General features: G+C 37.7%; 1 protein-coding gene across 1 annotated transcript; it reads right to left on the reverse strand.

Annotated features, from left to right (window-relative positions):
- Positions 1-593: 593 nt before the first annotated feature.
- LOC134536298 (protein obstructor-E-like) lies at positions 594-37,759 on the reverse strand. The gene is made up of 4 exons (XM_063376052.1): positions 37,618-37,759; positions 8,767-8,994; positions 7,771-7,959; positions 594-4,754 (listed from the first exon to the last, which is right to left on the reverse strand). The coding sequence occupies exons 1-4, from the start codon at positions 37,658-37,660 to the stop codon at positions 4,447-4,449; spliced, it is 768 nt and encodes a 255-aa protein (XP_063232122.1). The 5' UTR covers positions 37,661-37,759; the 3' UTR covers positions 594-4,446.
- Between the last annotated feature and the right edge of the window lie 34,330 nt (positions 37,760-72,089).

Genomic DNA, 72,089 nt, shown 5'->3' on the forward strand with positions numbered 1-72,089 from the left:
AGTGTTAACTGTAAGCCTTAGTGATTTGTTTATTTAACCTATTGCAGTTCTTATGTAGGTAGGTATGAAGTATAGTGATGTTGCAAATTATTCGTATATATAACGTATATTGTCTATATAGGTAAACTGTAATAGGTAAACTCGACCTATTATGATCACTGCACAAAACATTAAACTTTAAATTTCTCGTATAATTAAATACATAACAAATAATGTTATAAAAATAAAATTAATAAAACATTAATCTTTCGTATATCGGAAATGGATCTAACGATTTGGATGAAAATGTATTTCTGGTTAATGTTTTCCTTTCATGTTTGTCTAAATAGGTGTCTTCCTTTAAAATCCACGATTTTACACAAAAAATAAGACGCCAAGTGGAACTCCGTCGTCCAGGTACAGAGATAAACTCGGCATACAATATGTAGTACACCATTTTTAAAATGTTTGTTCAAAAACACTTAAATTTAATGAATGTTGAAAATTAAAAACAGTAATTGACACTAATAATAAATTAATAAATTTAAGTTCGATTTTTTTCATTCACTGATATTATAACTGCAGGTAACACACCAAAAACCAAAATAAAATCACAGACTTTTAAAAATGATTTTATTGATAATAAAATATCATACAAACAATTTACAAATATGTTTCTCTGTAAAACGCTATGGAATTTTTTTCTCGAAGTCTCAGTCTCGAACTAAATACAATTAATATAGTCTAGAACAAGGTAACAATGTAACACAAATATAGCTACAAACTATTACTAAAGTCACTTATTACCAGTAAAATGTAAAATTAAATAACTGACCGTAGTATTCACTTCCTCAGAATTCTTTGAAATTTTTGATAGTCAGTTCCTGACTCAAACTCTCTCACCAACCTTAATCTTGTGCTTATTTTAGTGCGGCAAGAACACTATATCATGTAGTTAATGGACTTTTAATGATAATTACCTACATCGCTAAGCATTTGAAACCATGCTCCAGCAAACATATGATTATTGTGAAAAGCTTTAGAGTTTTTCCGGAGTCAGACAAAATACTATAGCGCAATTTTCTGGCGGTATTAATGGCAAATTAAGCCAAAAATATTGGCAGTGATAATGTATGGTGTAATAATTCTAGACTTATCTTGTTTTTCCTGTAAGACTAACTCTTGCTGACCAAAACCATTTTACAAAGTGTGGGTCTACTCAAAAGCCCTTGAAGCACTGAAAATTATATATATATATTTTAATTTAGTATACTAAAGAGTTCATTTTAGTAATAATTCCATTTCATTTTCCTGTATTAAGAATAACATTTACACTTCATAAAAACCACAAGTCTCATACAATCAGTTGAAGAATCTTTCATTATATTCGTAACATTTACAAATACCCCCTAAAAACCATTTTTTGTAAACTTTTCCGAGTTTTAGATTTCTGTGTATTCGATACAAGCAAACTTACCAAGACCTTATTTGAGTAATATACCTTATCAAGCGTTCTTGTTGTAAAAAAAAAAATTAAGGTCCCAGATAAAACTTATATTTATAATATTCTATGGAGTTTCGAAAAAGAACCATTTTGTGAATTAATACTTATATTTCTTTAGACTTAACAAAGCAGCATTCCAGCAAGTGGCAGGCTACTCATTGTTCAACGATGGATAAGTGGGCATAGAACGAGGGTGATTGTTCTATCTAGTTTCTGAGCCGGGCTACACAAGGACATTGATGGCTAGTAGTACGAGCATGACGATTCTGGATGATGGGCTCAGCTCCTCGAGGTCAGCAGAGGGCGAGGAGTACGAGCATGACGGTTCTGGATGATGGGCTCAGCTCCTAGAGGTCAGCAGAGGGGCGAGGAGTACGAGCATGACGGTTCTGGATGATGGACTCAGCTCCTAGAGGTCAGCAGAGGGGCGAGGAGTACGAGCATGACGGTTCTGGATGATGGGCTCAGCTCCTCGAGGTCAGCAGAGGGGCGAGGAGTACGAGCATGACGGTTCTGGATGATGGGCTCAGCTCCTCGAGGTCAGCAGAGGGCGAGGAGTACGAGCATGACGGTTCTGGATGATGGGCTCAGCTCCTCGAGGTCAGCAGAGGGGCGAGGAGTACGAGCATGACGGTTCTGGATGATGGGCTCAGCTTCTAGAGGTCAGCAGAGGGCGAGGAGTACGAGCATGACGGTTCTGGATGATGGGCTCAGCTCCTCGAGGTCAGCAGAGGGGCGAGGAGTACGAGCATGACGGTTCTGGATGATGGGCTCAGCTCCTCGAGGTCAGCAGAGGGGCGAGGAGTACGAGCATGACGGTTCTGGATGATGGGCTCAGCTCCTAGAGGTCAGCAGAGGGCGAGGAGTACGAGCATAACGGTTCTGGATGATGGGCTCAGCTCCTCGAGGTCAGCAGAGGGCGAGGAGTACGAGCATGACGGTTCTGGATGATGGGCTCAGCTCCTCGAGGTCAGCAGAGGGGCGAGGAGTACGAGCATGACGGTTCTGGATGATGGGCTCAGCTCCTCGAGGTCAGCAGAGGGCGAGGAGTACGAGCATGACGGTTCTGGATGATGGGCTCAGCTCCTAGAGGTCAGCAGAGGGGCGAGGAGTACGAGCATGACGGTTCTGGATGATGGGCTCAGCTCCTCGAGGTCAGCAGAGGGCGAGGAGTACGAGCATGACGGTTCTGGATGATGGGCTCAGCTCCTCGAGGTCAGCAGAGGGCGAGGAGTACGAGCATGACGGTTCTGGATGATGGGCTCAGCTCCTCGAGGTCAGCAGAGGGGCGAGGAGTACGAGCATGACGGTTCTGGATGATGGGCTCAGCTCCTCGAGGTCAGCAGAGGGCGAGGAGTACGAGCATGACGGTTCTGGATGATGGGCTCAGCTCCTCGAGGTCAGCAGAGGGGCGAGGAGTACGAGCATGACGGTTCTGGATGATGGGCTCAGCTCCTCGAGGTCAGCAGAGGGCGAGGAGTACGAGCATGACGGTTCTGGATGATGGGCTCAGCTCCTCGAGGTCAGCAGAGGGGCGAGGAGTACGAGCATGACGGTTCTGGATGATGGGCTCAGCTCCTCGAGGTCAGCAGAGGGGCGAGGAGTACGAGCATGACGGTTCTGGATGATGGGCTCAGCTCCTCGAGGTCAGCAGAGGGGCGAGGAGTACGAGCATGACGGTTCTGGATGATGGGCTCAGCTCCTCGAGGTCAGCAGAGGGTCGAGGAGTACGAGCATGACGGTTCTGGATGATGGGCTCAGCTCCTCGACGTCAGCAGAGGGCGAAGAGTACGAGCATGACGGTTCTGGATGATGGGCTCAGCTCCTCGAGGTCAGCAGAGGGCGAGGAGTACGAGCATGACGGTTCTGGATGATGGGCTCAGCTCCTCGACGTCAGCAGAGGGCGAAGAGTACGAGCATGACGGTTCTGGATGATGGGCTCAGCTCCTCGAGGTCAGCAGAGGGCGAGGAGTACGAGCATGACGGTTCTGGATGATGGGCTCAGCTCCTCGAGGTCAGCAGAGGGGCGAGGAGTACGAGCATGACGGTTCTGGATGATGGGCTCAGCTCCTCGAGGTCAGCAGAGGGGCGAGGAGTACGAGCATGACGGTTCTGGATGATGGGCTCAGCTCCTCGAGGTCAGCAGAGGGGCGAGGAGTACGAGCATGACGGTTCTGGATGATGGGCTCAGCTCCTCGAGGTCAGCAGAGGGGCGAGGAGTACGAGCATGACGGTTCTGGATGATGGGCTCAGCTCCTCGAGGTCAGCAGAGGGGCGAGGAGTACGAGCATGACGGTTCTGGATGATGGGCTCAGCTCCTCGAGGTCAGCAGAGGGGCGAGGAGTACGAGCATGACGGTTCTGGATGATGGGCTCAGCTCCTCGAGGTCAGCAGAGGGCGAGGAGTACGAGCATGACGGTTCTGGATGATGGGCTCAGCTCCTCGAGGTCAGCAGAGGGGCGAGGAGTACGAGCATGATGGTTCTGGATGATGGGCTCAGCTCCTAGAGGTCAGCAGAGGGGCGAGGAGTACGAGCATGACGGTTCTGGATGATGGGCTCAGCTCCTAGAGGTCAGCAGAGGGGCGAGGAGTACGAGCATGACGGTTCTGGATGATGGGCTCAGCTCCTAGAGGTCAGCAGAGGGGCGAGGAGTACGAGCATGACGGTTCTGGATGATGGGCTCAGCTCCTCGAGGTCAGCAGAGGGCGAGGAGTACGAGCATGACGGTTCTGGATGATGGGCTCAGCTCCTCGACGTCAGCAGAGGGCGAAGAGTACGAGCATGACGGTTCTGGATGATGGGCTCAGCTCCTAGAGGTCAGCAGAGGGGCGAGGAGTACGAGAATGACGGTTCTGGATGATGGGCTCATCTCCTCAAGGTCAGCAGAGGGCGAGGAGTATGAGCATGACGGTTCTGGATGATGGGCTCAGCTCCTCAAGGTCAGCAGAGGGCGAGGAGTACACTAGTTCCTGGGTCGGTTCCTCAAGGGCAGCGGCACGGCGCCGGGCGGCAGGTTGGGCGGCTCCTCGCCGCCACGGGGTCGAGGGAAGTTCTGCTCCCCGTCGCCCTGCAGCTCGTCGAGCGGCGGCGGCGTCGTGGTGGGCACGTCGCAGTCCTCTGTGGGCGGCACCACGCAGCGCAGCGATCTGCGGTCGAACACCAGCTGCGCCGGGCAGCGCTGCAGGCGCGGGTAGCCGCCCTGGCACTGCCAGTAGCGGTTGCACGACTTCCCCAGGGGCACGTTCCCGTTCGCCTCGTCGTTGCAGAGAGCTGCGGGCACGACCGCCAGTCACGAACAACTCGACAACATTCTCCCGAGTGGTTTCAGAACCGTCACTCACCACATAACCCCTCCTATTCATCCAATTTAAACACATCTCAAATCCACTTACCATCCTTTTATATACATCACAATCAAAACATAACTGATCATTCCATGAATAGGGGCAGTAGGTGGATCTCCGGCCTGGAACTCTCCACGGGCCCATGGCTCCATGCCCAGTTCTGACTTGCGGATCACAAGGTCAGCAAGGGTTACAATGACAGTGTAGTTGCAACTTACCCATTATTTATTAAGCAACAAAGGGTAAGATAAACAACTCAACATGAACCGATGTGATGGACTCACCTGGAACAAACATGCACTGCATAAACCGACTTAACAGAATGCATATTCCATTCAATCGTGGTGGTTTATCTGGTGGAAAAATATTAAGCCCCTGTGGGAAATTTTCAAGACAAATATATTTTTTTTCGGGAGAAAGAATAAATATGTTATCAAATTGGCGATTATTCCTAGAAATAGGAAAATTTCGGGCCATTTTGGGGAATTTTTATCTTTTTTTTTTGAGAAAAAAAGGGAAATTATGAATTTAAAAAGCACAGCAATCCAAATTGGTGTCTGGGTTGATATACAATGCTTCATGCCTCTTCTGAAACCTGTGCTTGCGCTCTAGATTTACGACTTCTCTCATTCTGATATAACATACCATGAAAATGACACATAGAATTAGTAACTACATTAACACATGAAATGCATGGGTCTATTTTGTGGAAAATTATGCATACACGCCACAATCGTTCACCTCACCAGCAGACCTTTAGTGTCAAGATGGTTCTTCCCCAGTCCTCGTTTAGTACGAGGAACTTGCTATTGCTAAACTGATCCCACTTAATTATTTTCTGCAAATAATTGTGAAAAAATTTTTTCACCATATTACTAACCCCTGTTACAGTAAAATTTCAAAAATTGCAAGATGGGGTGAACCCGGTGGTGAAAAAAAATGTAGGAATAGTGGTTTTAAAAGAAAAATTCACCTTATTGTTATACTTGGAGTGTATTTGTCTATGTTTGAAAAATTACTTTCTTTTATATTTATAATTTTCTTAGATATTTATTGTTTACTGGACCAATGACAGTTTACGGGGTGTTCAACAGAACATTTGTGATTCGCCCGACAGTAATAATGCTAAGGAAAACATGTTTCCGCTTAAGTATTCGGAGAAACATCTTTGTATGTACCTAAGGCTTTCGCGTAATACAATTGTCTCCACCTATATGCATCTGTGTCTTTAATAATGAACATGAAAGTAGATAGTTCGATAAATCAACTGTAAAATGTCTGAATAAGGAACCAAAATCATCCACTGAAAATTACACCAGACACAGCAATGACCACCACATTTCTTTCTCTGTGATTAAAATAACCCATGTCTGAGAACTCTTGGTGCGAGGCGAGTTTTTTCATTCCAAGACACTGTTTCAACAATTGGTTATAATTTAAATTAAACATTGCATGGTTTACACAAAGTTATCTTATTGGAAAAAGAATTGGTACTATAGAAACAATTACCTATGAATATTATGTGTTGAAACATGTTTAAATGTACGAAAATGGAAATGAACAAAAATTCATAAGCAATTAAAACTTTTACACTTATATGTATAAAGAATTATCCACATGTTTATCTTACTACTTTAACTAGGATGCTACCAAGATACCCCGAGTACAACGTACATGTGTCTTAAAAGATAAGAAACAAGTATTGAATATATCAATTTGTTGTTTTCTTTAAATAAAATATTACATCCTTTAACTCAAAAAAAAAGATTTATTTGAGATTTTTGATGAGACTTTTATTTAAATTTTTTTTAATAATTCCAAAAAAATTTTTTTTACGGGTTTTGGTTATTTTAACTCTCACTCTATGTATATATCTGAGGATTGCATTTACAAAAAAAAAGTATGGGTATATGGTGAATATCGTGTAAGCACTCTCAAATTATACCGGTCTGAAAATTATAGCTAATGATCTACGCATCGTTCTGCTAACATTGTTCTGCCAACAGCGTTCGTAACGTGGTGGACAGTGTTCATGCTCTGCTAGTGACAGTTGGGAAATAGCTACCACTATTACTCAGCAGAGTCTCGCTAATCTGGACCCTACTCTCACCCAAACATACTGTTGATACGGAAAGGATTAAGATAGAATTAATTTTTTCTCACAAATATGTTTTTGTTTTGTTAATCTTACATCTTAGGTCTACGTACACAGCAGTACAAAAACAAAAACAAAAAAGAATGAAAAAAGTAGAACATACATAACATGCGTTTTAAGGGGGTGCCTCCCATTTCAGGTCCAGATTTTATATTTACAGTAATTACAGATAAACTTGTAGACTTTTCCAATTGTTTAACTTTTACGAAATTAAAAATATATACAGCGCGTACTTTTTGCATAATTAGCTACCAAAGTTACATTTTTAACGTTTTTGGGTTGTACAAATAAGGAGAATTTAGTTTATTGAAAAAAATAAAACTTCTTAGGTTTAACCGAAATGCCACTGGCTATTTAAAGAAATGGTTTGATTTTTCTTTCTGAAATTATTTATTAATTTTACCTGGCATTTCAAAATTCTCAAATTTTTTACAATTTTGACAGCAAAGAAACACGGAATGAGTTTTTTTTTGATAGAAATGCAAACCATACCATGAAGTAGCCAGTGTCATTTCAGTTAAACCTAAAAAGTTTCAGTTCTGCAATTAATTAAATTCTCCTTATTTGTACAACCCAAAAAAAGTTAAAAAATGTAAATTTGGCAGCTAATTATGCAAAACGTTTGCGCTGTATACGTTTTTCATTTCGTGAAAGTTAAACAATAAAGTCTAAAAGTTGATCAGTGATTAATATGAATTTATAATCATGACCTGAAATGAGAGGCACGCCCTTAAGGCAAAAACTGTTTAATCCGGACTCTGCTTGCTCCAGGGACAGTTACACTCACGGTGCTTCTGGCAGCCCTCGACGTTCTGCGGCCAGTCGCACGAGTGCGTGACCTCGTTGTAGAGCAGGCCGCCGATGCACAGCTGCTCCGTGGCAGTGCCGTTCCAGCAGGTCCAGTAGCGCGTGCACGACGTCTCGTGGCCGAAGATGCCGTACAGCCAGCCGCAGTGCTCCGTCGAGATCGGCCCGTCTGCGCAGGCGCAGGACAGTACAGCTCACAACATGTCAGCACTGGCCGGCACAAGTTAGCACAGTCCAGCACATGTCAGCACAGTTCATAAACGTTCGGCACAGATCAGTGGAAGTCGGCACAGGTCAGCGTAGGTCGGCACATGGTCAGCATTGCTTAACAAAGGTTAGCACGGGTTAGCACAGATAAAGGTTCACTCTGAGTTTAAAATGGTTGAAAATTATTCCAAGTCAGACGAATCTCAATGCCAATCCGTCTAAGAACTGCACCCACTGAGAGAAAGGTTTGTTATCCTCAATAAAATATTTGTTTGTATATATTTTGTTGATTCAAAAAAAATTTGTATTAGGAAAGCTTTAGTTCACCTAACAACATCATTTTGTCAATTCAAATGTATGTTTGGTTAGATGTTACAAATCAATTTTTTTTGCTAACCAAATTTGGCTAGGCCAACAAACTACTTTTTCACATGCAGCAAGTAAATATTTATTTTGCTATACATAAACAAATATTTATTTATTCTCTCTGTGTTCTGAAATACCCACAAACTGCTTAATTTGACTGTCTTCAAAATGTTGTAAATTGGCTTTACTGACAAATTTTTTTGGGGACTACAGATCGTTATTTAAATTTCCATTTCGTTAACACGCATGCATCTCTGGACAGTCGGGAGTTCCTTTGGTAGCCTATTATTATTTTTTTTTTAATCGTTCAAAAAGAATGTTTAAAAGCTTGTGATGTTTTGCCGAGCCTCCTCAGACAATCTGAAGAAGCGTGGTTGTTCGAAGAGAGCGTGATTGCACTCACTGGCCAGCTGCTTGCCCTCGCAGTAGTTGGCGCGCCAGGGGTAGTCGCAGCCCTCCGTGACGCCGCGGTTCTTGCCGGCGAACACCAGCCCGTTGGGGCAGTCGTACAGCTCCGGCTGGCCGCCCACGCACTCCCACAGGCGGTCGCAGTGGGTGGCGTCGGCCACCACGCGGCTCTTGGTCTTGCAGGGGTCCTCCTGCTGGAAGCCGCTGCTCTTCTGGCCGCTCGCTGCGCACACGGAACAACCACCCCCGCGTCACTCGCACTCCACAGCCCGTGTCACCTCGTGACGTGAACCAGCGAACCTTTGCGGTGGGTATCGTACCTACAGTTTTTGCAGCAGTGGCATCTAAAAAAAAAATAGCGTGAAAGCAGTGGCGTAGCCAGGATTTGTGTATGAGGGGTGTTAAGAAGCATGCGCTCCCTCCCCCCCCCCTTCTTAATGAAGCGGGGTTGGTCCGGGGGTCTTCTCCCCCGGGAAAATTTGGATTTTAAGGTGTAAAATAGTGCTATTTTTAGCAGTTTTCGGTATGTACTTAAATTTAAATATTGTAATGGTAAATTTTTTTATTAATTTTAACATGAAATTTGTTTGAGTGATTAATAAGAAATTAATTAAATATTTGGTGCTAAGGCAGGGGGGGGGGGTTGAACCCCGAACCCCCCCTCCCCAGCTACGCCCCTGCTAGAAAGTAGTGCAGCAAATTGTCACGAGCTTCGCCAGTGTCAATCGGCCAGAGTTTTACTAAACTGTCCTATTACGATATTTCGGTGTGAAATATTAGCTCTCTCGGTGTATGGCATTTGATGGGAGTAATTTTATATTCAGTGAGTGGAACGGAAGTCGCGTGGATTGGAAATGTGTTACCACGGTGCTGCACTCTTGTGGCGAATGGCGTGAACCAGTGTTTTTACATGCATCGTATATGCTTTGTTTGGGTATTGGTCAGCCATGCCAGTGATTTAAGCCATAAATAACTCCCCAGTCATAAATATGGATTAACACTATGTTATTTTGGGCCCAGGTAAAACCTGCATGCACATATCAGATGAAGGATAGCCTGGATGAAAAGTTGAACGAGGCATGGAAGAGTATACCATGCGGGAACTGGTCACTTCGACGCTAGGTCCACTTTCGTTCTTTATTTTGCGTCCAGCTAATTAAATGTACCTTATATTTAGTAAGATTTTACATCAAGATGTATAAATTAAATGTTTAGAAAAAAATATTTTTGAATCCGTACGAAAGATTTATCCAACGTTTCAGTCTTGTACTTGGTACCTGTGTAATGCCAGCAAGTAGTCCACCCACTGTGAGCGTGGTGTGTTCAGACAGCATAAAACAAAGTTTTCTATCTGCTTCGTAAAATAGACAACTCACTAGGGAATTAATATTCTTTTAGGCCTAGTGTTATTATAATACTTATAGTCTTTCACAGACACCTTTAAAAATAAGAGCTTCCACCAATGATTTCAAAGACGAATAATTCTCCATTTGTTACAATAAAAAACTAACATTTTATTTCGTCTAAGTAAGCCTTTTGGACTTAAAAAATAAATGTATTTGCAACTGGTAGTGCATTAATACCAGAATGAGTATCTAGAAAGGTGTTTGCTTAAATGTTCAATGAATAATCATCGTGCATTGGTTCTACAAAAAGTGATACAAAAATACACTCATGTTTAATGGTGATGAAATTTTTTTAGCCGATGTACAAAACCATTCAGGTGTTATTAAGATAAACTTCACAGCAAGAATTTGCCTTGTTGTATTTAATTTTGACAGCCCGTTATATATGATTTTTTTAGTTCTTTTGAAAAAAAAAAAAACAACATAACATTAGGTGATAATCAAATGACCCAGTTTCTACTAATAAAATTACGTTTGGATATTTTTGTTTTTTAATGCGAACAGTTAAATGTTACAAAAATTCTTTTTTTTAATAGTGTAATTTCTGAGTTTTACATAATTTACTTGGTGCGCTAGCTTAAAGATAAAATTATACATTCGATTAATGTATGGTCATAGATTATTGCTGAAAACTAAATTTAATTTGTGTTTCAATAATATGAACACACGTAACAGTTACTAATCGGCCTCATTTACTAAATATTTTATATTTGCCATAATATAACTTTACTTGCCTGTGTGCCAGCAAATTATTTAATTTTATTCTGATTTTTTATTGTTTACAATCAAATCATTTATTTGATAAATTAATTATTAATATATATTTAAAAAATATTTTTTTATTTATGAACAGCGCAGTTGCGTTTCTATTTTCTTTTATCTAACAGTGTTCAGTAGAATAAATTTTCTACTATGTATATTTGCAATATTGTGGAGTTATGTAAAAAGTTGGATAAGGTGGCAACAAATACATATTTGGCCGTCAACATAAGATGAAGCAGTACTTAAAAAAACTGTTAATGTTAAAAACAAAGTACAGTCAGCACTTTCAGACTTCTTCCCGATACAGAAATCGTTTTCCATCTCGGTGCATGTGCCAATTCCCAGATTAGAAAGGAAAGGGACTCACATCTCCCTCTTCCCCCCATAAACCCACGATTTATCGGTACAATACAAGGTGAAGTACAAAATGGCAATGGTTTTAGCTGCTGTACAAGGAACCGCTCTGCCTTAGATGTTCCGCATCTTTGTGCTCAAGGAGAACAACCTATCGAGCTACAAGTGCTCCGTGCAATCTTGGACGAAGTGCGGAGTTTATGGGAGCGTCGATAACGGTTCATCCGACTTGGGGATGTCGGGGGGGGGGGGGTAAGAACGACCTCATAACTGCGTCCTTCAGATGTCCCTCCATGCACTCACGATGGGGAAGGAGGGAGGGAGGGAGGGAGGGAGACCTTGGACCTCATGGTTCACCTTCGCCGGGTTTTACATTTGCAAAACAACCCGGAGAACGTCTTTCGCGACCCCGTTGGCACGCACTCCGAACCGCGCAGCCCTGGGATCCAAGGACGAAGTCCCTGTCCGGCTTCGCCCGTCGAAGAAGCGGTCACGAATTTCTGGCGGGGGACCTTGACACGCCGACCGCCTAGTCCGAGAGATGGACTCCTGAGGCCGGATCATTCGATAATTCACTGAGTTCCAACCTTTCACTGCTAATTACGGCCCATTCGAAATTCAAGGGTTGCATCATCTGCACTGAAAAAAATAAAACCGTTTTGTAATCGCCACAAACATTTTTTTGCCAACCAGGGTATCGTTAACAAAATATCGCAGGCTTTCACGGCCATTTTCTGGAGTTTCTTGGCTTCTGGGTAACTGCTTCCTGATAATGACTGTAACTTTGACCGAAACGTCGGTGATTTCTTCGCCTTCGACGTGGCTACAACCCAGAAGCCAAGCAACTACAGGATGTTGTTTCACACGGGTACAATGGTTGTTATCAACAATTCAGATGTATTAAATAAGCTTTTGCAATCACAAGTTCTTAGGAACAGGCATTTCACATTTATTTTCAAAAGTTGTCACTTGTGTGTGACAATTGTAGCTGTACACTTGTATCAACAAGATTTCACAATATTTCGTAATTTATTTAATGAGCCTATAATAATAATGTTTTAGTTGAAGCATAATTAGTTTAGGATTCTACTTAAATGTTGTATTTTTATTTCAACATTTTAAAGGAATAACTATACCAAAACATTTTTCTAGGATGAATAATATTAAACTAGTAAATGCAACCCACTTAAATATGTATGCTAAGTTGAGAATTAGTAGTAAAAAACAATTGAAAGCTCCATGTTTATAAGCTTAAATGTTCACTGACCGAAGTTTTGTGGTAGCTTACAGGTATATCACTTTTCCGCTTTAAAAAATATCATTATAAGTTTACAAGAATGCTTTTGTGAAATACTTGCAACGGGACAAAATTCAAAACCTTTACTATTTTAATTATTAGTTACAAACTTGTGCATTTGAAAATGTGCTTCTGGCCCCCACTAAATATGTTATGGTGACAAGAGAAAAAAAAATGTAATATTCGCTCAGTGATCCAGTGGCAAAATTATTTTGCTATCACTAATAAATGTTTTTGTTAACGCTTAAAATTTCTCCCTGTCCCCTCAAAATATTGGGTGAGGGTCTTTATTAACAATATTTGCTGAACAGAAATACCGTATGATTGAATAATATTTCAACAACTTTATGAAGTTCGGAATACATGATACTTTATTATTTTTAATTTTTTATGTGTTTATATTGTTTTGTATAGTTTATTTATATCTAATTATCATTATATTTACCTAATAGTATTGTGGAGATACGTTGGTATCATCAATTCTTTGTTGGTTTAATTCGAGGTGTTTATTAAGTTACGTTGTTACCACTTACCATCTATAATTCTGAGGCCACAATAATTTGTTATAATCATATTCATAATAGGATATAAAAAATTCCGATATATCTATTTGTGGTTGGTAGAGAATAATAATTCTTTCATTAATACAGTGTCTGAATTCAGGCCATAAATAGTAATTTTATATATGAGTGAAAATGAACAAAAGTTTTTCAAGAGCAATAAACTTAAAAACAATCAAAGAAAGTCTACTTGTTTTTGAAGTTTACCAAAATATTTCCATAATCTTCGGATAGTGAAAAATAACATTTTAGTTATGTTTCAATCCATGACTGATCCGGCAAGCATTGGCAGATTCTCAGTACTACTCTGGAGATAAATCAAAGTTAGTTACCCAATTTTCTTTGGATTTTTTTGTAAGTATTCTTAGTTGAATAAAGATGTTCCCTGGTTATCGTTTATTGCACCAGAGTATAATTGTTCTCTTGTGAGCTATGTGGTTAGCGAGCCGTGTCTCCATTCAATAGGCGTTTATTTGTTCCTTCACCAACGTGACAAACCAAAACCTGTTGTATGCTTAACTACTAGAGGGCTATGTGTGTGTGTTTTTTTGTGACACCGGGTGAAACCCTCAATTTTTTATGTTTTATTTTACCTCCGGTTACTACCGCTGATGGGCATGTGATGGTAATCTATGAGACTAGTGTGCTTGAATGTGTGTACAGTAATATATTAGTATGTGCATAAATATAGTGCGAGTAAAACATCCTGAGAGCTGTCGTGGTGGAGTGGAGGAGCGTGTGAAGTAAGAGGGACAAAAGAGGAATTAGGGAAAGGGAATATGTACCAGTGGGGCGCGGCAACGAAAGTTCGGGTACCATACCTGTTCAAAATTATGTTAATAACGAAGTGCTTAACGAGCGATAGAGCCAAGCGTTAAGCGTGGAAAAAGCAACAATGATGTTTTTAGAACAGTTGATACGTAACCGGGCCGTCCCGAGTCGACACTGTTTGGTTCCGTAAGACACCGCCTACTATCCGGCTCTGCCGGTCCTTTTCAAGCAACGAGTTTCCATTGAATTATGAAGTCCAGCTCATAAGACGTTTGGCCTGCACTCTATATTTTATAGGCTAAATTGATAAACAGAAAAATTAATTTCTGTACTTTTACAAAAGATTCCTCTTGAAACCATTTGCGAAGAAATAGTTTGTAATACCACAAGAAACATATTGTAACTTTAAAGAACACATGGCTATGGTTATTTTTGTACATATTAAATACGTTTTTCGGGGTAATACTGACATTTTATTAAAAAAAATTTGCGTATATATAAGTTTTAATTGATATTTCATACAATCACAATTTTTTTAGACCGTGGAAAAGATAATCGATTTTTCCATAATTATATCTTAGTTCATTTTATTATGCTTATTAATTTGCGCAGTTAATACTGGAGAGCTACTCAGTGAACGGTTTACAAATAATTTCAAATATTTGGAGGTACTGGGACAATACAAAGCATAAATGCCTGGGTATAAATCCGAACCTAGTATTAGTGCGAACACTATTTTGCAGTGATACAGCTGTTTTCATATCAATGCATAAATATCTGTAATTTTACATTAATATTTATTTATTTTCCATTTTCCAAAAAAAATATAGCGTACTGTTTGTTGTACCTGTTGTGAAACATACAGTGGTTCATGTAAAACATTTGAATTATATCTGGAATTCATCCTACGTGTCTGTTGAGAATATTATGAAACTAATTCAAGTAATGAACTTAATCAAATTTATTGGTTCCTTATTGTGTGTATCGGAATTGAAATGCTAAATTTGTAATTTTAATTTACTTTGCAATAATTATCATCTGAGATTTTGGTGACACTTTAATCAAACAAATTCTTTATATTTATCTTAAAATTTAAGTTTTACCAATGCAGAAACATTATCATTTATACTATATTATGTTAGATTGTACCTTAAAATAAATTGGACAGTGTGAATACGTTCCTGTCACATCCCGGAAGCACAGATCAGTTTAAAATAAAACTGGTTTTCGAGACAGCCTGACTAGATCTCTCTCGCCCTAACTGTCATTACGCAACTAAAATTAACGTTAAATGCGTTCGCCATTAAGAAAATAGTCGAATACCCAAAATCCCAGGAGATAAACGGACAAGTATGTTAAATTCCTAGAACTTTTTATGTTCACATTACGTCCAGATGCTTTGCTAAGGTGACCGCGAGTCGGTAAAAGTGAATGTAAATGGTTGGTGAGCTGCCTTTAATCAACGCATGAGAGAAAACATCTAAAAACACTTTCACATATGAGTGCACATGTAGACCTGTTTCATTTAGAATGTGGGACAAAACTAATGACAACTACGTTCACATCGAAGAGAGAGTAAACGAAAGTCTTCCAAATACTTTGTTCGACCTTTTAGATTCGCAAGCTAACTTTCTGTGATGTAAACTGACTTTCACAAGTCTTTAAAAAATTAATATTTTTTTTAGGTATTATAACGAAAAGTCTTTAAACATTTTCATTACTAAACTAAGACTAACGAAATAAAAAGCTTTAAGTATTTTACAAGTGTTCCAACTTATTAAGCTCAATACAAAATGAATCCAGAAGAAAGGCGTAATATATCATGCGAAGCTTTCAAAAGTGTCAACTCAATGGTGTAAGTTCTCTTGTTAGTATAACTTTTGATTAATAAACCACATTCCTACTTAAAACTAAATCATTTCTGCAAGAAATTAGGCAACAAATGAAATTTCTGACCATGGTTTGGTTGATTTGTTTTATTTTTAAAAGGTAAACTCAGAACAAAAAATTATTCGAATATTCTTGATAATTCGTGATCCATATGTTTATTCCAAATTATAAATTAATTTTATTTGTTTAAGCAGAAGCTGACCTTCAATGTGAAATCATACACGCCTCTGATTTAACCTTACAAAGCATGCAGCAGTAATGAAGTGTGTTCACTCCGGAAATAGTTTCACACTTTTAATGAATAAACGTGAACACTACGGAGGGCCATAGCTTGGTTAAATTTGGATGTAAAATGCAACGGTAGAGTATCACGCTTCGCAAATATGCAAGGAATTTCTCTGGTGACGGCACATTCGATACCAAAAACGGGTTTTAATCAATTTCTGCGAAAACGCGGTGCTCATAAAATGAGTATTTGAACCACGCCCTTAGATCATTGAACATTAGCTGACACTACCTCCCAGGACATAGTTATTATGTGATTGTGTTGCGATCAACTACTCAATAAATAATTTAGCTTAGACCTTTAAAAGTTCAAAGCTACCCTCAAAAGTGTTAAATAACCATTTAGTTGGTGTACTACATCGTGAAAAATGTAGATAATATTTATAAATGTATAAAACATATTCTGAAATTTGCGTGGATACAAAATCCAACCATCACCATTACCACATTCACAATATCCTCAAGGTTGGAGGAGGTGCAGCGATAAGTCACTATTATCACATTATGGGCGACCCGTTCTCGAAAACAGTTCCAGCTATATTGACTTCACTGTTGTGCTGTGGTCAATTTCCAATTCTTTCTTCAAACAAAACTGTGAATCGTGACTTTGTATGTTACAGTATCCGACGAATTTGTTGTTAGAATGTAAATCACGACTAATGGGTATTAGTTCAAAAAATTGTATTTCCCCTTCCAAAGATAAGTTTTTAATATATAGTAGTAATGAAATTAACGATGAAGCAACCATTATACACACTGGATTCACATTACAATTCTGAACAATATTGTAATGTCAAGGTTTCGAGTGCATTTTGTTCTACGTTTCTTGCCTACCTCATTATTATTATTAAATGTGTAAGCAGATATTCCACATCGGACAAAACAAACAGAAGCCCCGGCGTGATATGCAATCAGGGTTCACGGTGATGTAGCGGGTTGCAGCTTTGGCAGGCGACCGGGCCGCGTGGCAGGAAGCAGCCGCGCCAGGGGCCACGAGGTCGCGCCGCGCCGGTTACGCTTACACGCCTGTCGGGGAGTTGCGCAACCGGCGGGTCACGGGAGTTCCGCGGGTGGACTAATCGCAGGGGAAGAGAAAGAGACGGAGAGAGTGAATACCCACGCGGCCAGCTTCAGGGCCGTTTAACGGCTAAGATTGCGAAACTGATCCCGGCTGAGACTGCTCTCGGAGGCGATCTCGACACTCGGGAACAATCACCGGGCATAATCCCCATCCGAGGCTGCGTGGATCGCAACTCTGATTGTTTGCCGTGTAACATCATAGCTCTCGACATACGGCATCTGTGGGAGTAATGTCGTGAATGGAACGGAAATGTGTAACCAAGGTGCTTTCATTTGTGGCGGGTGGCGCTTACCAGAGTTCACAAAGCCAAAGGTAAACTTTATAGTATTAACTGTTTAGTGAATTTGAACAAAATGGGCAGTGTTTTAATAAAAATTATTTGTCTAAATTCAGATCTAAACCCGAAGTTTAGTATTTTTTTCAAGCCTTTTTCGCTTTTATTGGAGCCATTTAGTTATATGGTTTAACATTTCGCTCTGCAAATCAAATGTTTCTTTAGTCGACTTAGCTGCTCCGGCAAACCAGTTCTGGCGGTGGGTGCGGAAACTCCGTGTGATTCGCGTCCAGAAATGTAGTTGAAAACACAATTTTTTCATATTTATCACACTCGGCATTGTTTTTAAGATTTCTATGTTAAATTTTGTGTCCAAGTTTCGTATTTTAAGTGTATTAGTAACATGAAATTTGTTCTTTGCCGAGGTGAGATGTTGCAAATATCTGGTAAATACTGAAAGTCTCACTGACATTATTTTTTATTCAAGTCTTTGGTCCCCGGAACGGTACGATGCGAATCTGCATGTTCTACTATTCTATGCTATTACTTTGATCTCAACGTGACTAACACATGTTACATATTTAATAAACGTACTTCAAATATTTTGACATTTGTCTACCTGCACAGTGTTCACCATGTACAAGTTTGTGTATAATGAGCCTATTTACTCTTTTCAATTAGCATTGCTTCCCATTTCTGTCCTCTCCTACATTTACCTTAACATATTTGTTCGCTATCATAATAAGATCCCCTAGAAGATACGGTATTTATTTTTAGCGCCTCAATTATTTTCCTTTATTGGAGAATTGGTGGGAATATTAAACTATATGTTTTCCTTGGTCTATGTATCAATGTCGTGTGCAAAGAGGCAAAATTCCACATTTGGTGTAAGAGTAAGAACACGATACTGTGGGAAACAGGAAGTAAAGCTGAACCAGGAGTTTCTAGAAGCGTCGAAAAATTGAACTGCGTTTATTTCCTGTCGAGCATTCCGTGTGATCCCCCTGCCCACTTGTACAGGAAGCGGCGGGGCCGGCGGCTCGGCAGTCACAGGACCCGGAAGCCGCAGGAACCCGGCAGCGGTGTCCCGGCCGGCCACATCATTCCTAGCCCTGCTCACTGAGCAACTAAGTGAGATCTCACACCATTGTTTTATGAGATTCTAAAGTTTTTTTAAATTTCGCTGTTTCGGTCCATTTAGTGCGAAAACCTTATTTCCCCGATCAAAGATAAAATTGTGTGTCAGAAGTTATACTTTTTTATATCAGACACTAAAGAATTTTAAAATTTATTTTTTCAAAAACCATCAGAATTTGCCTACGTTACTTTTGTGACAGAAATAAAAATGTAGTGCATATATATATATATATATTTATTTATTTATGAAGGGTTAAGTATAATATGATGGTTGAATGCATTCCTGTAAAATAACAAAACGAACTTACTGAGCCATATATTAAAAATTATAAAATCTACTGACTTCAAAATTAACAAGTAATGATATATTTTTCTCTACTTAAATTGTTTAAAATGCAATAATAGTTGTATAAAAAAGCAATGGCATATTTTTTTTTTCATTGACAGGATTTGAATCTGGCCATAAATTTTAAACTCGTACATTTAACCACTTTGAAAAATAAGAAGAGTGGTGCACAGTTACCGGTAGGCTACACCCCTAATATTTTATTTTTTATGCAACCCAAGTTATTGTGTAATTGAAGTCGTTGTAGTTGTTTGTTTAAGGGTAAGTGCCAAGGAAACGACAGACCAGCACAAATTACATCCACGTCTTACCCGGGACTCGAACCCAGAACCTCCGCACGGAAAATCGGCGCGTTTCCAGCTGCGCTACGGAAGCCAGTACCACTGAAGTAAACAGACACGATCGTAGCCGACACAAATATTTATTTGGCACGTCCATAAGCTGAATACGTGTCCTTATTTTCACGTTTGTGTGTGTATGCGATTTGCTGCCCAGATGACTTCGGCTCGTGGGAATAGTAGAAACGCACATACGCTTAAAGATTTCATCTTTGGTGTGCGCGCACTTCTTTGCAGTTCCATTCCTTACTAAAAATATCTTGCCCTCGACGAGTCTAAAGAAGCATAGCTTCATAAATAAAGGAAATCATTTTTAGAGACTTTTATTGATGAATAATACTTAACCACTAGTCTTTCTTTTTTTTTTAGAAACGTTAAAAGAAATTCAATATTAGGGGGGTAGCCTACCAGTAACTGTGCACCACTCTTCTTATTTTTCAAAGTGGTTAAATGTGCGAGTTTTAAATTTATGGCCAGATTCAAATCCTGTCAATGAAAGAAATAAGCCATTGCTTTTTTATACAAATATTATTGCATTATAAACAATTTAAGTAGAGAAAAATATCTCATTACTTGTGGACTGTTCCGGCGCCAGACCCTGGGTCGGTGACTCCGGTCCCGACGGGGTAGAGAGAGACGACAGGCGTGCTTCTAGCGGCGCATGCAAGCTGCATTCACAATGGAGCGAGAGGGCGCGGCCCGCGGACGCAACCGGCCATTATCCTCCTGCGAGTCGAGGCGGCCACATTCCTGGCGGAGCTTGGGGCGCGGCGGCCCTTCCACCCCCCTCCCCCCCCTCACCCCACGGCTACCTTCCGGCGCGACAGACGCACGCTGTCGGCTGGTTTCGGCTTCAGTCGGCTTCGTCCGTTCTTTAGTCGTGCAGTGTAAAATAGCAACGTAGAAAGTCCAAAATATTGATTTAAATTAATGATGGATTATTGCTTTCCGTTCCTGAGAGTATTTGTAATGAAAACCAGGGTACAACAGCGATGATGTACATTCAAGATACTATGGTTAATCAGTTCTTCCTATTAAACGAATTATTCAGTACATGCAAAGTAGTTTAATATAATAGAGTCAAGAAGAGAATATCAAATATTTTAACTTAAGCAGCCAAAATTGTTTACCTGAATAAGTTCTTTGGGCTGTCATTATTAAAAAAAAAAAAAAAAATTCTGATCGCACATGCGACTGCGATAAGGTATACCAGCGCCAGCTGTTTCTCTCTTGCAATTGGCGGTCGTCTGCAAAGAGATGCAACTGCCTCATTTGAATGGACCACTTAGGAAGCGTTTGTTTCCACGCTGAACTACTGTGTGATTGGAGTGCTGACAGAAACTCAAACCAGCAACGAAGCACAGGCGATGCTACAGGGTTTTAACTCTCAGATAGTCTCGAAAATCTTTGGCGAAAAAAAAATACACGCCCCCAGTCATAGCTGTATGTTATAAAACTTTATCATTGTCAGTGGTTCGTGGTTGGCTGGGTTTTGTATTTCAGGAACCAATCACAGCCACCCGGCGCGGGAGCCAACGCTCCAGATTGGCTCGGCAGACGGCTGCCAAATCCATTAGAACACTTGCTATCTCAGGCATACCTCATGAGCGATCAGATTATTTCGCAAAAAAAAAAAAAAAAAATACATGTCGCTATTATAGACTTCAAGCCGACGACCCTGAGCCATTTACTTTTGAGTGAGCTTATCGAGACCTGAGAGGGATAGCCCCCAGAGAAAAGGACGTCCGGAGACTCCACCCTGGAAAATTTGAATAAACACTTTGAAACAACATTTTTTAAATCAACCTGGTACTAAAATTTCGATTATGGTTTTGGTAATTTGTCTTAAGAAATTTAAATTTCCTGATAAATTATTCTCAGGTTAGATTTTAAAAATGCTACGGATCAACATCTGTTTAAAACACGTCATTATATGAGCCATTTATTTTTTGAAAAATATTTATGTATTACGCAATCATGAAAACCCAAAAATCAATTGACCAGCACATTAAATTGGTCTAGCCCTGTGGGCAGAATTGCAGCATCTCTCCCTTACTTGAAGGTTTGGTGGAGAGGCATGGGGCACAGAGTTGCCAGCCATACTACACACAAGAATTATTTGTGTACACTCACTTGTACATTCGGGTACTTCCGAGCACAAGAAGTTCTCAGTTCAGATGTTATTCAGATACATACACAAAACCAAAATTTAAAAACAAAATATTGCTGTCTTCTTTAATACAAATATAATATTCTCTTATCTGTCAAATCTCATAATATCGTGAGAACACAAAATTTGATAGTTTAAATGCATGTTGTCTCTACTGCTAAAACCCGTGCGCAGGATTTTAAAAAGCGTCGATTGGACGCTAAAGGAGTGGGGGTGTTTAGTGTAAACGTTCAATTCTACTATTCCAGTCATATGTGAGAAACAGTATTTTCAGGTTAAAGTTTGTTTTTTAAAATGGTTGTAAATATTGCCTGTAATATAAATATATTGACGTAAATTTGTGTTTTGCTTTAATAATGTAGCCGAAGATGTTTTTAGTGAGAGATATCCCTGGACCTGTTGTCGCCGACCTACTTTTTTCTCTTGATACTAGCTGCAACTTGATCCTGTGGTTCTCCAGAGATCCTTAGGAATAAAGCAGAGCCGAGACTGTTTTCAAAAAGGCAGATATGTTTAATGTCAGTAAGTTAGGTCAGGGCAACGAATGTTTTTCTACCATAACTGGTTTTCCATTCCTAGTTTTTGAGGGTTTTTGTTTTCCTAAATTCGGGTATATTTGCGTACCCGAGAGCATATTCTCGGGTACCGGGTACGGACATACGTGTACCTGAATTCGGGTACGTCTGGCAACACTGACGAGGCGTGTATTTGCCGTCCCACGTGATAAGACGGGAAAGAGGGGGGGGTGGGACAAGTCATAGATCGCAGGACCGCCGCCGCCAGGAGGTCGTGGGAGACCATCCAGGTCCCCGGCTCTCACGGCCATCGGCCATCGACACTCCCACTCCCCGCGCAGCGAGCAAACAACTGCCCGGTCGCAGTTCTCTTGTGCTTCCGAGCAATAGCTTAGGATTTGGGGGGAAGAAACCTTAACCTAGTAGCGACACTCGATGGTGCTTCTTAGAGGTGTAAAAGTAACGAAAAAAAGCGTACCCGTATGTATTCGTTACTATAACGTTACGTTACTCGTTACTTCTGTTACCTTATAACATGCTATGTTATGTTAGAGCAACGAATCGAGTCGTATTGTGTACGCGTACAGTATGACGTCGCGGCGTCGCAACATTCGTAATTTGTAGAAAATGCATTACATACCAAACTGCGTAAGGTGCATTTTTTTCACTTTTCCGTATTTTTAACCATACTTTTCTTTAAGTCATACTAAATATAATTTGATTTAATAGGTAAAGCACCTTTAATAAACAGTAAAAAAACTTGAACGACGAATTTCCATATTATACTTTACTTAATAAACAAACAACTTTCTTTGTAACTTACGTATTTCAATTCACCGAATCAGCGCGCGCAAGCGTAAAACATACGATCAGCAAACGTTTCAATAAACGCATACGAAAAATGCGAGTAACGAAATGCATTCGTGCGTAAAGTTTCGTTACTCGGTACCAGATGGCGCACCCGTTACTCAGTAACGAATGCATAAGGTTTGCTACAGCTCTGGTGCTTCTAGAGCTGTGTCGCCTCTACGTGCAAGGCTATGAAACTGGCGCGCAGTCTTCTCGTCGTGCACAGGCCAACTATTATGTATGAGCGGTTATCATAACATTATACGGCGGAGAAGTGTCGACGAAGGTGTGATGCATATAAAGGCAGTGTTATAATGTACAGCTAAGTATAGTGGCGTGTACTTTTTCGCGAAAAAATTTCGAGACTAGCTGAGAGTTAAAACATTTTGGCATCGATTGTGTGTTACGTGACTGGTTGGCTGGTTTCTTTCAGGCGTGTGTCTACTGTCAAAACTACAATCACCAGAGCGAAAGAAAATGCGTCCTTAAAGCCTGCCCCACACGACACCCATTTCCTTAGCAGTTTTCATGTAATTTTTATGCTAGCGCGCCTGCTCCCGTGTGGGTAACATTTCAGCACCCTTCCAAGGGGTCTGGCTCTGGGTATAAAAGTTTTCATAACAGAAGTCTTAGCCAAAACCGTAATAGAACGTGTTCTATTTTTCTGCTATACCCACGAGCTGGAGCCGTCAAGATGGCGGACCCACGTGTTGCAATATAACCCCGTATATAGTCTGTATTGTCAACATTAAGGGACGTAACAAATGTAATGGTATGCCAAATGAAACTTTATAATAGTAAAACTACTATGGAATATATTTGTTAAGCTGAAATTGCCACAGAAAGAAGTAATCGGAAATTTTAAAATAGGTACATCAAGAAAATACGTTGCACTTTATAATACCCATTATCTCCTATTAAATTCGGAGATGTTGCGGTAGCGTAGTGGCAAAGGGCACGATGGCAGCGGTAGAAGAGTGGTTTTGAATGTGGTTCGAATCCTCATCAGTTCAATTTTTTTTTTTAGTTTTTTTTTAAATAACAGATTTTTAAATTGTACATACTGTGCTTTCTGCAAATATAAATTATTAGAATTAATTTATGATATAATATTATTAACTACATTTAGGTGTCTCAGTCCATTGATTTTATTCATAGTAGCTACTACGTACCTAGATTTATTTTTACTTTTAAAAAAGTAAAGTAAAATCACACGTTCACAAATAATTTAAACCCAAAAGTTAATTTTATAATTAAAACGCCAACGTTTATTAAGAAACGAGTGTCCATAAATTAATAATGAATAAACTGATACTTCATAGCGACACACCTGTGAGGGTAAACAAAACATGCAAAATGTTTTTCTTCACCTAAGATTTAAATTTATTACGCGGTATGTGCGTGTTTATTTGTCTCACTGGGTTACAAAAAATATTAGTTACAATTCCTCTAATTATGTAGTTAAATATATAAGTAATCAATAAATCTTATATATAACATATATGAATCGGTAGCATTTTTTTACTATTACAATGAAATTAGCTTGATTAACTGTATAATTAAATTAATATTAGAATTTAAACCGTACATAAACTACATTTAGTAAACCCAATGTCCCATGTATCATTTAAATTTATATATTTTTAGATTTTGAAATTAACCTACAACTTAAAAATATATTTGTAATTCCAAAATTGCTCTTAATTTGTTTTTAAATACTAAACCAATTTTGTTATTTATTTGCAAATGAAAAATATAAGATAAAATATCAAATAATATTTCCGCAAGTTACATAATTTTTAACACAAACAGGTGTAACTTTCACTTTTTTTTCAGTATTTTGATAAGTTGACTACGACAGGTTTATCCTCCCCTGATATGTTTGCTTTGGTCGGCCACTGCGTTGGCTGGTTTTCTGTTAGCATTCTAGGTATCGTGTGTATGGAGTTAAGAAATCTTTCTGCGGTTCTGCTATACAAATTTTTATGAAAATTTTTATACCCATGGGTATAACAGAAGTTATAGCAGAAAATGGGCATCGTGTGGGGTGGGCTTAATGGCCCGTTTAAATAGCGCAGTTGCTTTTCTTTTTTGCAAAAGGTCGCCAAAAACCAGAGAGAAACATCTGGTGTGGACATATCTTATTGCAGTCAAATGGGCGTTTAGAATTTTTTATTTGTAAAAGAAATTGCAGTGATTTGTGTGCCGACAGTAGACATGTACCTTAGAGAAACTCTAAATATCACGAAACACAAACCTTCAGGCGGTTTCGAAATCTTTTCGTGAAAAAATGATTTCATGATTACGTTTAACAGTATGTATCTAATTGTTGGACTAAAAATAATCTAAAGTTTCTCGGGGATACTTTTAGATTTGAAAAATGGCTTACGTGGTATGAAGTTAAAGAGTTGCCATTGACAGTCCCACAGAAGCACATTATCAACGAAAAAACTGCACGCCAGTTCTGTGCCTGGCGCGTAGAAGCGAAGAGGTGTGTGATGCGCAAGCCAATGTCGCCCTTAACAACTCCTCGATTTTTTCATGAGGTCTGCAACTGTTCAATATATCCGCCTCTCCCCAATCCCCTTCGAGACTTACTTACATATAACTTGCACCGCGCTGATATCAGAAAACATACCGTTTGAAATTGCAGGACCCGTGGAATAAGTAAGACAAGGAGGGAAAATTAGTTAGTGTTAGGTGTCTATCAATGTTCTTTAAATAAACGTGAGAAATTTTTTCCAGTGAACACCCGTTATTACTTCTGCATGCCTTGGAAGTTGAGATAAGTCATGTACTGTTACAGCTTGAAGGTAATTATTACTTCAGAAGAAACTTATGGATCACGAACTTTCAGGGACAGCTTTTAATTTCTTTGTGGTCTTAACCTTCCAAGAAAGAAAAAAAACTACCGATTTCAATTTTTTTAAAAGTATTGTATTTCTACGCAATGAATTGTGTTAGGCAGACAGGTTGCTGTCTCATGGTGAAAACGAGCAAACAACATAATTTATGACATGGAGCTTCAAAGCATACAGTTTTTCTTGTTTATATAGGCTATGTAACAATATTATTAAACATGTTTGCACAACATCGCTTTTAATAAATGATATTTTACCTGGAAGTAAACTACGTAAATGTTAGTTATTTTCTTTTTTTTATTTTAAATAGGTTTTCAAGTCATTAGGTTTACATAAATGTTCTTCTTTCTCAAACAGTCGTAATATTATCTCTCCTTGCTTGAAAATAAGTTTATTCAAATGAGAATACTACTGACAGAGCTGATATTTATAAATAAATTTAAAAACATTATGCAAGAAAATTATTAAAGGGAAAAATGAAAAGAAAAATCAGTCGAATAAAAATGTAAAAAAATCAAGTAATAATTATAAGAACTGCAATATTAAAAGAAAATGAAAACATTACTTCACAAAGATAAAGGCCAACGTGAGAACAAGCATGTTTTTTATTAATTGGACAAAGCTAAACTGGGAACCAATAAAAATATGGAGTAATAAAGAGTTCAAAAACAAACCAGAACATAAAACACAATATCTACCTTAAGTATTAATGAGCACTTTCTTAGAAGCTAATTTTGTTTGAGAGACGAAGACCAAAGTCGTTGCCGCTGTTCTGACCTTGGACTACTAACAGTATGTTTGTGAAATTAAGTCCATCAGCATGTGGGAATTATCAATTCTGGAAAATCTACATCGTAACGTAAACAGTGCAGAAAGCGCCCTTCGTTTCCCTGAAAGCTTGGCCACTTGTAAACAGCGTGTGCTTATTTACCAGACGACTCTTGGAAATTCCCGAACGGTTGAGTGCACATGTTTACTTGGTGCGTGTGCGTGTGTGTGTGTGATTGTTGGGTGACAACTTTCTAGCCCGGAGAGAAATCTGACGCTTTTTCACCCACCGTTACTCGTTGCGCAACGTTCAGCTTTAGGATGCAGGAAGCGCCTCGAGTCAGCAAAGGAAATGGAAATGGATTACGCATAAATTCCTGGCGACCATTAAAAAAATTCCTAATTGAATTTTTTATTTTTACCCTGAAACATGTAATAATATTCCATGTTTTTTTTTGCTAGACTGACAAATCATTGTCCACACAAATTTAAATTAAAAATACGTTTGCTACATAATGCTTAGTTATTTTCACTTAAGTATGATTACATAAGTGAACCTACATTAGCAACAACACGCTATTATAAGTTGTGGTGAGTTAACACGCCACGTAAATTGCAAAGACAAATGTGAAACAGTCTTTCAGTACTCGCCAGAGATGTGTAACATCTAACATCGGTAATGAGCACAGTCATGTGTTCTCATGTTACAATACACTTATTGTACGAAAATTTAGGCAGAAATCTAAAAAAAAAAAAAAATAAATAAATAAATAAAATAGTGCCGAGCTTGATAAATATACGCAAAGGGGGTTTTAAACTACATTTCTAGACGAAGTATCCGCAACCACCGCTATAATACGTTGCCGGAGCAACTACGTCAATCTTTTGATTTGCAGAGCAAAATGTTATACTTTACAATTAAACGGCTCCGATAAAAGGGATAAAGAAAAAAAAACTAAATTCCAGGTTTGAACCTTATTTTCGACAATAAATATTCCTTAATTCTGCCAATTTTGTTAAAATCCATTAAATTTTAAATACTATAATGTTTCCCTTTGGCTTTTAGAACGTTGGTAAGTGACATCCGCCACAGATGGCAGCACTGTGGTTACACATTTCCGTTCCATGTGACTTCTGTTCCATTCACAAAATTACTCCTACCAAACGCCGTATACAGAGAGCTAAGGTGTTGCACATTAAGATGTACATATTAAGAGTCGTTGATGGCGAGTTTGACGGACGGTAAGGTGAATTCCTATGCACAGGGTGACCATGGGGTAGTTCAAGCATGCACAGGTCCACTCATCAGGTCTGACAGGTGACACTGATCTCTCCTTGCGGGTTACAAATCCCGAGATTTAACTTAGAAGTAGAGCTCAGGTGAGGCTGCGAGGCACCTTATCCTCGCGGCCAACATCTACCCTGCCTACAAACACGGGACGATAGCCTTAACAAGTTAGTGTCAACGATTCGTGCCGTAAAAGAAAACAGCAGGAAACATTATTTTTTATATGGAATATTATTTACAGCTGGATTAGTATAACAGATGACTTATCAAAGCGTAACGAAAATTAAAAAGCTAAGGATTGGGGCGATCGATGGCGCAGATAGTTGGGAGGTAAATTGAGTGCCCCTCTTCTCACTCTAGGGCAAGCGTTAGTGAAGCTACGCTTCTGTGCTGCAATTTTCAATACGCTGGAAACGACAAAAAGTTTTCTCTTAAACTTCATGTTTGATTTTTAGTTTCCACTGTAAAACATGGTACACTAGTGTATAGAGATCTATTTTCAAAGCATGAATACAAGTGTTTTAATACGTGTGTTCACTACATAAAAAAACCATCCCTTTATCTTCTAAGTTTCACTTCTAACTATAGTGTCGTTTTTCACCTGTCTCGGAGATCAAAACTAAAATTTATATTTTGCTAAGTTTATGTTAGGTCAGGTTACATAAACGAAAAGAAAAAAAGGTGTTCTTTATTGTTTCCGTTTAGGAAGGTATGTTTAAGCACGTCTGGTGATCTAGTGATACACTTTTGCTATGGTTTAGGTCAGCGACACTTTATTCGGAGAACGACTCTGCTCAAGAGCTCAACGTGCCGGGATTCGATGACGTACGACACCCGTCATTGGCGAAACTATCGCCACCTACACGGGCCCCCTAGAGCTGTAGTGGAATGGATACGCCGTTCCATCGGAACCTGGAGGTGTCTGGGGAAAACCTACAATAAAAGGCTGAGGCGACACATCCCAGCATCACTCTGCCTCCCGTTCCCTCTGGACCCGTTCGGCTAACCTGGATTGTGACGATTAACCCCCATTTTTTTATTTAATTAATCTCTATTTTTTGTAAATGAAACAGAAATATTCATGTGAAATTACAGTTATTTGTAAATTTGTACATCTACATCAAAACAACTGTATCGCTACAAAATTAGTGTCCACGTTAATACTGGGTTCAGACTCTTACCCCTGGCAGTTGTGCTTTGTGTTGACCCAGTAAAGCACACCGAATAGCTTTCCAGCATTAACTGCGCACATAATAAGTATGAAACAACAAAATAAAGTCAATGGTTGAATATTTAATCGTCATTTTCATGGTTTCAACAAAATCATGCTTGAACTAAACATTAATTAAAATTTAAAATTATGCGACAGTATCCGTAATAAATACTCGGTATTATCTAATAAGAATGTATTTCGTATGATACAAAAAAGGAACCATAGAAATGTGTTGTAAAGAGTCACAATATCTTTCTTGTAGTATTATAAACTATTACTTGGCAACTGGTTTCCAAATGTATCATGTTTTTCCCCCCCTCTCTGTGTGGCGTCTGTGTCCATAACCAGACTTCTGGCCGCGTCGTTGTGTTCGTGCGCGTGTGCGCGCGTGTGTGGCCTTTCACCGGCGCCGGCGACCTCCCTGCGCGGCGACCATCCTCACTCGCGGTCACACCAGTGGCAGGACCCCGGGCCGAATACCTCTGCGGGGTCGTGGAGAGTAGCCTTAATAGTACTGTATACATGAGCCTTACCTAAGCGACCATCCTCACTCGCGATCACACCAGGCGGGACCCCGGGCCGAATACCTCTGCGGGGTCGTGGAGAGGAGCCTTAATAGTACTGTATACATGAGCCTTACCTAAGCGACCATCCTCACTCGCGGTCACACCAGGCGGGACCCCGGGCCGAATACCTCTGCGGGGTCGTGGAGAGGAGCCTTAATAGTACTGTATACATGAGCCTTACCTAAGCGACCATCCTCACTCGCGGTCACACCAGGCGGGACCCCGGGCCGAATACCTCTGCGGGGTCGTGGAGAGGAGCCTTAATAGTACTGTATACATGAGCCTTACCTAAGCGACCATCCTCACTCGCGATCACACCGACTTCTTAACCAGTGGCGGGACCCCGGGTCGAATACCTCTACGGGGTCTTGTTAGGACTGTGGAGAGGGGCCTTAATAGTACTGTAGACAGGAGCCTTATCTACGGGTCGGGAAAGGTGGGGAAAGGTTTATGAAAAAAAAAATTCAATATAATATAATTTTTAAGACGAATAGAAACCTGAAATTGGACAATGATTTTGCTTATTTATGTGCTTAATTCTAACAATAAATATTAATAACAAAAAATGATTTCAGCGTTATTAAAAATTAAAATAAGTAACTTTAGTGTTATATAATGAATAATGACCCACAATTGAATAACAAACATTTTACGATACATATGTAGGGAAGGGGTGGATTTTAAAAGGTCCGTGAATACAATATGTTATTTTGGGGCGATGCAAGGTGACAATGCAAATGTGAGAAGCAGTGGTCAGTGTCAATAGTTAATAAAAGTTTATTCTTATAAACGTACTTATTGATTTTTTTTTTCAAATCCTACCTCTCCCCACCACGTTGGAAATATTCCTGTATTTTCCAGAAGTTAGGTCGGCCATTTAAAGGTTTTGATCTTTACGATTTGTAATATTCTGTTATTTCTATGCACCGAAAACAAACGATGATAGAAGTAGATACCTACCCTAAATGTAACTCTTTAGTCATTGAAAGCGTAATGTGTTGTGTGCTGTCACCGTTGTTTCGTCCAGATTATTTGTTTTGTTCCGTCTCTTGTGTTGTCCGGAGTTGTGTTGTATTCTGTAATTACCGATCTTGTTGATGCTACAGTTATCGTATGTTTCGATTTTCTGTTCTGTCTAAATGCTGTCTTATAATATGGCATTTGACATCAGCTGTGTTTATGTATTTATGTGCTTATGTATTCATCTTTGTTGTCCAATTCTTAAGTTTTACATTAAAAACGAAAGTTAAAAATCAATTGATTTTTTCTAAGATATTATGTTAAACCAAAGAATGAAATTAACTTAAAATTTTCAGGATCAATTTTTTTTTCAAATTTATTTGTTGGATGAATTTACTACTAATAAAAATTTCTATATGAAAATTAAACTTTTTTGTATTCTTAATATAGCTTTTTTTAAATTAATAGCTATATATTATATAAATTGTGCCAACTCTATTTCACAAAATTGGACATATTGTGCTTTACATTGTGGTAAAGATTTTTCAAATTCAGCTATAACATAATTTTTAATATGTTAGTTAATTTACTTCGACGTGTTATTATTACCAGCTTTCAAAAATTATTATTTTTTTTTAACAGTTAACTATTTGAACATATATAATTTTTCAAATTTTGCAGGAGAAGGTTTTGTTAGGGAATCATTAAAAGTAACGTAATAAAAAAATTTAAAAATATCAACTAGCGTCTTTTAAAATATTAATTTTATTAAAAAACGAAATTTCTACTTAATTATTCATTCAGATTTTTGGAAGCTAATTAATGCCAAGCATAAATTATTCTATAAAAAATTTTTGAAAAGGTTTTATGAAGAATTATCAGCTGAATCTGAGCATTTTACTTAAGACGAAATGGCTAAATTACCACTGATTGTATTCTGGTTATATTTAAATACTCAGAACAGAGTGTTGGATGAATGAAATTGCTGTCTTTCGAAAAGCAATATAGGTACTTACGGGCTTTTCCATTTACTGTTTCTTTCTACTTTAATGAGATACTGAGTATCCTATAATTTTTTGACAGGAACGACAGTTTAAGTTGCCGAGAGAGCGGAAGTAATTTCCTGTTGCACTCGGGTCAACGACGTGGCTTACGTAGATGACGGATCTCAAACCGGGAAGCGAGTTGGGTAACCGCCGTTAAAACATTACGACGCTTCCTGCGCCGTGAAATATGGAGGAGAAGTCAACCGTTCATTCACAACGCCCACTTCTGTTGCGTAATTTCCAGGAGAAGCGGTTTCCTTATCGAATTTCTGTTTCCCCTCTTCAAATTACAAGCTAGTGCCTCGGATGGAGTTAACTACTTCGTAAAGTGAAAAAAAGGTAAATTTGCGTGGTCTTCTTAAACCTACGTATGACAAATTCTGCGCGTACTTATATAGTGCAAGAACATGATAATTTTGTTGCGATATATTCTACATGTTGAACTGACAACGTTTAAATACTGTTTGTTGTGTATGAAACAAAGTTCAAACGTCAAGTAAACAGCGTGTCTTTATTGGTCTATGAAGTAGGTGCTTGTTCTTAATTTGAAAGAAGTTAATCTGTTTAGCAATGCTGAAAAGATTGTTAAATATCTTGAAAGAAACTCACAAAGAAGAATCGTTAGAAGTCCATCGTGAACAGACTGTTGTCAAACAAAATTATATTAAGAATACATCATCAAGGAATCAGCGTTGAAAATCATTAAAGTAAAAAAAAATTATCTTTTTCTATCCAAATGGGAGACGAAATTTTGAATTCAATTACGAATATGACAAAGACTACATACATAAACTTCCTATCATTTTACTTCAATTGTAAATATTAATAGTAGCTCTCATAACTAATAAAGTGCTATGTTGTGTGCATCGTATGCCATTCTGCATGTCTGACCTCATATGTGTAAGATACTCATAATACTTCATGACACCCAAGCTAGAGTTGCTCTCGTATTTTAAATAATCAATCATTTGAAAATAATTAGTATTTATTTTATTTAAAATGGAATGATTGAAGAAATCTATAGCCTTTGAACCGGCTAGGGATTGTTTCAGACAAGCCGTGAAGGTACAGCTGCCTTATGGTGGCTTGTAATGGAAAGACGAGCTTGGACAAGCAAGTTGGTAACTTTGTAAGTAACGCATTTTGTAGTGAAGTGTTGGTTTGCAGGGAAATAGTTCAGGAGGAATTTTAAAAGAATTAGAAGTTTACAACTGAATCGCCATTGGAAGTTTACTGAATGAGCACAAGGTGATCACTGAGCTACAGATAATTCAGTTAATGTTTTCATGCTGTTTCAGTGGTTACCTAATAAGTATTTTTAGTTCAATATATTAAAGCCCTAAATGAATATTATTTAAAACTACATTTTTTTTTCTTTTTTCCTTTGCAGTTGTTTATATGAATATATATATATATATATATTTAAAATAAAATTATTTTGTTGTTTAAACGGGTACTGTTTTGAAAATCAATGAAATGAATTACGTTTATTCAAAGCTTATATATATCATAAACATTAGGTTGGACGAAGAGCTTCTAAGAAAGTTATGAACAATCTCGTAATGAAATAGTAGAATTGCAAATTCAAGTAAAAAGGCACACATTGCTGATTATATAAGTGAAAATTAAAAGAAAAATCATTATAAATGTTTCAATCAACTTATAGCTACGCCCTACATTTGTTATGATCTTTTATAAAAAAGTATTAAATTATTATTAAATAAATTCACTGTAAGACACATATAGCTTTGGGCGAGAAAGAACGTTTTACCACGTTTTTTAAGCTACTGCGTTGAAATAGAGGTACAAGGTCAAGGCGTGAGACACAATTTTGGTAAATTTAAATATTTTTGATAACGTCATCCTGCAGATCTAACAGTAGTTATCTTAAAATAGGCAAACCGTCAAGCAATAAACGACCGCTGGCTGCCTGTATCTTAGAGATGTATTCTCAGGCCCTGTTAGTCGAACTTAATATCTACTAGTTTCTACCGTCAATTGAAGTATTTTAAATTTTTGAATAACTATGTATAATGTCCAATTTAAAGTTATATAGATGCCATATGAATATGTAATATTTTGTAACCAATTAATTACTGATTTATAAATCACGTATATTTTATGAATTAATTCTTTCAAAGATTGAAACAACATAAACGTTGAAAATTTAATTTTTTTAAGTAAACTGATGCCTGACGACTAAAAATAATTTTTATGTATACAGATTATATTATAAATACTTTATTTAAATTTTATTAAAACATTCCTTAGTTAAATGAAAAGTTAGGTGAGCCATGAAAAGTTAACCGAGTGATATAAGCTTCTCATTTGAAATAAGTTTTGTTAGTATTTCACTTAAACGTTTGCAAAATTACAAGATTGAACTTACTTTCATAGATAACATTTTATGTAAAACAATATTTCAAGTTTTGATTAAATATTTGTGCCATATATATATATATATATATATATATATATATATATATATATATAAAGTTAAATTTTGTTTAACAGGGCATATATTTAAATAGAATTTGTTGCCATATTAAAAATAATCCTCAAAAAATTTTATAACACGAAAGTTTTATTTTTTATAACGAAAATAAATATTTGGTAAAAAATTTAACAGTCTCTTTTGCAGATTTATTGGTGCAAGTTAAAATTTTATGTTTAAGTGTATAAAGTCATAGTTTGAGGTGTCCATAACAAGCACCCCGAATCGGTGTATTTATGGGCCGCAGACAAAAATTAACTGTAATGCTCATCATTATTCAGTTTAAATGAAGTGTTAAAGGAGCATTTACATGTGTTCTACGTCAAAAACCTACTTTCCTTTTAATGATTTGAGAAAATATTCTTATATGTGTGAGTACGGATTGCAGTAACATTATTAGAAAATTATTTGGTTTGGGCGACTTTGACAGTTGCTGAGGCATAGCATTAGTCAAATTATCTCCACGACAAAATAAAATTTTCCGTCTACGTCAATATTAGTGCATAGAGAGTTGAGGAAGAAAATACAATTCCAATAGTTCTTATGTAACTGTTGGACATAACGAATGATGATCAATAAAAATTTTATTTTTATTTTAAAAGTTTTTGACGAAAAATATAAACGTCTTATGACTTTCTATCAATAGTAACATTTTATATGATTATAAGTACATATTTACGCATTTTGATATACAAGATGGGCTAAGTTTGGTTTACGTGTGGATATTTAAACATAGTAATTTCAGTATTTACAAATTCAATGTAATTTGAACGTTTACTATTGATCGTTTTTACTTTCTACACAGAAAGATAGACAATTTTTGATATTTTATTTTAATGATAGTATTTTCGACGGCCGGTTTGTACGCCAGTAGACGTATGGAACAGAGGGAAAGGGAGGCTTTCTCCGAAAGTAAATAATATATTACAATCAAAAATACAGTACTAATCTAAGCATTACCAGAGTTTCAAACTCAGGGTACATCGCAGTTGACTAAAACGCATTTATATTCATTATTATGGAATAGTAAATATATTTAAATTTTTTTCAATTATAGGGTATAACTTTGCGTCATAATAACGTGCAGCATTAAAATTTGTGGTTATAAATTCTCAAAAATAATAAACTATTTAAGAAAATTTATCGTTTACGTTAGCCTTTTACTACAAAAAAATTGCGTAGTAACCGAAAACCACTTGCAAGACAAAATGTTAGCCAAACCACATGTATAACACAAATTAAGTATTTGACCCAACATGAAATAAATATGTCTTGAGCAAATATGGTTTCAATAAATTTTATTGGTTAAGACATTAACAATGTAAATAGCGTGATAATTTTTGGTTTCTCAAGCTTGTTACTGAGCTTCAGCTAAACATATTTTCTAAAATAATTTTACGAACGTAATTCTTTAGTATTTTTGCTAGGGTTAGCTTTATTACTTAATGCAGATGAGAAATAGGAATACACGAGGAAACCTGGAAGAAGGTTTTAACTAGAAGGGCAAAACCATCATAAAATTTTTAATAATTGCTTACAAATATAACAATTTTCATTCAATTAGAGTTAAAAAGAATTATTAATGTTATTGAGTAAATGATGTGAACTACATTGCTGTAGATGAGCAAGGCTGTGGTATATCTCGACAACGTAGAAATCATATGAACAAGAATGCACTCAGGACTCGAACTCAGAGCAAATGCAATCGAAGGCCGACGCCTTAGTGACCTCGGCAACAGATGTTCACTTTCTCTTCGCGAAATCAACTACTGCGACGCGAGTAAGGTCAAACTCTACGAATTTGCGCTAGCGCAACGGTAAGAAATCAGTTCCCAGTCGAACCCAAGACATTTCATAGCTGCCGTGCCGAGAGATAATGATGAAAACGGAAGCGTTGGGGAGGTGTTTATTATTCTTTCCATGAACTTTTTTAAAACACTAGTCATTTCCCCGAGATACTTCTGAATACATAACCCAATTAACTTCATTTCATACTGGAAAATTCGATTTTTTTAAATTCCAACTTTTTTTTTACGATGGGTGCGTATGGTGGTACGCAAGTGTAAGGTGTGAAATCAACACAATGATTCTTAAGTTTTACTATAAAATTGCCGTCTTTCTTGCGAGCAGCATGTCTGACACACATTTGGCAAGCCATGGGTTCGATTCCCGACTCGTATTTAAGAATAGTTATTTTTTCTCGGTCATCATTTGGTTGCCTATTAAGTTAAGATTGCATACTAGTAACGTTAGATAACCAATTGTAGGTTATGGGTTGGATTGCGTGTGGGAGGATATATATATATATATATATATATAAAACTTTTATCGTTGACGGCTTGGATTCGGTTGGTATTCTCAATTCCTGAGACGTTATCAAACCATCAAAATGAGTATGGTATGTAAAATATGTTTTTAACCTTGAGTATTTTTCCAGGCATACGTACATTACAGGCAAAAAAAAAAATATGTTTATGGTTATGCAGCAATCCGTTCATATGTACGTAATTTAAATGTGTGTGTGTGTTACTGGGTCCAAGAATCTTAAAAATTGGTATTAAAAAATACTTTGTTGCATTTTTTCCACATATTATAATTTAGTTTGCTGTATTTAATATTTTAATAACAGGAATTCCATTGATAGGCGTCGCGTTCACGCAGTGAGGGCCATGGGTTCGATTCCAAACCCCAGCTTGATTAAATGTATGAACACTGAGTCGATATTCAAATAGTTTAGTCCTTTTTATAACACAGTAAAATCTCTTTTGGCCTCTGTGCGCACCCTTGCAATATTAATACTCACACAAACCTTTTTTTAACACTTTTCATGACCTGAATAAGAATGTAAAGTTTTTATTCAGACTCGTCGGTGAGTTAATTAAAACCTTTGGGTGAGAAAAAATAAAAATAAAAACTAAGCATTATATTGTTCATGCATTTTATGAATTCTTGTGTAAATGTTGGATATATTCAGTTTATTGGTTTGCGAATAAATAGAGTATTTTCGAATAATTTTCATAGCACGATAGATTATATAGCAGGCATTGAAGTTACAGAAGCAAATAAAAAACCTGTACTTAGCCTGGAATAAAAAATTAAACGTTGTCACAGCCAATGAACATAACAAAATCTTGTATATGAACACGTTTTTAATGTATCAGCAAAAAAATAGGAACGTTAAGTCTGGGTGAGTACTTCGATTAAGTTAAGAGTAAACGTGCCTTCACGATCGTAATTAGTTCTGGATTATTAAAGTAGGACCTCAAGTTCTGTTAAATTGGGCCACGCTGATTGTTAAGTTTGAACCATCAAGAACCTTAAAAAAAAAATAATCCTGGGTTGTTCAGGTGGCCAGTGAACCTAATGAGACAGATGAAGGGTGGGGTCGGTGGGATGAAATAGCGACGGAATGCAATGTGCGTGGAAGTGCTTGTCGCAAACCCGTGAAGGGCACACCACACCACGCATGGCCTCCCACGAGACCCGGGGACAGCTCTTCGTCGGGAGGGGTTGGGAGCGTACCTCGGGAGTACCCGGGGGAAATACACCGGCTCCCGTGTGGGAACGAGTCAGGGCAGAGAACCCGGACCACGACAGGCGTGCACGCGGACTCACCTGTGGCCGCCAGCAAGGCGAGGCACGCCAGGAGGGTGCTCATGACGACCTGGAGGGAGTTGCGGAGTCTGCCTTGTACCACGAGACCAGGACGAAGAGGAGGGTCACGCAGTCGCTTCTAGCTCTCGCGGCGACTAAGCTCAGCGCAGGCGCGCGCCCTCGCTTTTTCCTTAGCCGCGCGCCGGCCGCCCATTGGCTGCGGGGCGTCCGTGACGTCACGCCGGGAGAGCGCCCTCACCTCTCCTCCTCCCCCCTTGTCCACAAGCAATCCTCCCCGGGGGGGACACATCCCTACCGCCGGCGGCGATGATGGTGCTGATTGCCTCGGCATGGGGAAACAGAGACCCCCGAGAGAACATTGCGAGACCCCGACACAGAGCGCCACAGGCAAATAGTTCCCTCCCGTAACCCCGAACCATCTCCACGCGTATTTGACGTGACAATTAAAGAAGACGTCAATTGCACGTTCTGTTTCGGAGAACACCGAGCAGAAAATTATTTCAGAATTTATTTTTGTATCTGTAATGTTTTTGCCGAATAGTGTCCTTCGCAATTCGGAAAACTTTCTAACAACCAGCCAGGGTAACAGTTCCCTTACTTATTTCACCCCTATCCCCCTTCTTGGAAGGTTAGTTGAGGCAATGTTTAAATGTAAATACTTACTGAAGTCTCTATGTAAAGGTCTTCACCAAAAAGAAAGAGGCATGGCGTTAATATATAGGATGTCCATAAAAAACACTTTCAATGGTATACAATAACAGTTTAATTTAGACTATTTACAACAAAACCATCATCAACTTTGAGGTAAACTTACCTTTTTTTTTTTTTTTTTTTTACAAATGTTCAATATGTGCACTTTAGTTATACGGCACACATCCAACCTAAAGTCCATCTGTGTCTCAACTTTGGCAAATTATTAGGTAGCGGATGAAAATAGACACGATCATTTATAAAGCCCCAGCAAAAAAAAATTCGCGCCACGTTAGGTCAGGTTCAGGTGAACGTGGAGGCCAGCGAAAAAGAGCTCTGTCGTCTCGACCATTACGACCAATCCAACGGTCAGGGACTTCGACTTTCTACCACTCCCGTACAAAGAGACTCAAATGGGGGGAGGCTCCATCATGTTGCCAAATAATGTTTATATGATCACCATAAACTAATTGGGGAAAGAGCCATTTTCTCTCGCTGCATCCGAGATAATAACAAAGCAGTGTTCGCGCATGCGTTTATATAAAACAGTTTGAGTAACTCTTGAATCGACACTCTACAACGCTTACAGTTGCTACTGTTAAATTTTATATATCTGGGACATTCTTTTATGGACATACCCTATGATGAACCCTTGGTGGATGTTTTCAATGAGGTGAGTGTTATCGTGTTGAGACCACGTCCAACGTGCGTAACTCAACATAACGACGATATGATTTTGGAGCCCACTATTATTTTGAAGGTCTTGTTACTTAAAGTAAGTGGTTTTTAGTGGAATCACATAAAATTTATCCTTTTATATGACAATACATTTGAGGACTGTTTGGTCGAACTCAAAAGGGTTGTTTTGTCAATGCAACATTACTGTGTCCGCAGACTCCCCCCCCCCCCCCCTGCGAAAATTACATACGTGTAAAGTTTTAATTTCGCGCAAGGGCTTGCGCAGTTGAATGTAATCATTACAATGAGAATTTTGGGTCGTGGGGGGATGGTGCAGACAGGAAAAATATTTCTGAACTTTTACAACAGATTCCTTTGAAACCAATTGCCACGAAATAGTTTTTAATACAACAATAAATATACTGTAACTTTGCACCGCACATGACTATGGTTATTTTTAGATACATGAAATAGGTTTTTAGAGATAATACTGTGTTTTTTTATGAATATTGACACATAATTATATATTTTAATAGATGTTTAATTCAAGTATTTTTTAAACAATGGAATAATAATCAAATATAATAATAATTGTAATTTATTTTTTATTGTGCTTATTATGCACAGTTATACTTTAAATATATTCAGGGAACGGTTTAACTGTTAAGTTTTGGAGGTACTGACGTAATAAACTGAACCCAGTATTACTACGAACACTACTCTTTTTGTGATACAGATGTTTTTATGTAGATGTACGAATTTACAAATATCTGAGATTTTACATAAATATTTCTGTTTGATTAACAAAACAAAAAAATAATGCGTTCAGATGTAAACATTTGCCACAGCCTGTTTAGTAACCGCAACTGGTAAAAACCTATCGACCATGCCACAAGCATTATAGAGACATACAGCTTAAAAAAACCCTGAATTCCACTTGCACACTCAGGTCAGTAAAATCTGAGCAAAAACTTACAGGTTAATTAAACGAGGGAATACTCTCATGTACTATTTTCAGAAGAGTGAGAATGACTAAAACGCGCGTTTCCAGAATAGTTTTTAGGTATGAAACTGTTGGTATAGATTCTAGAAAGCACTCAGCGGACTTGTATTACATTCTTATATTCATTTTTCCCACATAATGTCACGGTCACCACTCTTACTCATAGTTGTCCTATGCACTGCGATAAGACTGCGCACCAGTTCGAGCTTACAGATGGTAGCATCCTAGATGCACCTACTAATTCAAATATACCATAGACTAGGTGTGCTCCTTCAGGAACCATCCCAGCATTCACTCGGAGTACCTTCTGGAAGCACTTAATAAAGAAAATGTGAGCTAATCTTTCAGTACTCACACAGAGATGTGTAACATCTTATCTCGGTGACAATAAAATTCAAGTGTTCTCATGTTGCAAATACACTTATAATACAAAACTCGGACACTAAATTTTACCTAGAATTCATAAAAATAATGCCGAGCGTGATAAATTGTTTTTTCAACTACATTTATTGGTGCGAATCACACGTAGTTTCCCCACCCACCGCTATAATTCTCTGTCGGTGCAGCTACGTCGACTATAGAATCCTTCAAATGGCAGACTACACTATATAATGAAACGGGTCTAATAAAATCCCCACACCCAAAAAAAAAATATATATTCTTGAAAAAATACCACATCCCGACTTTGGACCTGATTTTCGATTAAAATACTGTGTCCGTCGTGTTCAAATTCACTAAACAGATTATAGTGCAAAGTTTCCTTTTTTATTTGTGAATTTTTTGGTTTGCTCCATCCGCCACAGATGGTAGCACCTTGGTTGTTACACATTTCCGTTCCATTCACGAAATTGCTGCTACCAAATGCCGTCTACCGAGAGCTAAGACGTTAACACATCAGAATTAAAAACCGAAAGCGTGATAACGGGACTGGGTTGTTGAAGGAAGAGGTGCGCGTGTGCTGCAGCTTGGAGTCACTGGAGTCCTCCCTATCTTCTCTTCTCCTCTCCCGCTGTCGTGCGAGCGAGACCCGTGTCTTCGTCCGCGAGAACTGGGCCGTGTGAAACGCAGGGAAGCCTGGCATTCACCGCGCCCTCGATCGAGCCCCGAGTGCGTCCGACACGTTCACCACTTTTGCCATGGCCGGCCAATCCCCTCCTAGCACATGATGCATGCTTCCTCTCCTGCATGGTTCATAACCTGCATGCTTAGAGCGTATAGGCTTCGGCCTGAGACGCACTTAGAGTCTTCCCTACCCAGACCCCTCCCAAATACACTTAGTTATTAGTTAGGTTAAGAAGAAAACGTTCACCGCTCGCCCATGCTACTTGGCGGTCAAAAATCTCTTCAACTGCCACTCTTCACCGTTCTCCCGCATCCTCCTGTACGACGTTAATTAATGCCCGTTGCACCTCGCCATGTCTGTGCCCGGGGTTTTCCCTGCGTCTGCGCAGGTTCTTCCTGGACCCACATTAACATAGTTTCAATCTAGATTTCTTATAATGGCCAATCCCCGAACTAAGCACACGATGCATGCGAACCTTCACTGCATGACTAATATTCCATCGAGCGCTGCTGCCGTCCGTGTTTTCGGCAACTAATTTGATGGCTAATAAATATCACACTGGAGGTACACAAGCGAAAAAAAAAACATGAAAACGAAACATCTGCAATGAATGTTACAGTTGTCTGAGACAATAATGTTTTTTCCGTGAGTTTTTTTTGTCACGTTTATCGGTTGCAATCTGATGACGATATTGCCTCAAATTACTCTACTGGCAGTAAAGAAGTTTTAGTTGAAAAAAAGGAATGAAAGTGATTCTTTCAGTAATCGTTCGAGATGTGTAACATCTAACTTCGGTAATGAGAAAACTAATATGTTATTATGTTGCAAATACACAAATAATACAAAATTTGGACACGAAATTTAACGTAGAATTCTTTAGAACAATGCGGAGCGTGATAAATATATGCTAATTGTGTGTTTTCAACTAAATTTTCGAACGCGAATGGCACGTAGTTTCCACACGCGCCACTATAATTCGATGCGGCACGTTAACTATTTAATCATTTGATTCGCAGGCCGAAAATTTTAATTGTACAACGAAACTGCTTTGATAAAAGCGAAAAAGACTTGAAGAAATACTAAACCTCGGCTTTGGACCTAATTTCCAATACATGTTTATTTTTAAATACTGCCCATTTTGTTAAAATTCGTTAAAGCGTTAATAATATTAAGTTTTTATTTTGTCTTTGCGAACTGCCACAGATGGCAGTACCCGTGGTTACACATTTCCGTTCCACGCGACTTCAGTTTCATTCACAAACTTACTCCCACCAAATGATGCCGTACACCGAGAGCTAAGGTGTTAACACATCAAAAATACGAACGAAGAGGCACGGAAAGGGGATTATTCGAAGCGCCTCGCCCGGGACAAGTTAATCTGAGGGGGGGGGGGGGGTGTTTCTCTGTGAAACGCGACACATTTCCGCTGATTCGCGTCCACCTCCCCTTCATGGAGATGGGGGTTTCTCCTCGACACGAACACACACGCTCGCGTCGGCCTCGCTGTCTCCGGAGGCTCGGGTGGCTTTAGAAAGCGCTGACTCTTCCCCCTCTCATTTTCTCCTGAGCGTGACATTGCATACTCCCGCGCGTGTCACCCGTCGGTGGTCAGCTGCGCTCTCGCGGCAGTCGACGGAGTCTCCGCCTTCCGTCGCGTCGGGGGGGAACTAGGTCGTCGACGCCTGCTCTGCCAGGTCTTCCGAACGAGTAATCTCGTATCAACTTCGCAGGAAAGCGTGACGAGTTGTAGTCCCGGTAGGGTTGGAGTGGCGGTTGTCGTCTTCACCAAGAAAGATATGGATGCAGTGGTAAAACACTGGACTCACAGTCCGGATCATCCTGAATTCCGTTCTACCTCGCGTTCCCGAAATAACCTCTATCAAATAAATGCTGTCATGGTTCCTCCCGACGTACCAGGGGCAACTCTTTTCTTAGTATCCCTCAGTTGTACTCGTTATGTGTCGCAATTTCTGATGATTTCCCTGTCAACTAAACGATAAGCCGCATGAACAAAAAAAAAAAAAGAGTGAGCCTTTCAGTACTCGCCAGTGATGTGTAAACATCTAACCTCGGTAACGAGCAAATTCACGTGTTCTCGTGTTATTCACGTTGCAAATAAACTCATAATACGTAACTTGGACACGCAATTAATAGTAGAATTCTTTAAAATACGGCGAGGGTGATAAATTTACTTATATCTAAGTTAATCGGTTTTTCAAGTACATACCTAAATTTATAGACGCGAATAGCACATTTATTTTTTTGCGCCCACTGCTAGAATTCGCTGCCTGAATAATAAACGTTGCTTGCCACCATCACGCACGAAAAAAAAACTGAATTTTTAAGCTATTAGAAACGGCTCCGATAAAAGCGAAACAGACTTGATAAAATCTTTGACCCCAGCTTTGAACCTGATCTTGGACAAGGATTTTATTAGATTATTGTTCATCTTGTTAAACTTAAATGGAAAGTTAATAGTTTAAAGTTTCCACAAACGTTAGAAGTTATGCTTCTATGGCATTATTAAAATATTAACTTAAAACATTTTAGAACACAACACTAAGTATATGTTTGTACGTTGTTGCTTAAACGACTAAATTCTGTCTGTAAATAACTACTAGAAACAAACCTTTACCTACTGAGCTGATTAAACATTATGATATTATAATGTTATTTAAAAAAGTTAAAAATTTCATGAATGTATTTATGTACGCGCTTGAGAAGATATACTTACTTGGGAACTTATTCTCAAGTTTATCACTTCGATAAAATTGCCCGCTGCCTATAGATTATCGTTCTTCCTCAACAGTTTCGTATTCTAGGTTTTTCTGTGACGTCCTTCTTGATGTATACAATCATTCCATCTATAGTTTCTTAACGAAAGGGTACAAGCTATCAAAAGCACCATACGATGCCCATCTTCTTTGCAGTCTTTATGCTTATTTTCTGCTTGCGCACCTCTCCTCTCGTGAAGATCACAGTTTACCATCCTTCCAAGGATGCCCAAAGTCTTACCTAAAATCGTACTAGAACGTGTTCTATTTTCATGCTAAGCCACGAGCCTAAGTCGTCACGATGGCGGACCCGCGTGTGATGTACACTCCTATATATTCCCATTCATTAATATATGTGGATGATCCAAACGTATTGGTTTGCCAAATGAAAGATTGTGATAGAGGAACTGTCCTGGAATACATTCTCTAAACTTAAATAGTCCTGGCTAATAATCAGAATGTATAACATGCAAGAAAACGACATAGTGTGACCGTGTAACTGTAACGCATCGGGTCCGCGGTCACGTAATCATTGATGTGGATAAAATCCTGCCCCCCCCCCCCCCCCAAAAAAAATAAATTAAACTGCTTGTTTAATTAAACCATTTGTATTTCATGTAAAACTCAACAAAAAAAATTTTTGTTATCTAATTTGCATAGTAATTTTAATTCACAGCTGAAACCATTGATTTCGGTATTTCATGCTGGGTAGGGCTATAGCCTTAAATATTTTTACTAATACTAAAAATAAATAATTTGAACACAAGTACCTTAAAAAAATTAAATCTCTAAATTAATCACCATCTTTTATTAAGAAATGATTGTTCGTATATAAGTTATTCATAAATAAATTATTGATATCAACTGCACACTTGGCAAACGAAATTACGGGATGATTTTCTTTCACATAACATTATAGTTCACCTAACATGCTGCTTGATTATTTTTTTAGCTTGTTTATTGACAATTTCTCAAAGAACATATAAAAATAATGGTTCGGTTGCATTTTAAACTCTTTAGATTAAATGAGCACCATTATTACTGCGAATTATCTCCATGAGCTGACTTACAACATGTAATTATAAGATTATATCATAATTAACCTACGTACATCAAAGCAGATATTAATTCTTTTATAACCTTTTTCAATTAAAAAATGACTACATTTCAAAACTTTAATAACAAAAATAATTTAATCTCATTGAGTTGAAAAATGCACAGGCTTTTTAAAATACATATTAATCAACTTAATTGCGTTTTATAGCAAGTGAAGTCAAATTATAAAGTATCATCAAAAATCAATTCCCTAGTTATATAACTTTAGAATAAACAATTGAAATATTATTTTTTTTAAATATTTTTAAGAGTTTGTGTTATTTGACGGCAACATTTTTATGTATACATAGATAATCATTTTCTTTGGTTAGTAGTTTCCAACAAAAAAAATACTTCAGGTGTCGTATATCCATAGATACCGACTTTTTGCTTTCCTTCTACTGTACAAACATTCAATGTGTCACCACAATAAATTATAAACTCCAATTTTTATTCTCGAGGGTGTCTGAGCTACATAGTTTATAACTACACTTTATCTTTGTTCTACCAACCAATAAAATTTTGATTTTAAAAGTCATCGTAATTTAATACAACCCATTTGCGTTTCAAAAAAAAACGCGTTTTATTTATAAAATCTAAGAAATATATAAGTTGTTTTTTATTCGTAACGTAGCCATATGACGTCATACCCACAATCAAGTCTCAGAGGAGGAGAGGAAATGGAAAACTCCGAACTTACCCGAGCCAATGTAGCGTTTTATCGATTAGCTACTTAAAAACTTTCTTTGCTCTCGATATTTTCTGTCGTTAGAAACCCTATCGAGGGAACTCGACGTCGAGATGACTCTATGGATGTAACTATATACTTACTCTTGGTGTAATTGTTTACATGTAAAAATCTGTTATTTTGACATACAATAACACAATGGGTGTGTGTACTTATATATGTACATTAGAATTTATACTTATTTCCCGTAATAAAAAACTAACAAAATTTTATTTTGCATGCAAATAAATAATATAAATAAAATAATTAAACGACATTAGTGATATTATAAATACGTTTGGTAACTTATAAATTCAATCAATATAAAATTTTCAAATTAATGCTCAGTATTCAATATTAATATAAAGAAATTTATAAAATTATATATTTAATTTAATTAAATTATCTAGATAAATTTCAAATCATAATGAATATAAATAAATATGCTGAATGTTTATTCTTATTTATTAATTTTAAATATATATAAAATATTAATGTAATAATTTACAGTGATAATATACTATACATACGAGAACATAACCTCGGTTATAAAAATACACTTGAAAAAGTTTATAATCGTAATTTCAATCTAAAATATTCACAATAAATAAATGTTTTAGTTATATTAACCAGTTTTCAATATCAATCACTAAAGTATAAGATTTAAAAGTACATATTAATATAATTTTTATTTATTTAGCATTTTTTCATACTATGAAAAAAATTATTGTTTAGTGCGCGCGTCGTAAAATTTCACTCTCGTCTTTTTTTTTAACGCGCCTAAAGAAGTATAACTTCAATAATCTTTGGAAATTTATGAGTGGTCGGGAATGTTAACGAGCACGGTCTTAAACAAGCTTAATGGAGTTCAACGTAAATATATTATGACGGCCTGTACAGGACGCACGCCCTTCAAACTGGGCCACCTCAGTTCTAAGAAGAGTGAACGGCCAGAGTGCCAACGACCTGAAGTGTGTGTGTGGCAACTTGCGATCAATTACATCTGGCTGTGACCTCAATACCGAGAGCACTCGAGGTCATTCCGAAAAAAACAATGCAGCAGCTGAAATGTGAAGCGTGAAAGCTCGTATGGGAGAGAGTCACGATTTGTTTGTCGGTCACTGGAAGTGCGGCGTTATTCAGTAACTGTGTGGGGTGCTAGCTATTGTCACAATTTAAGCCCTTTAACCCGTCATACGCTTTGTTCGAAATGCAGTTATATCAATGAAAGAATGTCCAAGTTATAAGAATTTATATAGTGTTAACTGTAAGCGTCACAGAGTTTTCGTTCAAGATCACAATTAAAGATTAACTCATACAGTTTTAGATAAGCGCATGCGTGAATACTGTTATGTTGTTTTCTCTCTTGCAGCGCGGAAAAATGCCTCTTTCCTCAATTAGTAGAGGGTGGACCTATAAACTTTATGTCTCTTTCCTCAATTAGTAGAGGGTGGACCTTTAAACTTTATTTGGCGACAGGATGGACATCTCTTTGTACGAGGGTGGTTGAACGTCGAAGTCCCTGACCGTTGGATTGGTCGTAATGGTCGAGACGACAGAGATCTTTTTTTTTTTCTTCACTGGACTCCACATTCACCAGACATAACGTCACTCGATATTTTTCCCTTTGGGGCTTTATAAAAAATCGTGTCTACATTCCGCCACTGCCTAATGATTTTACAGAGTTAAGATACAGAATTGAAGAAGCTATTGCTTCCATTACTCCGGACGTGTTAAAAAAGTGTGGGAAGAATTGGACTTTAGGTTGGATGTACTATTTCGTACATTTCTAAGAAAAACTAATTTAGTTTATCTTCAATTTGATGCGTGATTTGTATTGAATATTCTAAATTAAACTGTTATGATATACCATTGTTATTGGAACATTTTTTTTATGGACAGCCCGTATTTTTTTTATCTATGCATGTTTTCGTGATCATTTAAGGTCCTGTCAAGCTATCGAACTTTAGCTTCGAACACCCTCTATATGATTAGTCAAATAATGTGGGAGGGTCATGAAGTCATCAATAACGTTACTAACGCAGCTATATTTGTTTGACATGTTTTATGACTTAAGTTTTCCATAAAATACTTTGCATACATAACGGATACCAAAATATGTTGGATATTGGATGGAATCAGCTAATTAGAATCATGACCAGCCAAAACAGAAATAATGTCCGTTTCCGTCACAACGAATCTTTAGAATGGCGATAAACATATGGACAATAAAGAGGTTATATATTTGATATAACTGAAATAATTTTGAAATGGATTTTGTATTGCAAAGTAATTTCATATATAAAAAGCAAATAATGTATATATAACTTTTAAAAACCACATAATACTATTTTATCATGTAACTCGTATATTATGAATTAAATTTATATAAAAAATTATAAAATTATCAATATTTCAATCCAGTACTGTAATGCATTATTTAAATTTCAAACTATTGTTGAAATTTAAATGTTTGAAATAGCTCAGTCCAAAAATAAACTTTAAGAGCATCACATAATTAAAAAATCACTACACTAGCGTAATTTTATTTTTTGTGTGAAATCGTCTCTTGTAGACCATCATGTATAATTTGAAATTATTTAAATAATTTTAAAGGAAAGAAATAAATCTCATCTTTTTATGAAGTATTTATTTATATTATCTTCAAATTATATATTATATAGTGTATCAAGTGTAAATAAGTATTTACTTTACAATTAACACATTTAAAACGGGGTAGTCAACTGAGAACTACGACACGTATGGTTTGTAAATCAAATGCTTGTCGCACGCGTAAATCAGATCCAGATAGGCCCCGTATAAATTCAATCAAAATAAAATATTTAAATAAATTCTCAGTATTCAAAATTAATATAAACAAATTTAAAATAATTATAATTATATAATCTCCTCACATGTCTTCGTGCATTATGGGAAAATGCAAACAACATATCGCAGTAACTGCAAGGATGTCTAATCTATGAAGACGAACATTTCAGGCTCAAACCGGATGCTGAAGTAACTGCTGTAGTACCGATTCCTGGCATACTATTAAGCGCGTGGCAACATCGTTGTCGCAGTGAAACCTTTACTTCCTGCCGAACAGCAGGGCCTTAGCATGTTTTTAAGTGTCTTTTAAAATTATCATTTCTTGGAAATTTCTTGCGATACATTTTGCAGCTAAAGATTTTGCGATAAATACTTATTATTATTAGCGCATTTCATCTTAACGTGTCTTCACAAGCATCATTGTTTTTCGAGAAAATCATGTCACAGTAACGACACCGATGTTGGGAAGACGCCGATGCATCTTCAGTGAACACCATGATGCTAGTGCTCCTGAAGCCATTGAAGTTTCCTTCGTTGGAGAGGTTTCCTCTCCTGCCAGCATTGCAGGAATTATAGTCTCTTCTGCTGGTGGAGCCACGCCTGTTGAAGTCTCCTCTAGTGTTTTCGGCGGTGATGATACACATTCCATTGGGGTCTGTATGGTCGCTTACCATATCTCCACTTTCGATGGTACACAATCCATCATTGTTTGAGTGGTTGTCGTTGACGAGGCCAACGGGAACTGCGTCGCCGTTGTTGTCACTGCCATCAGGGTCCCCGACGTCAATGGTATAACTTCCATCAAGTTCGTCGTTATAGATGGTAAAGATGCCATCAAGTTCTCAATAATAGTATCAGACATGTCAGACTTGATGATCCTTACACCAACGTAGCCAGTAACAAACTGAGAGTCGTATATTTCAGTCCTCACTTATAAACCTGTGACTGCTGGAATAATATGCGAGTCAAAACAAGAACCATTTGAATTAATACGGAAGTCAAAAAACATTCGAAAGAGAAAGCACATTTGGAAGCACACTCAATAAAGGGACACACACTGAACTCACTGGACACACACGCACAAATAACTCGTGTAACCCTTTCCTTTGTGGAATTATGAATAATTCTTTGATCGTGCAGAGTGAATTTCGAGGCTCTTTTTCAACCCCGTTTCCCCGCACGATGACGTAAGTGCCATTACAGGCAAACTATAAGTGTTATTTTTTTTTTCAGAATATATTGAACATATGGCTAAACAACCCTTGAATCACGAGATATATTAAAGATATTTTGCACCAAAAAAAGCTTTTCATTAGTAACTCTGACGGGACATTAGTTTAAAGTTTTCAAATTTAAAAAAACATTAAAACCGCTCTCATTTAAATAACGATATATGTATTATGAATTTATTTGAAAACATGTAAAACACCCAACTAAAAAGCCGGACCTTACTCTGCTAAACAAGTTTCCTACGTCCTCTCCAGGTGTGGTGACCCGAGCCCGCGCGAAGTCCCGGAACCGAGCCGGGAAGACCTCGGCGGGTGACCGCTCGCGGAGAGATGGCAGCCGCTTCGTGACCTTATCCAACGTGACCAGCGGTCTGCCAAGGACGGCCGGTCCCGCGCGCCGCCGGCTGCATTCCTCGTCTTCCTTAAGGCGGGCGCACGAGCCGTTAAGGCCCGTTCTTGCAATCGCGCGGATCCCGCGGAACATTTCACTGTCACGTCTGCTGCTTCCACGATGCTAGGGAACCTAACAAACGGCAGCCAATGAGATTGCATTCCAAGGTTTACGAAATGTTACAAATTATTACAAAATATATCTTAAGCCTTGAGATGTTATCAAGGACAGAATTTTCATATATAATTAATATAAACCTTGTATTTATAACATAAAAATATATATTCTTGTGTTTAAAACAATTTTTTAACGTCGAACCTAACTAGCCAAATACTTGGCTTCTACTGGTCGCACGGAGTAACGTAAAACGGAAGAGCTCGGCGTTGTCGAACTATTACGTAAGCGTTCGTCTCCTTCTGCGTGCAATCGCAGAAGCAATGCTCCGTGATATCCGTCTTCGTTTGCATGTCACGGGCCTAAAAGCGCGGGGGCGCTTAAGGGCGACACCGGCTCGCTCATCACACTCCTCACAGCCTCTACGCGCCAGACCATGAATGGTTGCGCAATCTTCCCGTCGATAATGGGACTTTAAGCGGTGACCCTGTAATGTAATGATTTAATATTGAGTATGAAGGCTCCCTGCAGTTCTCTAAACCATTTACAGTGCGATATTTAGAATTTTTAATGCCTGAAAAAGTCCGCTAATACACACGTTTTATCCTTTTCCACTGGCCAACAAATGCATGTTTAAAGCTACGGTTACGGTGGATGCGTGTTCTGACGAAAAGAAGTTCTGAAGAATTAAATGGAAGTGTTTAAACTGCCTGGAACCGCCTCTGCAGATCACACACGAACACTTCAGAACCTATTGGTCATTCAAAACAGTTTCATTTTTCACATTTAGTTGTGAGTCCACGCGATTGTTGTAGGTTAATCCATCACTCATGAGAATGGACGCAGAAAAATTAATTAATCTTGTATTTAAAAAATATTTCTGTGGGATGTTCAAGTAAAAAAAAAATTACAACGGCCAATTTTCTTTCGGCAGAAGTGGTCTGTTTGTCACTGTAATATCTGATGTTTTTTTTTTTTTTTATTCTTTATGTTGCTGTCTCGTCGTTGTTAACCCACGGTGTCCGTCTGTGCTGCAATATTTCTATGTGTTTAACCTGCTCGTATTTTTTTTTTGACAGTTACTCAAGTTCCTTATGACATGCGGTGTGACCGTAAATGGCGTACGTCACTCCTCTCCGTTGAAGGAACCATGCGAAGAAAACGGCCCCTGGTCGCCGCGACGTGGTATAACCATGGAGCTAATATACAGTAATACATCTGGAGAGGACAAGGGAAGGCCAGCAAAGGATGCGAGGTGAAGCCGGGTATCGGCGTTTGTTCCCTGCTTCCTACGCTGGAAGAAAACGAAAACGAGCCAAACTTGTCTCGCGCGGCGGAAAAATCCTCCAAACTAAACTCGCAACAGCTCCGAAACTATCAAAACAATCAAACTGAAAATTTTACTGGATTATCTGTAAACATTCTTCCCCACACCGCTTTAATATTTTTTTTGAAACATGAATACTTTCATTTTTAAAAATTAAATACCTATTTACTGCCAAATTTTTTTGTGAATACGCAGAGTAAATTTCAACATCGAGGAAAAATTTTTGTTTGCAACTATAGGTGGGGGACACCTGCGAATGAAATTAGGAAGAAGCTTCAAATTTTATTTATATACCACTCTAGACGCATTCAACCCAATTCTTTTATTTTTACAGAGAGTTGAAGTGGGAATAATGTTTCAGTGGGTAACACTACCGACATATGTCTTCGTAACGCACTTCTTTTTGTTATTATACTTCTCAAATTTTATAATTTCATACACAACGTTTATAAAAAACGAATTCTTACTTACTTAATTTAATCTATTACAAATCTCTTGTAATATACGTGTATTAGTAGAAGTTAGAAGTCTTTTCAATATCATGTTCATGTTCCAGTCTACTTACTCAACCAACGTAACTTGCAAACCTTAGCTTAACACTGGTAGAGAATTGTTTGTAATAACTGCAATGCTATGCATATACTGACAATGTAAGAAACTTTCAATTTTATTAATTGTTTGCATAAGAATTAATAATTTTAAAAAATCATAGAATAGGCCTTTATAGACTGAAAACCTTTCACGTAGTTTCAAGTAGCGTACATAAAAGTTTTTAAATATATATAATCACCAAATATTGTTGAATATATTTAACATTTTTATACATGTTACAACACACATATAATAACAAGCCTATATAGGATATAAAAAGACAGACGCCAAATTTTAGCATTTTGTATTTTTTTTCTCTGTGTGAATAAAATAACAGTTCTTAACGTAGTTGCTAATACATACTGTACTATATTTCTAAAAAAAAAAAACACGAAAACCCCTGACATCGTCACCATAACAATGATAAATTTGCAAAATAATTAAGGCACGTCTTTTAATGCTACGAAGCACACTCTTAAGAGAAATGTTTTAAACTTATGTTGGGATTTATCTAATATCTTAAAAGCATTGTGAAACCGTTCCTTTGAGGGAAACCTTAATATACCGAACACCATATCATCCTTTAATCGAGTTAGATTTTCGCTTCTTAAGACCCATTTATTTGTCTTCAAAATGCACTGTACACAATGCATTGTTCGGAGACGCAGTCCTGTCGCTTTTTCCCAGATCTGTCGTTGATCGTCACGTTTTGGAAATCTATGAAAAAAGTAAAGAATTATACAACTGAAACTACTTCTCTGTGTTAAATAGTTTTCTTCGGTTTTTCGAAAAGTTCGAAGATTAGTTACTTCTGTTTAAAACATTTGCCACTTTTTTCTGATGCTTCAAAAGTTTTGGGAATTAATTTAGTTAACAAATGAAAAAAAAAAATCTTTAATACATGTGAAAAGCAACGCCATCCGGCTTGGAATTCCATAGATTTGTACAGCCATATGCGCTACAGGAAATCACCATTGTAGCCGCACACCAGCGCCACTCAAACCTCAAGGACAAGTGGGCTGGGGCTGCGTTTGCAGTATAAATACGCTCTCCTCCTCTTTCTTTTCAACCCTTCTTCGCAACCGGCTGGCTTCGCTCTCGCCCTACACATGTCCACTCCAGATCTTCTTACATGCTCCTTGGGTATAACTGACCCTCACGGCGCGAGGATGTTCTCCGGCGACGAGGACGGCTATTTCCTTCTCTCCGACGAACCGGCTTCACTTTCACGTCGGACCCCGCCACCGCGGCGGTCGGGCGGTGGTCGGGCGGGTTCCGGCGGGACCGGTCCCCGGCCCGCACCGCCCCGCCCCGCCCAGGAGACACCGCCGTCCGCGCCCGAGCGACAGCAGCCGTACACCTTCATCCCTCATGGGCCTCGTGAAGACAGGGCCGGCGCGTCCATGCAGGCGAACCAGGCAACCGCCTAGGGCGCCAAGTAGCTGGGGGCGGCGCAGCACGACACACAACAGCTCATATCATATGTTTAACGACTATTGAAACTAGATGAAAATGTTTTTTTTTTTTTTAACAGTTTGGAATGTTTATATTGATATAAGTAATTATTTAAAGTCCACGGTGACCTGTTTATGATTTGTAATAAGTAAAAAAGAAAAAAAAACACAAGCCTGCTTATACATTTGATTGTTGACAAAATCTTAGGCTTACGTGATGTATTTCAAGGCAAGGAAATTTTTTTTTGGGTGTCCGGAGGCCGGGAGGGGGGGGGGAAGGGCACATTAAGGTTTTTCTCCTAGGGCGCCAATTTACCTTGCACCGGCCCTGCGTGAAGACTACGTGCCCAAGCATGAGCTGCTCTGACGTACTTGCGGCTCGGCTTGAGACGGCCGGATAAACACAAGCATGCGCGAACCTTGCCGACCGAACTCGTTCGTCATAAATTTCTGCCCACTTTTTAACACCAAACGCTGACAACCCCAGAATCCGAGACTATTTTACAGTCGCGAGTTTTTTTTGCGAGCATACATCACCACGTGTGTGGAAGATATTGCTCAAGACATGAACGTGAATATCGCCCGTCTCACCATCTTGCAAATTTCAATTATTTTGATATCGCTTCCAACAAAGCTTTCGTGTTTAACATGTAATATAACTTAGCTCTGGCTACTTGTTGAAGTCAAAACTTGTGAACTGATGTGATCATCATGATAGTTGTAGTCGCCTGCGTCAAACAATAAATTATTTCCTTGTGGTGCTTACAGATTAAGGCCTGTTGGTAAATATGTGGTTGCAACAAGGTTCTAAGGTCTGGAAGATATGATTTATGACTTAACATGCAAAAAAAAAATTGGAATGAATAGTTAAAAAATATAATTATATCAAAAAGATGGAAAACTCTAAGATGGTGGGGAATAATCCTCCTAAAAGGACTCTGGTTCTCGAATAAACCCCCTTCGCCACTACGCGCACGGACACCTAACTGGCGTGTAGGTCTTCTATTAGTTAACGTGCCTCTATGGGACTTAAAGCGGTAACCAAATAGTTTTACACTGAATATTGAAGATAAAAGCTAGATGCACTTCATTCGTCCACTTAGATCGTTTTTTTTTTTAATTTCTCATACATAAAAAAATCGGAAACACCCGTTTTATCCTTTCGCTGTCCAAATAAAAATGCATCTTAAAGACGATACTATGAAACGAAACTTGAAGACGTACAATGGCTCTTAAATGATATTCGTAATCAGACAATTCAAGAAATCTTCAACAGTTTGTAAATAGCACTTAATAATAACTGGAGCTCCACACGTCGTTTCGTGGCCCAGTCATGAGTGTATTTGTGTTATTGGGGTGGAATGATAAGTGCGACGCTCGCTGCTACTCCTAGTGCGGTATCGTCTCTAAGCACGACTGGCAGGCAGGCAGGCAGTCTTCGCGTCGTTCATAGTACAACTATGAAATTTGAGTAGTAAATATAACCTTATATTTTGGAGAAACGATGGTAAAATTTTGTTGCATGTCTTGAAGGCTTTCAAGAATCTTTAGCGGGAGTTTCGTGGATAAAAATCATTCCAAAACACTTGTTTTAGTCGTTTTCACCCTTCTAAAAATGCAATTTATTCAAAAGAAATTCGGTAAAACTATTAATCCGACAATTCTATATTCTTAAAAGCTTTCAGTAAACAGACGCCAACGTATACCTTAAGCAGTTTTTAAATACCATGTATTTTTCTGAAACTCTTGACGCTATGTGTGTGACTAGGTAGTTGGGGACATTAATTTACGCCCTGTCTATAATGAGTGTAAGATACATTACAACGGGTATTGTTTGGATGAGGCTGCCTCACCTTTGATGGACATACCGGTACTTAAAGACTTGGTGGAGTCATTCTCGCCATAAAGAAAAAAAGTGTTTCTTGTCCATATTTTTATGAATTCAGGAACAATCACTCAGTGAAAAATTGTATAATGCGATTTACAGTTTCTCTAACTTCAGACCTCCCCATCACCATGGGATAGGAGATGATGATATTAAATTAAGTAGTTGGTGGGATTTGGTCGGTTAGGCGTAAGGAGGCCTAGTCTGTAGACTAAATAACCAGGCTCTACCTACGCTCCTTTCCTGAGGTTGTCCTTTAGAGTTATTGCTATTCCCAAACATCAGCTGTTAGATCTCTGGTGTGCCCAACTGAGGTAAAAATAAACGGTGGCAAAATATCGTGGCATGAACCTCGGGTGGTGAGAAGCCCTGGCTGTACCATCACCAATCGTCGTGGTTGGTCTGGAATGGGTATATGGTTGCAGCCTCGAGCGTGAGGTAGGCACATGGAGGATATCGGTCGAGCGAGAGGAACGTCGTGTGGTCAACAGGAAAACTAGTCGTTAAGGAAAGCGTCCACATAGTCGAGATGTGCCTTGGTCCAACGCACGTGAACCCACTAAACCAACTTCATATAATGTTATGGGAAGGTGTGTGAGTTTTTACGCCCAAAGCTGTGAATGGAAGGAGCGAGAACTCAATCTAGTCATAGATTCAGCACTCTTGACTCTAACCTCTAACAGCAATCATGACAATAAACTGACATAAAAGTGTATGTAAATTTTGTTTTCACTCTTTAATAACAGTCCTTTGAAAATCAGTTGTAATAAAATATTTTGTACTTCTACACGAAATATATTGTAACTTTGTACAACACATGGCTATAATTATTTTTGCATATATTTTATACGTTTTTCAAGATAATACTGAGTATTTCTTACGATTATTGGCGCATATCTTATATATTAAGTAATACTTAATTCTAGTAGGCTTTTTAACATAAAAATGAAAATCGAATAATTAATAATAGGAATTTTATATTTGGTTATTAATGTGCGCGGGTAACACTGGAAAGCTATCAGGGAATGGTTTAAAAATAACTTCAAATATTGTAGGTACTGGGACAACACAACGCATACATGCCCGGGGAATAATCCGAACACAGTGTTACTGCGAACAATTGTAGTGATACAGTTGTTTTTATGTAAATGTACAAATTTATGGCAATTCTCCATGAATAACCTTAAGGGCAGGAGGCGCAATGGTCAAGTGGATAGGACAAACGACTCCCAACAAGGCGATACGGGTTCGATTCCCAACGGGAACCAGGATTTATCGCAAATGTGAAACATGCCGTGGCCTGTGGGTTTGCTCGGGGTACTCCCATTTCTTCCACCAGTTCATTCCGTCACTGCCCCAACCCCATATCACATCCTCACCTCACGCATCCTTCAGGCTGGCCGGAAATACAGGTCTGTCTTTCGGGTAGTGTGAGTCAGCCCCATTCCATCCATGCAGACCCTGATTCAGGCGAGAAACAACATGTAATTTTTTTTCACCCTTAAGGGGACCACGTACTAGGGTATGGGATGTGGACTTAGCTTGAACCCAGCGATCAATATGATCGACAGCTGCAGCTGCGTGCACCGGAAATAAATGAATGCACGATATTGGTTTGACGTCTCGTCGATATAGGGCCGTCAGTGGCGATGATGGGGCAACTAAGAAACTCCACCGGCCAACGACAACATTTAAGTACCACGCGTGTGCTCCCACCGAGAATGTAACCTGGATCAAATTCGCGGGAAGCAATTCATCTGACAACATTTTTTAATTGAAGAAATGAATGGCACTTTGACAATTCTATATTACAAAAGAGCTAACCCTCCCCCTTTTGAATATTTGCGGCATTCTTAATTTGTAGGTATTTCGAGAGTTTCAGTGACGGTGACAGGTGTTGTTATTCGGACACTTACAAATTCACAGCCACGCCTTATCCGGGACGCGAACCCAGAACCCCTCAAGGTGTAAACAGGTGTGCATCCGACTGCGCTGTCGGTGACACTAATTCCATTCTACCACCGACCGCGGGCTCAGTCACAAAGAAAGAGAAAGTATTTTTCTGCCAAGGGGGGGGGGGGGGGGGATTTGAGTTGTCATGCATCGTTAGAAATTTCGGGGAAAAGCGGCGAAAAAAGTTATTAGTATGCCGGTGTGCTGGTCAGAAACTCCAAAAAATAAAAATAAAAATAATAAAAAATAATTATCTGTTTTCTGTACATTTCATAAACGGTAACTTCCTGTATTTATTTTAGCTTCTGAAGTGCACGAATAACATTTAGGTGACACCAACAGTTCTTAGCTATGAAGACCCGAAAATCCTAGTTCATTTTGCAATTGAGGTGTTAGTACCACATGAATGTGTGTCACAAAGTATATTTAATTTGGTATCAAAAAGATAATCATTCAGTATAAAGAATGCAAAGGTACAATACTCTTCACTATTTCGCACACTACAATTGTGAGATTGTGATGCGTGATGATTACATACCTGCCCACAATCTTTGCTAGCATTAAAAATATATCTGATGAATGTGTGGAAAGAAAAGTAAGCTTTAATGAGGACATGTTTGTGAATGACAAAGCAAATATATGGCATGTAAGTATAAGATGAACACACAAAAACCTCGCATAAATTATTAAAATACAATTATTATTACTACTAGAAGATACAAAAGCCATATAAAAACATACAGTTTTATGATTTAAATTATTATTTGGCTGGTATTTAAAATACAAAATGCAAGTAACATACTTAAATTGTAATGAACGAGGATTATCTGAATAAAATAAGCTGCCAGAAATACTTTACTATTCAGTTCTTCAACCAACAAAATTACTGCATGAGGGTCTCTAGATTTTTGGACTAAATGTAAAACAGTATGTTATCAACTAGTTACCAGGTATTTGATTTAATTTTTTTCCTTAGTTGCTCGTCAGTAGAGAATAAAAATCGTATACAAAGGACCACTGAGACTTTCTTACCTAATACGAATGTAGCTTGATGTGGATGTAGCAAAATTCGTTGAAACCACAAATTAAACTGATCTCGAAGAGGGTAGTCACGATGAAAGGCAGCTGCAGGGTGTAATCTGGACTATATTGCCAAAACCAGAAGCGATGTAGAAATGAGGCGTGACAAAGATGGCGTCAACTCCAGGGGGAATCCCAGCTGCAGGAGCCGAAAACGACAGTCGCGGATGATATCGCAAATACTTTCGAACTCCCTGATTTCTGCTGCAACATAATGGCAGAGACCTAGCCTGAAACTTGGGATACTGAAAAATAAGAAGCCAATTCGCAGCAGACCACATCTTCATGGCAATACGAACGTCCACAGCTGGCCTGAAGCGGTCTGGCCTGTTGGTGGCTGCAGCCAGGGGCGAAGCCGGGGGGGGGGGGGGTTAGGGGTTCACCCCCCCCCCCCCTTTGCACCAAATCTTTAATTAATTTCTTATTCATCACTCAAACAAATTTCATATTAAAATTAATAAAAATGTTACCATTACAATATTTAAATTTAAGTACCGAAAACTGCTAAAATAGCACTATTTTACACCTTAAATCCAAAATTTTCCGGGGGAGGACTCCCCCACCCTCCACTTTAGTACGGGGGGGGCCATGCTTCTTAACACCCCCCATACACAAATCCTGGCTACGCCACTGGCTGTAGCTCGTCTCTTTCCTCCACGCCTAACCAATGGTTTACGTTCCTTCTAGAAGAAATGTAAATGTTCAGAATCTACGATATATAAATAAAAATGTTAATACTTGTTTATTCGAAATCTTTAATCTCCAAAAGTTCTTCGCCGATTGCTTTGAAATTTTTGACACAACGTTGCACTCGAATACGCGCGTGTTTTATATGCCTATGTCAACCTGTGTGAGGTAAAATTATAGATAGTAAAAAACTTAGATTTGTAATAGTTTCATTGCTATATATATAGGTATATAGAGCAGATAGATAGAGGGTTACAGTAGAACCTAGATTATCAGTGACCCGTTTAACCGGGCATTTGGTTAACCGGGTTCTCAATTAAAAACTAATAGTATTTTTTTTTGGTGGGGAAAAACCAAGCCCGCGCAGTGTAATTCTCTAGGGATGTATCAATGCAGGTCGCCTCTATTCGTGGGCGGCGCTATGCTTACTCTCCCTCTTAAACGGGGCTACCGCGCGCTCTTAAGCCCATCTGAGACCACGGAGAACGCACAGAGATGCGCATCAGGTAGTCTGAACATCTTCGGGACATAAATTTTCAGAAATATACCCGTGCACAACTGCCCAGAATTTTTTTTGACGGGACAGCGTCTAATAAATCGATAAACGCCGGCTGCACGCACGAAAAAAGATGACTCATTTTCCCGTTACGCTCATTGTCCCATTACGCTCATTGTCCCGTTACGTTCATTGTACGCTTGCGCCGCATCTATCTCTCTTCCACTCTATTGGAACAACCATCGATTTGACTTTTACGAGACACATTATACTTGAAACACTCCCATTCGTTTCCTACTATTCCTATCATCGTCCTATCCTTAACAGAATAACACAGATTGGAAGAAGTTAAATAGCAAACATGTATAAAAGTTATAGTTAAAATAATATCTTCGTTAAAGTAATAAATATATTTGAATTAATGAGTGCAAATAAAAGTAAATTTATCAATTAAATTGTATATTTCATTTCACTCCTTCTTTGTATCCACACAAAATATTGATAATTCAATAAAAATGATTCAATTTTATTCATAAAATCATGCGATCATTTCATCAATGTTTTGTTATGACATTGTCACATTAAACTATCGTCCGTAAAACGACTTTACAGACAACCAATTTTTTAACTGAACATAGTTAGTCTCACACGTATTCCAGATTACACACGGGCACACAGTCAGGTCATTAGTCACACAGGCAAGCTCGAGAACACAGCTGAAGAAAACTCTGGAAGGAATCCACATGACCTATTGCAAAGTATCCATGATCATTTTCCTGGAGTGATGTATTCAAAGTAGAAACTAACGGACAAAGAAACGGACTATAAATATCTGTCAGAAGTAATTTCATAAATTGCAAGTACCTATGCATATAAAATTGTAAATTTAATTCATCGTTTTCATTGAAACTGAGTTTTTAGGTCATTAAAAATAATTTAATTCATACACATACATTTGGATTCCATTATCTGTGGTTTTCACTTATCCGTGATGACCTTTACCCCATACCCCGGTAAATCAAGGTTCCACTGTAAAGATATATATATATATATATATATATATATATATGAGAGAGATAGATAGGTATATACCTATATTAATATATATAGATATATAGAGATAGAGTTTGATAGATCTATAGATAGAGAGATAGAGAATTAAAGAGAGTTAGAGCAATGCTTTGTATATGTGTAACTATTTGTATATGTGTAACTACTTCGAACAAATTACAAAAAAATGAGGCATTGCAACCCATGCTGAGCATTAGCTAGTTAATAATAATAATTGTAATAAATAACTATAAAACTGCTTTTGATTGTTACAGAAATGGCAAATGTACAAATGCATTCATAATGGAACGAGTGGGTAAAGCAGGTTCATAAGGATAGCCCAATTAATTTTTTTACACTTTTATTTACTACTAATATTAACATTACTTATTAAATCACCACACTCTATGACTGTTCACAAATCATTCGCACTTAAAAATTTCCGTTCATTAGTAACTAAATATCTGTCCAGTCCACATTTCGAACTCCTCACCGGAGCTAGGCTCAACAGTGGTTCGCCCCTTACCACGCGCCTGTCCACACACACACAGTCTCGCACAACTCGGTCACACACGCACGATCCCGTCGCTCCGCGTCGCGCCGCTCGCAGGAAGTATCTCGTCCTCCTCGCCGAACTCGCACTTCACTCCACACACCTGTTGGAACTCTCGGAACTCCCGCGGAGGCCGGCGCCGCCGCTTTTATACCCTTGACAGTGTTTCTGGAACCGACTGGAGTGTCTGTGATGTGTCAAGTCATCCCGGGCCGACCCGACGCTCTACGTGTCTAGGAAGGACAGCGTGGGGACAGGGGGTTGGCGAGGCCCGGCCGCCCTACTCCCCTACCGTATGCGCGCATGACGTCAGTGGTGCTGGTACCTGGAACAACCTTGTCTCCCGCATTCGTAACAATATAATTAGTCCAATTTATAATAAAACATTACATCAGAGGAATTGAAATGATGACAATATAATTTAAAAAAATAAAAAAGAGTAATTATTCCTGTACCAAACTGGATCAGCTAATAAAAATTAAAAAAAAAAAAAACATCTTATACGGAAAAAACATACATAATATGTAGCTGAACACAATAAATTACAATTATAAAATCCTCCAGAATTATCTCAATACTTAAACATTGAAAGACTTTCTCACTGATTTTTCCCAAATACTCGTATGTTTGTGACAATTTGACAATTGGATGTTTTTATACGTTCAGTAAGAATATTCTGCCTAAAATAATTACAACACCAAAATTAAAAGTCAATTGAAGGTTACCTATATTCAGGCTATCAATCATCTCATGTTTAAGTATAACAATCATCAATACCTTAAAGATACCCGCTATTAGTAGTTTGTACCGAAACTTTCTCTGAATTATTATTTTTATAAAAAAAAAGCGTGTGTAACTCAGTACATGTGATAGAAGTAAAACTTATTTGGCAATTCAAACCTCGACTCGTAATTATGTCTTAAGGGGTAAAACGGCAGCGAGAGAAAAAAAAAAGAGATAGAATAAAATTTTTCTAAATGAACATAAATTAACCAAATTATTACTCATTCCAAAATTACTGCTCAGGATTTCAATAATTATTGATCAATCAATAATGATTAATAAACAATAAATATTGAAATAATCATCAAATAATAGGTTATATTAAGGTATTCAGGACCCCAACTATAGCACGAAAACAATACTAACTATAATTTTAACACATTTTAAAAGTAACTCAAATCTATACATTTTATTCTCAAGCACATTTATAATATCACTTAGTATTACTCAGTAAAACTATTTAAACGACTTAATAACAAGTTAATACAGCAAGAAAAAATTAGCTTTCATTTATTTTTCAAGTATTTGAGAATACTAACTTTTTGTAACTAAATGGCACGGACTTCCTTACAGTAATTCTTTACATTACAACCATATTGCCACAAAGTGAAAATAAACACAATTAATATTCTGCAAACGGAATTTCTTTGAACTTTTTTTAAACTAGCTTATTATTTTTAGTTGGACTCAAAATATTTACACGCTCATAGGCTCATAATTATAATTTATTAAATGTTTTAGTAAAAAGTCTGATTTCTAATTTTATTTTAAACTGTCAAAAAGTCCCGAAACGTAATAGGTACATGAACAAAGTTTATTCACATTGGACATTGATAAACTGTGCCCGTTTAAATTTAATAGATTCCATGAACAAGGTATTAATTTTTTTTAGAAATCTCTGGAATGGTCTCTTAGGGCGGAATTCATAGTGGTGATATAAGAAATACTTGAAAAAAGTACTGCTTATATGCATGCTTAAGTATGGCATTAAATTCATAGCGAACAAAAAGAGCACTGCTTATTAAGACTACTTCAAGTAATACTTCGCAAAGCACTGCGTCAAATAAGTACTGCTCAATACGAATTCACAGTCATGAAATAAGTTTGCCTTGTTTCGCAAGTATTCATAATCAAATAAGTCATGCTTATTCATTGATGTTAGTAATACTTCATGAAGTCGGCTATCTAGGTGACTCAAGTACCGGTACGGATTTGTTTGTTGTAAGGGATAGGTTATGTATGGTATTAATTCCCGTTAATTTTTACACATATTAATTTAAAAATGAAATAGTAAACAAATTCAATTTGGGGAAAAGAAACTAAACAAATCGTTGCCTCTTAGTTTTGTAAACAATACAGGCTACGTACATAACCTTTTCTGCAGCTGGATTTTGGTGAGTGGGACGATTTTGAACAACTTGCGGATGAAGTTTACGAGGACCATGTCAATGTACGGACACTAAGGGCCGAATTCAGAGAGCTCTTTCGACGGTTATCCACACACCGAAAGGCTTTTCCATTGAAGCTGCTCGGCAGAGACGTTTTTCAGTGGTTGGTTGACTGCTGGATAAGGAGAGCCAACCACTTGAAAGTGAATGTGGTCTGAAGCTCATTTGAATGCCTGTTCAGTTGAAAATCGGCGGAGCAGTTGATGGTTTTAATATATAATTCCCACATAAAAACGTGTTCATGTATGTTTGTAAATGTTTAAAACATTTTTGTCATATGGCAGATATGTAAAATATGTTTTGGAATTAAATATGCGTTTTTAAAGAAATCGTTTCGCCCGCAAAGTGTGCATCAGACACGTGTTTTGTAGCGATGGCAGAAGATTTGGGTGAATTTCCAAATCACATTGACGAGGTTTTTGAATTTTTTGATGATCTTAAAAATGAAAATCCAGTTCCGCGAAGGTATATAAGAAATTTAGCAGACCCGATTGATTTTTGTCGGGATCAAGAGTTCGAAACACAATTTTTTTTCTCTGTAAGAAACTGCATCTGTTTTTTTTCTCTTTCGATTACGGTTTTGTGCTTTCTCACGAGATCAAAAATAATCGCTTTTTCATCTGGAGAAAACACTATAATTTTAGGCAACGTATCCATCTTAAGAAAATTTCTCAACCTCGTGTAGGCTTACCAGACGTCCGGCAAAAGGAGGACATGTCCTCCTTTTTATGTATTTTTTTGCGTCCGGCCGGATTTTCCTTAATGCTCCAAAATATCCGGCTTTTTTATAAAGTGAGATAATTCCTGCAGTTACACTCTGGGTAAAGTGCGCGCTGTCCGCAGAGTCATCCCACTAGTAAGTAGTACTATGACAGCTTGACAGGTAGCAGCACATGCAGAAGCACGTGTTTTTAATATGCTGTATATGCGTAGTTTGTTTGATTATTTATACTGAAACTGTATTAAATGCCAAAACATTGTAAAATATCGTACTCCATTGTAATTAATTCATGGCTTTTTTAAAAAATATATATATATTGTCCTCCTTTTGCGAAATGAATGTCGTCCTTTTTAATTATCAGTGTCTGGTAACCCTAACCTCGTGTCCAATCCAAACAAAATATTTTCAGCGGGAGAGCAAACAAAAGACAATCGAAATGAAATAGGGCGCTTTTCCACACACACTCCAAGTACTTGATCTAAGAAAATGTTTGTGCCATGTTGCCAGATCTTCACTGAAAGTGGATGGGAACAAGCTTTCAGCTGGCAGTCATTCGAAAGGCGTTTTTGAAGTATGAGAGGTGGAGAGTCTGCCAGATGAATGAGAGTTGGATGCGCTTTCGAAGGTCAACTCTGAATTCGGGCCTAAAGCGCTACATAGGCCTACATACGAGATGCATTAAACCCTTTCGATATACACAGCGAACTATTACATTCGCGTGCGATGTTAATCACCACCGCATTCTTCGCTTGTGTACTCATCGCATCCGTGGTTTTATTTTCAACTACTGCTTTGTATTTTAAGACCAACTGCTTAAACAAAATTATTTCCGAATCAGTATAATGTTTTCCTATCTTTTCTTTTTCACTAGCCATCACGAATCACGAAAGTTGTTTTGCTACCACGTGGTTAACTTCACCCGTTTATAGATCACAGACACAAGATGGCCAACATAATTTAACAACACAAACATTCAAAACATATTTATGTTTACTTGTAAATTCGTTTTTAATACATGTTCATATTTATGTTATTCAAATTCACTATCAAATAAAGTATAAATATAATCTTACGTATTAATTTCATTATTTTAATCGCATATATGTTTTGAAACGTGGGCATTTTTATTTTCAAACAGGTAAACTATGTATTTACAGCGGTATATTTGCTTGCGTTACGTTGACACAAAATTCGTCGTTTACTTTTTGAAATACTTCATCAAGTACAGCATGGCCAATATCAGGGCCGGAACTAAGGGGGGGGGGGGGGGGGCATGGGGGGCATGTGCCCCGGGCGGCAAATATCAGGGGGCGGCAAAATATGAAAAGTGGTTCACTAAAACAAGTTGAAACTAGTCATTAAAAAAAGTTTTGAAAGTGTACATATCGCAACCAATAAGTTACACAAGAAATTAAGAAATTCTATTTAACTTGATTATGCATAATTTTTAAATATATTCGTACTTCAAATGCGTTACTTCACTCTAAGAAACAAGTATTACCATAATTCGTGGTCTGGAGTGAGTAAAACCACTGCGATGAGAGCTGGTATCTCAAAGACCCATTGCGCGGATGATCACTTGGCTGAGCAAGATGTAGCCTTTTCTCTGATAAATACCCTCATTTTTCCAGCCCCTACTCAGTCGCTCCTGTGTTTTCGTACCATGTGCGTCTCTGCCTGAGGACGGGAGCAGATAGCAGTTCCCGAAACGTCGCTTGTTTCTGTTTTGGAAAAACTATTGTGTTTGTTTCGTCTTTTCGTTTTGTCGTGTTATGGTCTCGTTTCAACTGTTGTGCTGAATTTTTTTGGGTTCAATATTTTTGTGCTGTCATCATTTGTGTTTTTTTTATCGTTCTATTCTGTTTTGGAAAACTATTGTGTTTGTTTCGTCTTTTCGTTTTGTCGTGTTTTTGTTTCGTTTCAACCATTGTGCTGAATTTTTTTGGGTTCAATATTTTTGTGTCGTCATGATTTGTGGTTTTTTTTCGTTCTCTTAGTACATTTATCTTTGTTTTTCTTTGTTTGTAGACCATATTCCTGTTACGGAATATTTTGTGGTGTTAATATTCTGTTGACAAAAACAATTTTTTGGTTAATTTGTGCTTTTTGTCTTTTGGTTATTTTTACTTATTTATTTATTTTATTTTTTAGTTTTCTTCTACAGAAAAAGTGCTTAGCAATGGCGTATGTCCAAAAAACTTACATCAAGTAATGTTGAAAGTTATTGACAGATTAATTATGGAACTGAGTAACAGGTTTAAGGCTTTGGAGAACATTAACAATAAGTTTGGATTTTTTAGTGGTGTTCAAATTCATAAAATGGAAGTAGAAGATTTAAATTCAAAGCAGCAGAATTAGGAAACACAGTGCCGATCTTAACAAAGAAGAATTCGTATTTGAAATTGAAAGTTTTAAGCACCATGCATTAACAGTAGACTATGAATTAAAAGATGCTACAGCATCAACAATGTTGAGCCTTATCTACAAAAATAAACTGGAGGAGGCACATCCTAACATTACTACTGCTCTGAGAATGTTTTTCACCCTTCCAGTTACAATTGCGTCAGGTGAAAGAAGTTTTAGTAAACTTAAACTTATTAAAAGCTATTTGAGAAGCACGATGGGCCAGCAGAGATTAAAAAATCTAAGTATTATTATATCTATAGAACACAAACGAGCTACTTTGATCAATTTTGATGATATTATTAACACTTTTGCAGCTAATCATGCTCGAAAAATTAAATTTTGAACTGAATTTCTTTGTATGATTATCAATAAAATATTATACATAATTCAGAATCACATGTTCCTTATGTAATTTTAGTACTTAATAAACTTATTGGTAAGACATTAATTTTCACTGTTGTGCAAACAATAAACAATAGTTTGATAACAGTCTACTTCATTATGATAAAAAAAATGTAATTGTATTAGTTTTCCAATTAGTGTACTTGATAAATAAAAGTTCTCAATTATGTATAAGTGAATGGTATCATTTCAACCACCGCTTCCAACGAAAAAGGGTATTTTATAATGTTAGTAAGGAGGGGGCGGAAAATTAAGCTTTTCCCCCCCTAACGAATCTCCTAGTTCCGGCCCTGGCCAATATAAGTAGTGCTTGTTCAAGTATTACTTCGTCAAGTATAGATTTATGAATTCATTGCTGGAATAAGTACTACTTGAAGAATAAGCCTTACTTTATAAAGTATTACTTATTCGCCAAACAAGCCTTCGACTATGAATCCCACCCTTAAGATAGATGCTTTGATAATTCATATGAGAAAGAAATACATATTCAATCACTATAATATATATTTCAATAGTTTTACATAAGTGAAGTCACTTCCGTGGAAATCTTTATGTGGCCGACGTTTCCGCACGTCTTATCACAGTAATTTTATCTATTAACACTTACGGTCCTGAACCCAACAGGCAAGATTAGTTGATAATTTGACAATACTAATTTTTTGTTATATTGTTTAAGCTTTTTGCTCGAACACAGTACGTTTTAACCCGTATTAGTATTTATAATAAAACGTAGCCTTTTTTGAAATGAGAAGATTTTTCTTTCTAACCTTATTAAAAACTAAGTGTATTTGTAGGTGGGGTTTGGGTTAGGGAGGGACCTAGGTGCTTCTCAAGTCGAAGACTATACGCTCAGTCATTGTGGGATTAGCCATGCAGGGAGAGGGTCGTATGCATCGTGTGCTTTTTTCGGGCATTGGCCAGCCATGGCAGCGATTAATTGCGTAGGAGTACACAGCATACAGAGGATGGTATGGATGAAGAGTTTGACAGAAGAGTCTACCAAGCGGGGGTTGGAGCACTTTGACGCGTAGTCCGCTTTCATATTTTGTACCCATTGCTGGATTTATGACCAGGAGCGCTCTGCACTGGCCACTCACTCCGCTGCCAGTCAGCGCCTAGAACTAGAGGAGAAAGAAAAGTAGACCAGCTTACATACTAGACACTTTATTAATTATATTCTATGATATGCACAGCTCGCAGCCGAGACGTGGGTCCACATTGCTTCAAATCAGATGTAATATTATAAACTAAAACAATTTTTTTTTGTACTTTATTTTTTTGTTATTTTTAGTTTGGTTTTTATGATTTTTATAACTGATTCTAGGACCTGCAAAATTCGCGATTTCGATGGCCTTCAGGATAGACTGCACATACCCCTGTACACTCGGGCAAATAACGCAAATTCATTGGATGCCGACTTGTAAGTCGTCTCAGCTGGTTTGTATGTGATTCGATCCTTCTTTGGTTGAGGGTTTATAACTGGTTGAGATTCGTCCAGATGAACAGTAAGCCAATAGCAAAATTATCTAAGAGGTATATGTGTTTGAATTCTAGCCTATCACCGAATGAATCCGCGAATTTTGCAGGTCTCTACGTGATTCCTTAACGCTTTTTCTAAGTAACTAGTGCTTCGATACCAATAAAGTAGCTAAGGTGTCCGGGCAGGTCGTCCCGAAGTCATTGCTGACGCGCGGCCTGCCCGTCGGGCTGTTGGGTTTCGGATCACGTGGTTCGCCGTCGGCGGAAGGGAATGCCGGTATCCGATTGGCCGCGAGCCACTCTCGTCCTGGCCACGCCAAGGAGCGACCGATGGTGTCCAGCCGCAGGCGCACAGTTGCCGGCTCTAAGTCATTGACCTAGCCATTTCAAATGTTTTTAATGGTGTCTCGTTTGCATTATTATTTAATTTAATCTCAGATATTTGAGTATTTATGTAATCACAGACTTATCTACTATAAACTTAAAAATTTGTTTCAGTCATGCATAAAGTATGATGCCTATAGGTTTTAAAAACGTATTTTGTTGTTAATTTTTATTTCACGGAAAATAATCTATGATTTTTTAGTAGTAACAACACATTAATATCGTACGTCAGTAAAACATTCCTTGAATAACCTGAAATATTACTCAGTGTGTTAATAGAAAATATATTTCATTTGCAATTAATTTTTTACATATACTACTCGAAATCGCCATAGTGTTTGAATTAAAACAAGGGACTTTTGAAAACCAATATTTACAGAATTTTATAAATTGTTTTGTGCTTTGTTTTAAAGTTAGTTATGTATCTTGCGAAAAGAATCTATTCATGGCTTGTAGCAAAAAATTATCCCAGCATTTGTATGGAGTCATTTTGGGAAATCGTTTAAATCCTAAATCAGAATCGCTGGTCTGAAACTCAAACCCGCATCCTCTGGAATGTGAGTACAGGCTATTGCCATCGCTCCACATTTATCCATACTAATCGTTGTCAGTATAGTAAAAATAAATAAATTTAGCAGCATGCTATTTTTTGATGCTCCCGTAAATTATCGTGTCTATTTGAATTTTGTACTCTGTTTACCTGAATGTTATAAGTGTAAGGTGTTACATTGAAAATGATATTGTAAACAGAACTAAAATCATCACTTCAAATTACAGATATTTCCAAATTTCTAAATTTTCATGACAAGCACCTGTATCGCTACAAAAAAAAAAAAAAATATTCGCAGTAATACTGGGTTCGGATTCTTGCCCGGGCATTCAAACTTTGTGTTGTCCCAGTTTCTCGGATAGTTAAAGCTATTTTATAAACCGTAACATAAACCGTTTCCGGTATTAACTGCACATATTAATAAGGATATAAAAGCCATATAAATTCAAATGATTGAATTTGATTTTATCGTTTTAATGGTTTAAAAACAAAATGACTGTACAAATCATCAATTAAAATTTAAAACTCTCAGACAATTTTCGAAAGTACGACATGAAATATTCAGTATTGTTTTCTAAAACCATAATTTTTATTCGCAAAAATAACCATTGAAATAGGTTGTACAAATTTACAATTTTTTTCTTGTAACATTACAACTTGGAAAATGATTTCCTGAGAAATCTTTTGCAAAATCACAAAAGAAAATTTTTCTGTGTATTAAACACAGGAGTGTCATAAAGATTAGCATTGTTCTCGGATGCGAGAATGAGTCACGGGACATAGCTTTACAGCGGGGAAAATTCTTGCACAACGTCTCAAGGTTCGTTTTAACTAGCAATTTTTTTTCCTTCTCTTACTGTTATGAGAATGTTTCGCAAGAGCTCTCGCCGACTGACTTCCTGTTGCCTGTTTGGTAACTTGTCGGGTGCCGTACTGTCGAGCGGATAACCCCCGCGTGGCTGGGCAGAGCAGTGACACAGAAATGTTCACCTCGCTTTCTCTTGGCTTAAGAGAGATCCTCGCCATGAACTCGAGGAAAGCGCTTCGCACCACGCTTTGAGAACTGTTCAGTGATCTACCGGGGGAGCCGAAACATATTCCACTTGTCCTGTTCCTACGTAATTTACACTGCAAAACCAGCTTCATCGAAGGCAACGTGAAATTTCTGTAGTGTACTGCTTTTTTATTTAAGGTATATCTGTGTAGTTTAATTTTGGTTAACTTAATATTCAATCATGGATTCTTATTGTTTTTTCAGTATTGTTTTGTCACGTAACAATTGTAAAACCGCAAAGAGCTGAATTTAGCTGTGAATTAATAAAAATAATATTAATTTAATACGCAAGTAAAATTAAATAATTTATTTCCTGGAATGAATTTTTTTTTGCATGGTTTATATTTGTTGCTTAGTCAGGTATTGCGGGGTTATTGATTAAAAAACTCTTACAAGAGCTACTCTATGCCTAACTTCCCAATTTGCTCCTTTTGTACCCAAAATATCGGCTACCGATATAAGAAAGGCTGTAAATGTGTATTTCATAATTAGAAAACCACATTTCTCACTTTTGAACTGAAATAAAAAATCGATTTCAGTGAATTATCAACATGTAATTTGTATGAATTTTTTTTTTGTATATCAGAAGAAAAATTGGCTCATGTGTGAAGTTTACTTGTCACTTTGGGTTTTTAAAACATTTCTTAAGGATTACATATGAGTCTTTTACCTATATTTACTAGAATAATATTCGTTTAATATTTAATAGTTAAGAATATATTTCATAATATTCTATTACTGATGAATGATAAATATGTTAAAAAAAACTTTTTTTATTTTAAGTTTCTATTTGTGCGGGTTATGTTAAAATTATTTTTTCTTTCATTGTATTTTGTCTGTGTGCAGTAAATTATTACAGGGTAACTCCATTTTTTTTTTGTAAACTTACGTTTCATTTCTTATTTTTTAATATCTTCATAAGTTTTTTAAGATCTGAGAAAACATATGATAAAACTGTTTCTGTCCCCCGAATTTTGGTTTGTCATGTATTACTTAGATTAACATCCATACATTTGAACCAAAAGAAAGACAACTGAGATACATTAATTGTTTGCTGTTTCACAAGTGAACTATAACATGACTCTCCTCATATTCAGGCATCTATCACATGCTCTCACTAAACCTTTACTCTCAGACAAACTTTTGAACTTTAACATAATATTTGAATACCCGTGTATCGCGATTTTTCAACGCTATTTTGATAAAAGTACCTCCATGTTGTACTGAATTATCTTCTTTGCCATATTTCACTGACCTCTTTTATTGTAATGTAATCTGCTGTACGATGTCTCAAGTATAACATGCCATAATAAGGCCAACGCATCAAAAAATCGAAATTAATTTCACTTTATATTATAACTTTTGATTGAGTATTTATAAGATAATATGTCAGTATTATTTTTAAGCCATTTTAATATAAGTTATCTGAGCTATCAAAAAAAAAAACCTTTTCAAATTCTGGGAATGTTACTTGACATATATCAGGCCAACTACATTTTTGTCAATTTCCCTGATTTGTTTTGTAGTGTGTTTTCTTTTACATTGGCAACACTTTTAACGAGATATGAAGTCGAAG

This window comes from Bacillus rossius, chromosome 1, assembly GCF_032445375.1.
Source record: "Bacillus rossius redtenbacheri isolate Brsri chromosome 1, Brsri_v3, whole genome shotgun sequence".
NCBI lineage: Eukaryota > Metazoa > Arthropoda > Insecta > Phasmatodea > Bacillidae > Bacillus > Bacillus rossius.

Coding starts and splice junctions, on each gene's coding strand:
- LOC134536298 (XM_063376052.1), bottom strand. CDS start 37,660: ATGAGCACCCTCCTGGCGTGCCTCGCCTTGCTGGCGGCCACAG. Junction 8,995..37,617: donor CGCCTTGCTGGCGGCCACAG/GTGAGTCCGCGT, acceptor CCGTGTGCGCAG/CGAGCGGCCAGAAGAGCAGC. Junction 4,755..7,770: donor CGAGGGCTGCCAGAAGCACC/GTGAGTGTAACT, acceptor TCGTGCCCGCAG/CTCTCTGCAACGACGAGGCG.